Here is a 63,023-nt window from a genome sequence, read left to right as displayed (position 1 = left end):
AGGGTAAACTTAAATCTTGTATCTCAAACACAAATTTTGAAAGATCTTTTACGTTTTTTGAAAACTCCTTTGTTATAAAATGTTCAAGGGAGAGGGTTTCTTGCTTAGGTAGTACCTTGCATAGTCAGACTACAGTAAACACGGATTGAATTTATAGATCTCATTTATACAAATGTGGAAGGCATGGTTATAGTCAGTATTAGAAGGTCTATAAAGATGGAGTTAATGGTGTTCTGGAATTACTGTATTTCATGTATTCTAAGATACCATCATTCTAAAATGCATCATTATTTCATATATCACCACCCCAGCTGTTATATCACCACCCCAGCTGTTAAGCTGCCATAATGCTTTATTACATCATGTTTGTAAGATACATTTCAATTTCAGAGATGCAAAAATATGAAAAGTATATGTTAGAATAAACAAAATATGCCTACTGTAACATTTCCAGGAGTATAATAATCTTAAACAGACGATATAAATGGTTTGGCACTTTGACAGTTAATACTTGTTAGGGCTAAAGATGTAGCTCAGTGGTACAGTATTTCTCTAGCATGTACTGAAGCCCTGGGTTCATTCTCTAGCACTGCAACAAAACAAAACAATACTTGTCAACTTTGGCAAAAAAAAAAAAAGTAGCCTGGATTAGGCTTTTATCCAGGGGCAATATATATGAATATAGCTTTTGATCCAGATCTGGTTTCAAAATTTGAACTTTTACAGAATGTCAGTTATCAAGAATACAAGTAACAATAAATGTTGGCAAGGATGTAGGGGGAAAGGCTCACTTATACATCGCTGGTGGGACTGAAAATTGATGCAACCAATTTGGAAAGCAGTATGGAGATTCCTTAGAACACTTGGAATGGAACTGCCATTTGACCTAGCTATCCCACTCTTCAGGTCCTACCCAAAAGGTTTAAAATTAGCATATTACAGTGATGCAGCCACTCAATGTTTATAGCAGCTCACTTAACAACAGCTAAACTATGGAACCAACCTAGTTCCCTACAACAGACGAATGGATAAAGGAAATGTGGTATATATACACAATGAAATATTATTCAGCCATAAAAAAGAATGAAATTATGGCATTTGTCAGTAAATGGATGAAACTGGAGACTGTCATACCAAGTGAAGTAAGCCAATCCCCCAAACCAAAGGCTGAATGTTCCCTGTGATATGTGGATGTTAACCCACAACAAGGAAGGGTAAGGAGGGAAAAAATAAAATTTCATTGGATCAGACAAAGGGGAATGAAGTTGGCAGAAGGAGTATAGGAATTGGAAAGACAGTAGAATGAATGTGACATAACTTTCCCATTCTTATGTATGAATCTGCAACCAGTATAATTCCACATCATATACAACTACAAGAATGGGATACTATTTAGAATAAGTTATATTCCATGTATGTGTAATATGTCATAATACACTCTATATCTAGAAAGAACAAAAAAATTTTGGACTTAAAGATTTCTGTATGTTATCCTTTTTGGACTTATCTCTATACTGGATTCTTATAAAGTCAAGTATAAGTTTTTACATTTGTAACTTAGGTAATCTTAAATATTCCTTTCTGTAAAACCAGATCTAAAAGAAGGAAAAGATGGTTGGTATCAGAGAATTTTTATAGATCAGTCTTTTAAGAAAACCTAAGATGGTTTAGGGCAGGGGTATTATAAATGAAGATCAATTCAAACTGTTTAATTTAGACCTGAATCACTGTAGAAACTTGTTGTCTATTGCAAAGTTTGCTGGTAGCTTCCTATGATTTGAGTTAGCACTTTTAAGTACTTGAAATATATTTTTACCATCTCCACACTACTCTGAGATTGTTCTTTTAATTCATCTTGTAGCCAGGGAAACCATATGTTAATGGCCCCTGAAGCTGGGATTTGTACTAGGCTACTCATTGAACTGAGGAAGAGTGGGAATCCCTGAGCCCCTGACTTTCCTGGATTCCACCTTCCCTTTTATTGAGATGAAAAGAGATAGGAAATGCTTTCTAGCCCAGAAATACAAAGACTTGAAGACTCCAAATCTGAAATTGAGTCAACAAGTGAGGAGGAGTACTCACAGGGATGGGGAGAGCAATGGCAGTGCTCAAAAGGCCAGCCAAGATGAGAAATTTCATTCTGAAGGTAGAGCCTGGAATTGAAGATTAGGAGATCATTTCCAGTTTCCGTTCCTATTTCCATTGTAAATAGAGGGTTGAGGTAGAGGTGTTGAAATAGGGTCAAGCTAAATCCTGCCTCCAGATACAGATTCAGGTTGTGTAAACCCAGAGGAGCATTTAAAAAACTTGGAATGCCTTTCAACAAGACATGCAGTCTTTGACTCCTAATACTGCCTGCCATCTCCTACTCTTCCTTATAACCTACAGCTCAGCCTATATCTGTTTGGTTGTTCAAATTTGTGGTTTCTATACACAAATATTTAATGAGCATAATGTTTACTATTGGCAATTTATCATCACTGGCTAAAACGAGAGGACAATATTTATGTAATACACAAATAAATATGCTTGGAGCTTATGCCTCCAGGAGACTTACCAGGCCTTTACATAGTCTGGATGCTGTTGTTGATGCATACAGTTTCTCAGGAAGAGATTATACAGGAAAAAATTCATAAAGTATAGTGGGTTGGTAGAAAATAAGTACAAGATGAATAAATTTAATAAAGCAACTCAACATAATCTTTACTGACCTGCTGTTCCTGCAAGTAAACATTTAAATGTTTTAAAAATACACTTAATTCAAATTACCTTACTGTGTGAGTTTCAAACCAAATCACTGTACCCTGGAGTTTGATTTTGGAAGAAAAAAAATCAATCATATTCTGATTAATACTTCTGTCCTGTATGTGAGACAAGTTATAACTATTTATAGATAAATAATTATTTAGCTTTTTATATATCTTTAAAGCTTAATTCTAAGTTATTTTGGTGCTACTTTACCTGAATTTAGGCAACTTATTTCCTTTCCTTTTTTTTTTCATGTCTTTGTATTTTTCTTTCTCATGGATTAAAACTTTTGAAGTTCTTTCTTGCTTTGTTAAGTGGATCTTATTAAATTAGCCAACACAAGAATATCTTACATTCTTTTATCTAGTGCAATAGAATCATCCAAATTATATCTCTTTAATTACCTTTGCTTCAAATGGCCCTCGGAGCAACAAATTCAGGAGGCAGTGTGATCTCCTAGAGTCTCTACCCATCAAGTGTTTAAGCCATATTACTAATGCCTTTATAGTCATGGGCAATATGAGTCACACAATTCAAAGCTAAACTGAGCAGTTGGTTTCAGATCGGGAATTCCAACTTTAGTATCTCAATTACACAGAGACTTAAAGACTGATTACTAAGAAAATAACTTCATCTCTTTGGTTGGGGTTAGATTAAATCTTTATCAAAACAAACCAATAATTAAAAATGATATCCACTAAGAATATTCAAGTGTTTCTATAATGTGTCATTTAGGTATACATACGGAAGCCTTAATTGCTGGAGAAATTTAAGGTTTGAAATGTTCTATGTTAAATGACATTTGCATTTCAAAATGAAAATTAGTTTCAAATAAAAAAGTTTAGTAAATATTTAGGCAGTGTCCTTAGCATTAAGACTAATTCAATTTAATTATTTGGAAAGGACCTGGTTTAATGTGACTCTGGTTGAAAGCAAGTGACTTATTGAGTGAAGAAAAAAGATAAAAATAAAGTTAACTTAGTGATATCTTTCAAGTCAGATAGAAAAATGTTTTTTAAAAACCCTCTTTTAAATATTGTAAGTGGAATGAAGTGGATGACAGGATCTTTTATTGTTGTGTTTCAGACCTTGGAAAACTGTATGGTCTCATTTATATTTTTGTGATTCAGCTTTAACTCTAATTGTTACCAAAGAAGAGCACAAATAAAATCACATTTTGTATAATTTTTTTTTTCTATCAATTTATGGTAGTAATGTTCACCTCTCACCACACTGACCATCAGGACACTTCATGGCTCTCCACTGGCTTGTTTCATCTTTCATTATCTTTATTTTGAAAAAAATGGAATGTAGAAATTTTGCAGATCCTCCTCCCCCATGCACACAAACAACTGTACAAAAGCTACAATTAGTTGGATCAAGATGTGCATAATAATCCAAATTGAATTTGGCTAAATAGCACTTTTCCTGTTGAACTTATATGACAAAGGGTTTTTGTGAGCAAGTACTATTTTTACACACTGATTATTTGTTTTCCATAGGAAACGTCTCACACTTTTCAAGTCACACTAGCTTCTTTTTTTTTTCTTCCTCCAATAGTAAGAACTAGGAAGCGTCTTTATAATTTGATTTGAATTGTGAGTCCTGGGTTGATAATTCACTGAGGGATTACTTAAATAAATTTGTTTATTTAAATAAATGACTAGAAATAAACTTGAATAGGCATTTGAATTTTTATGGACACTTTATTAGGATATTAAGATATTAACAATACATGTTAAGCACAAATATTCCATTTTCTTGAAATGCACATGATGTTATGGACAGTATGAACACATTATTTTTTTAAGTTGTATAATTAGCAATTATAAGTTGATTCAGAGAGTGAAATCACTATGAGTTAAGCTCCTACTTATATAAATGGTTTACAGTCTTTTGTATATAGTGACATTACTTCATTTTAAAGTTCTATTTCCTAAGTCAATGTTGAATGCTTGGTGTGTATATATTATTATCAAGCAGTTATTCTCATTGTCTTCTCATTCATGCAGATATTTTACTAAATATATATCTACCGGTATCATGGCTATATATATTTCAGAAGTGGTTAGGACAGAGGAGAATGCTGGAAAGTTTGACTTCTTCAAATCTTAATTCAAAACAGGAGGTTTTCATCTATGTCTTCTGTAAAAACAAAAACAAAACAAATATACTTTTAGAAAGGTACCAGAGTAGTAGCATAAACTAGTATGTTAGAGCTGGGAGATTAGACAGACCATCTAATAAGGCAGCACGGTGGTGGTTCTGAACCCTGGTAGGGCATCAACATCATCCATGAAATTTAAACAATATAAATTCTTTGATCTCATTCCTGGCCTCTGGAATCAGAATTCTCTAGGGGTGGACTGATGGCAGGTGGACCGATGGCAGGTGGACATATAGACAACTCTGCAGATAGTTCTCAATCACTGATAGAGGAAGGGTAGGTTAAGAGGAGGCCCAGCCAAGAAGTGTCAAATATAATAATCTATAAGGGCAGCTAAATTTTAATAGGAAGAGGCAGAAGTATAGTACCAGTTCAATCAAACTTCAATTGAATAATGTGAAGAACTTATTACCATACCACTAGGAGAAGACATAAGATATCATGGATATATAAGATATAAGATATAAAAGATACACCAGCCTGGCTTACCTGCCTGCACTTGGGTGTGTTTTGTCAATAATTGTTAAACAGATATTTACAGCAGATTAATTTGAACCACACTAAACTATGACCCTATCTGGGGCACCAGGTAATTTTCCTTTCCAATGTAAGTTTTTAGCCCAGAGAGTTGAAAGAATATAAACTTTAACATATTTTCTTTTGAGTACTGACTTTATTATTAAAATGGAGATACTAACTTTATTACCTGTAAATTTATATTTGCACATGCACACATAGTACTCTGTACTTTTTTGGTTGTTCAGATGAGAGATATCTTTTCTTTCTTCCCTTTTCTTCCCCTCCTTCTCTTTCTTTCTGTGTACTAGGTATTGAATCCAGAGCCCCTACATGCTAAGCAAGTTTCTACCACTGAGCTATATACTCCCAGTCCTTTTTGTTTTGATATAGGGTCTCTCACTAAGTTGTTCAGGCTGCACTTGAATCTGCCTCAGTTTACCAAGTAGCTGCAATTATAGATATGTACCATTGCACCCTATGAGAGATGTCCTTTCTATTGATCTTAAGGCCAGTCCCTCTACCTGTGCTCAAGATCTCTTCTGATCTGAGGCTTCTCCTAATTTCCTGTTTTCCCTCCTTATATTCAAAACCTTTCCCCCACCTTTCTATTTATTAGCTCCTTCCCCTTGGCATTTAAATATCGTTTATAGGGGCTGGGGATGTGGTTCAAGCGGTAGTGCGCTCGCCTGGCATGCGTGCGGCCCGGGTTCGATCCTCAGCACCACATATAAAGATGTTGTGTCCGCTGAGAACTAAAAAAAAATAAATATTAAAAAAATTCTCTCTCTCTGTCTTAAAAAAATATCGTTTATATATTCAGCCTCTTGAGTATTGCCTGGCTCTATAGAGACCACCAGTAAAGTGATTAAATAAGAAAGAACGAATGGACTGCTCAAGCCTCTTTTATTCTAAAAAATGCTTCCCTCAACTCTATGTCCTCTTCTAGCTCTTTCCTGCCTCCAAACATTCACTCTTTATTCTATCTCATTTTTCATTCTTTCTCAACATATAGAATCTGGTTTCCAACTCTACCATTTCACCAAAACTGCTCTTACCACGTGTTATGGTTTTGATATGGAGTATCTCTCAAAGACTCATGAGTTGAGAGCATGGTCCCCAGGGCAGAAATACTCAGAGGTGGGCCTTTTGGGTAATGATTGGATCATGAGGGCTCCTAAATTCATCAGTAGATTAATCTATCCATAGATTTATTGGGAGGTGATGGGGCCTAGGGGTAAGATGTAGGTCAGTGGGGGAGTACCCTGAGGGTATATCTTGTCCCCAGGCCCCTCTATGCCTTCTTCTCCTCTGCTTCTTGACCACCATGAGGTGAGCAGCTCTGATCTGCCAGGTGCTCCTACCACACACCTACAATAGTGGGACCAAATTGACTATGGACTGAAACTTGTGAAACCATGAGCTAACTTATAGAGCTCACTTCTGTAAGTTGTTTTTCCAGGTATTTTGTCACAGTGGTGAAAAAGAACACACTCAGATCACCAGTATATCCTATTTCTAGGTTCCATGAACATTCTTAATCTTTATCCTCCTTGACATTTCAGCAGCACTTGGCACAGTCTCTTCCTCCTCTTCAAGACTCTTTTTTTTTTTTTTTAGAGAGAGAGAGAATTTTTAATATTTATTTTTTAGTTTTCGGTGGACACAACATCTTTGTTTGTATGTGGTGCTGAGGATCGAACCCGGGCCGCACGCATGCCAGGTGAGCACGCTACCGCTTGAGCCGCATCCTCAGCCCTGGACACCCTCTTAACATGGCACTCCTCTCATGGTCTTCCTTCATTTCAGAAGAGACTTTTCATTCTCCCTGGTGAATTCCTTCCTCCTCCAATATCCATCATCTAGTGGTGGTGGTCTTTAGCATTCAACTCTGGATCCATTTTCATGTAACTTTATGCATTTTCCTTGAGAGAATTAATTCCCTTCCCTGATATCAATTATTCTCTGCGTGCTCATAATCCCCAAATATATATTTCTGATCTAAAAATCTGTCTTGAAATGCAGACAAATATTTAACTGACAGTGGCACATGGAGTAATTCAAAATTCATTGTCATTTGAAATGAAATTTGTCATTGCCCCCAAATCTGCTTCTGCCCCTGAGTTTTCTCTCTCAGTAGACAGTGGCTCTAGTCATCCTGCCTGACCCAACCAAGCCGGCTCCTATGGCATTATCTCTCTCTTGTTCTTAGTCTCTCAACTGTCTGTTCCCTGCTCCTACATATTTCCTGTCCAATCTTGTCTTCTTATTCTACATGTTGTATATCTTGAGTATGTTTATATTTAAAAATATTTCTTGAATATGGTACTTCTCTGTTTCCCCATGGTCACTCCTCTAGTTCAAGTTGCCACAAGTCTTACCTGGATTTATCACAACATGCTCTCAACTATTCTCTAGCCTTTCCACAATATAACAGAGAAATCTTTCTTAAATACAAACTCTGAAAATCACTCCTTGCTTAGTGATACCCCCGGTGCTCTTAAAATAATGTTTTTAAATGACTTAGTAGGATCTTCATGATCTGACTTGTTTACCCTATTAGTTTCATTTGGAGAGTTTTTCTAAACATTAACATGCATAGTTGCATAGATGAAGACTCCTCCACCAGTTATTTGAACCCCATGTTTACAGGTTAAAAAAAATGAGACTGGGGACAAATGGCATGCCCTATTGAACAAAGCTGGTTAATGACAGAACTGAAATATTTGAACACATTTAGCTAGTTCAGATCACAGGCAGTTAAAATTCAGGAATACACTAGCTAAAATCTATCTTCTCCCATGGCTTTCCAAGACCTGAGGGAAGGAAGGGTATACTTACAAAGAGATTTTTTTTTCCCCTTTTCCTAGCTGTATCCCAAAGCAATAACTTGTTTACTCATTCTGACTGAATATTTAATATTTGTTTTATTAGTTTAATATGTGATAATTCTTTCTCTTTTTCAAAATAACATAATGACAGCCAAACCACACTACACAAACAAGATCATTAGTGGCTTTGCAAGTCACTGGACTTTAAGCACTTCCTGCTCTCCCAGGCAACCCCACAGCACGGAGCCTGGGTGAGCTCACATTCTGAAGAGCCGCCAGAAGCTTGGCAAAAGAACAGTGAAATACAACTGGTTTCCTTAAATAAACAGCATCTGTTCAAATTTGCCTTTTTATCAGAGCTTTAAAATCACACGTCCTATAAAAGGGCACACCTAAATATATCTTATCCCAGTTAAGTTCTCCCCTCTTGATACTGGTGGGGAGATGCAGCTGTACTTGGGTATGTTTTGTTTTTTTAGTAGAGGAGTTATAAAAGACTGTTTAATCCATTTTTAGAAGTATATTTGAATTTTTGTAAGTACTCATAGAATAAATGTTAGGAAGGAAACTGACATTATCTGTGTGGGTATGAGTCTTATTAACATTAATTTCACATAAGTACTAACAGGGTCCAGTCTTCAGGATAACTGCCATTAATTCCCTACCTCATGTCATTTTCTCCCATGTGATAGCAGGGTTGCCCAGTGTGAACAACAGAACATGTCACAAGTAATGGTATGGGCTTTAGTCTTGGGCTCATATTCTTTTTGTTCACTCACTTTGGGGGCAATCATATCCCATGCTGTCAGTAATACCGTGGAGAGGCCCACATGGTGAGGCAGTCAAATCTGCAGATTGCCAAATGAGTGAGCTTAGAAGTAGAGCTGTCAGTTCTATTCAAGTCATCAGATGACACACTACTGACAGCTTGATTTCATCCCTAGAGAAACTAAGTCAGAACATCCAGGTAAGCTACTCCCAGATTCCTGACCCTTGAAAACTGTGAGAGATTTTACATGGCTAAGTTTGGGGTAATTTGTTATTTAGCATGGATAGCTAATACACAGAACTAAGTGCTTGCATGAATAGACATTTTTCATTATGATTGTGTTACTTTCACAGAATAATATTAAAGGAGAAAAGAACTAATCTTTCTGCCAATCTGTTAATCAATAAACAAATCCTCATGCTCCGAGTTCTTTTCAATGTCAAGCATTTATACATCAGCATGAAGAATATTTTTTAAGCAATGGTTTACCTCTTTTTGGGAAATTCTGACTTTTGATGAACTTGCTTTTCTTTACTGCTTGATTGCATATTCATCCTACATCTGTGTAATAATCATATGCCTAAAGTCTCTGCTTTAGAGTTTTTGTGTTTAATGTTGATTTACATTTTGTGAGCAGTTTCAATGCTATTTTTTGGATATGCTTCATAACTTGATTATTGAAAACATGCTTACTCATAAAAGTCAACTCTAACTTTGGAAAATAAAAGGAAGTAGATTAAGACATAACCCTGTATAACAAATGTCTTAATTTAAATTCTTCCATTGCAAGAGTAAAGAAAGAACCACCTGATTCCCCCTGCTTCCTAGCCCACCGATCACTGAAGATGCAGGCATGAGCTAGTTTTGGATTAAAGCAATACTATCTGGTTACAATTTGTGATATAAGATCCAATCTTTAATTAATAGTGAATTCTAACATGTCTACTGACATACCCCCTTGTCAGAAGCAGCCTTGCTGTGCAGCTATAAGTTTTAAAGGTTTGCCCTATAGTTAGGTTAAGCAATGAGATTAAAATAAGGTATAAAGCCCTCTGAGATTGGCATGGCTCTCTGGATTCACATAGTTTCTTAGGCTTATCCAGTTGCTGAGAATGCAGCGCATATTCACCCTCGTTCTGAAAAGTAGTGAGAAATGACCTTGCAATGACAGCTTGTGCATGAGGCAGTCCTGTCTGGGATATGTCACCTCATGGGCCTTTAGGTTTCTATTAGAACCTACAGCAGGACTTCTCTGTTAGGCCTTCAGGGTTTATTTAGGGAAGGGGTCAACATCCTCCTTTGGCTGATGATGAATTTACCTTCTTTAATTCCAAAGCAGTGGCCCCACTCCTTCAAGGTGATGTGCTTATCCTTGTTGGGGTCACACTCCTCAAAGAAGCGGGTTATGCAGTGCTCCATGGGCACCAGAGATGCTCGTAGAGGAGCAAGCTCGGAATGTGTCAAGACTCTGCAGGGAAATAAATGGCAGCCTATTAATTGAGTAACTTGTATATAAAGATTTAAATCTTAGGATCACAGGGGATAGTTTTCTTCCACAAGTTAGCTGCATGTGCCAAATAAATAGTACACAAATAAAATGCTGAAAGTGAGGGCTGGGATTGTGGCTTAGAGGGAGAGCCCTTGCCTAGCATATGTAAGGCACTGAGTTCGATTCTCAGCACCACATAAAAAATAAAGGTCCATTGACAACTAAAAATATTAAAAAAAAAAAAAAAACCCTGAAAGTGAAATAAACAATATGTGGGTGAGGTGGAGAGTTTTGGGAATGTCAATAACCAAGGTTTCTCTCCACTGGAAACTGTCCTCCATCCACCCTAAATCTAGAGTTTACCTAGAGTCACACTTATACAACCTGGTTCCAACCCACTGGTCATACTTTATTATTCCAGATGTAGGCATTTGATCTAGTTGGTCAGATTATCTATAGAATTTAGAATCAAGAATGAAAAAGTTGGAGGAGTTTCTGTGGGAAGGTGGATCTTAGCATGTAAACTTGAGAGCTGTATGTAGCCATATTCTGTTATTTTCAAAACAATTTTGTGTTTAGACTCCTAACCACCATTATTTGGCATTTCATCATTCTAACATGAAGTGGAGATTTTCATAATTCTATTTCACTTTCCCTTTTGCATAGATACTTGTATATCAGAGAGTGACCTGGTAATGGAAAGGTAGAATTTTTACCTGTCTGTAGGATGTTGGTCAAGTTCATTAAACTGCCAATGCACAGGATAAACATACATGTGGTAGTTTTTCTTAAAGTCCCTTAAGAGAAGATCAATGGGATGGTCCCCAGCCAAAAGTCTCTTTTCATCCAGGTAAATTTTCTGGACCTGGAATTAAAAAGTTGAGAAGATTGTCAGAGCATCAGTCAACAGTAATGGAATTGACACTTGTTCAGCTTTGCTTGAAGAGTAACAATAATAATGTGACAGAGGAAAATACACTCAGGCATCATGTGCATCAAATTAAATGCCTTCTAGTCAATACTCTAGCCTTCCTTACATCTAGATAGAAAACAGCCAATGTAAGAAATTTGGGGTTTTCAAAAGAAAGTCTTTTTTGATCTTTTAACTAGTAATGTTCTTTACATTCCTTAAAACTATGAGAAGGTTTTAATGAAAAGAACTGAACTGACTTGAGCAAAATTTTTGATTACTTAGTGAAAAATCCTGTTCTTTCTGCAATTGGTATATTCAATTCTTCATTCCCTATTCCTGCTCAGTCTGCTTATCTCTGATCTGTTGCTCCTGGCTACCTCCATTGAAATTCCCATTTTCATACCTTATACTTGAAAGTCTATCTGTGACAATGTACTAAAGGGAAGGACAGAAATTATCCATGAGCAATGCACATAAGACTCAACTTGTGATGTTACCTATTATTTCACTAAGCAATTGGAAGCAAACAGAACTTCCACCTCTTCCCATGCCCACATCTACTGGCTTCCCTCGATGTTACCAGTGATGAACTTCCTGTGTTCCTATTCAGAGCCTCACCCTTCTCATCTGCCTGAAACAACTACTCAAGAACACCCTCTAGAAGTTGGGTACATTTCTCTGGTCTTCATTAAATTTTACTTCATTGCTAGGTTATTTGTAGAAACTTACAAGTATCCTCTATCATCTCTAACTGGTAGAAAGGACTTCTTGAATTCACTTTCCCCTCCTGTTACCACTTAACTTCTCTTTAACCCTCAAGAGTATTGTGTATACTTGTTGCTTTTACATCCTTCCTCTTATTCTCTCTTGAACTCTGTCAATTTAGTCTTCCCTTGCCTGGATCCACCTTACAGCTAGTGTCAAGGTCAACAATGACTACCACATGCTAAATCAGAGACACAGTTAATGCACACCCTCCTTCTTTGATCTTTCTTCATAACAAGTTTTAAAGAACCTGACATATCTTATACATATGTTTGCTGATTTGATCATATTTGCATAGGTTTATATTTACATATATATGTTCATAAACTAACTCTCTCTCTCTCTCTCTCTCTCTCTCTCGCTATCTTGCAGGTGGGAGATTTGTTCTGTTCATTGCTGTATCTCCAGTAGTTACATCAATTCCTGAAATGTAGGTTATTCTCAATAACTATATGGTGAATGAATTTTTTCCTGGAAATATCTGGAATTAATATTCTTCACTTTTTAATCTTAATATATTGTTATGTTTTAGATCTTTGGCATCCCCCAAAAACTCATGTGTGAAACAATGCAAGAAGGTTTAGAGGTGAAATGATTGGGTAATGAGAGCCTTAACTTAATTAGTGCATTAATTCCCTGATAGGGATTAACTGGGTGGTAACTATATGCAGATAAGGTGTGGCTGGAGGAAGTGGGTCATTGGTGGTATGCCTTTGGGGTTTTTATATTGTTCCTGGAGAGTGCAGCTCTCTCTCTCTTTCTTGGCTTCCTGTGTCCATGTCCTGAGCTACTTTCCTCTGTCATACCATTATTCCATGACGTGCTGCTTCACCTTGGGCCCAGAGTAATGGAATTGGATATTTATGGACTGTGACCTCTGAAACTGTGAGCCCCAAATAAACTTTCTTTCTCTAAAATTGTTCTTATCAGGTCTTTTGGCCATAGCAGTGAAAAAGCTAACTTAAACACATATCATTGACATTGTGAATAATAGATTTTCCTTATATATCTATATCAGATCTATGAGGGCAAACAAAAGTTCAGATTTAAATACATTTGGGTCTATTCTAATTTGGATCTGCAATATCACCCAAAGCCCATATGTTAAAGATTGGTTAGCCCATGGCACTATTGGGAGGTGGTGGAAGTTTAAAAGGTTGGCAATCTTCTTGTCATATGGGAGAATATTGGGATCCTGGCCCTTCCTCTTTCTTTGTTTCCTAGCCCAACATGAGATAGGCAGCTTGCTCTACCACATGTTCTATGCCATGATGTGCAGTCTCACACAGAACTAAAAAACAATGGGACCAATTAATCATGGACTGGAATCTCTGAAATGGCAAGGCAAAATAAATCTTTGCTTTTAAAGTTGCATTATCTCAGATATTTGTTATAGTACAGAAAGCTGACTAACACATACAAATACTAAATATGTTAACTTTGCCCCACCATTGCTGGCTCTAGGTATGAATTAAAGAGCCCTTATTCAAAGGACATTGCTCTTTCAGTAGGAATAGGGCAATTTGACAGTGTCTGAAATCCTGTGGCATGAATGGTGACGACTACAAGAATGTTAATCCCTGTGGGGTAATCAGATGCAGGGAGGCAGAATGGGCTTCTGCAGCTGTGCAGAGGTAGGTAGCCGTCACATCTTTTTTTCCTCAGGCCCTCTAGACAGACCCTTAGGTAGAAGACCTGTGAATAACTTACTTTACTTCTCTGTTTCTCATTTAGATATCCAGCATGTTTAGGGTTAGGTTCATAAAGCTGCATGAGGATATTCTTGAGCCAGTCTCTCATCCGTAGAGGAAACTGAGCCACTTCAAAGTCTGTACAAGCAGGAATAGCTGTTTTAAGCAGAAAATACATGACCATTAGTTCTGCCTCTGGAGTCTTCATAACAGGAAGCTTAATAACTTCTGGGGACCCAGAGAGCATCCACACTGCCCCTTCATACTTCAGAGGTCCTTAATCATGGTGGCACCACAGATTTGCCTGGTGTGTTTTAAAAAACATATCAAATACCAGACTCCATTTGAAGAAATTCTAATTTGATTGGTCTGGGGTAGAAACTGGACATCAGGAGTTTTAAAAGCTACAAAAGTAATCTTGATGGGCAGCTAGAGCTAAGAATCTGTGCTGTAGAACCAGAGAGCTGGAATTTAGAAAAGGAGGAGACAGGAGCTATTTACTAGAGGTTGAGAGGAAAAAGGAGGGCTTAGCTTACACTATCATTACAAAGAATGCTAATTCTCAATGGCTTAAAGAGACAAAGGCTTATTTCTCCATTCTGCTACAATTCCAATACAAGTTGGCAGCAGGGTTCTGCTGCTGTCTCCCTGGGGCTTATCTTTTGCTGCTACCATCTCAACACAAGACCTCCGGGTTTGTGGTGGCAAAGGGAGCAAAAGTGGAGAACCACACCAGCTCTGAAGTGCTTCTGCCCAGAACGTACATGGGTGATTGTGCTTTATTCCAGTGAACAAAGCAAGTCATATGACTACATCTAACATCAAGGAGTCTGGCAAGTTTAATCCTCTTGGGTGTCTGCAAGGAGGCAAGAACCAGAACATGGGTGAGCACTGCCAATGTGGAGAATCATTTATCAGCAAGGGGAGGCAAACACAAATGAGAGTATCCTGGGGAAGGAAGACAACTTAAAAAAACAAACAAACAAACAAAAACTTCTGGAAGAATATGTTGTCATAAAACCTTTCGGTAAAGGCTTAACTTAAATTGGGAAGAGGGCAAATAGTTTGGCAAAATTCCATTTCTCATCGCTATTATTAAGTAGATAACATTATTATAGTGGTTCTGAGGCCTGGCTGCATGTTAGAATTGTCTAGGTTACTTGAAAAACAAATGAAAAAGCAAAGCCAGGGTTCCAGCCCAGTTCAATTAAGTCAGAATCGCCTGTGGTTAAGGCCTGTGAATCCTTATTTTTTCTGTCTCTACAATTGATTTAAATTTTCAGCTTAAGTTCATAACTACATTAGCCTTTTCTTATTTACATATATAGGATTTAAGCATGTACAGATTCACCCAAAACCCTCCCAGAAATGGTGGTTGGCAGAAGTGATGGAATCTTACATTTGCAGGCTCCAAAATAATCCAGCTGCAGTTGATGTCCCTTTTTGGTTCCCTCCAGTCTGCACTTTGTAGCAAACAGATGACAGGAACTTGCATAGGTCTGGTTGTCAGTGCCACAAGCCTATGGAAGACAAGCAAGAGAAAAAGTTGATAGATCCTGATGCTTTTTGGATAGTACTCTGCTCCCGAAAGCTCAAAGAGTGTCTGGTAAATGGTGCTGTGCCAAAGATATGGTCAGGAAGGTAAGATTATTAAAATTGTAACTCTCCAGTTTGGCAACAAACTATATTCATAGCCCAAATACCACTGTTATCTTTTTATGGAACCATTGAAATACTTTGATTTGGCTGGCATTTATTTCTGTTCAATATTACTTCAAATATTAGATTATAAACTGAGCATCTACCTTCAAAAAAATTTCAGTGCAAACTATTTTCATTCAAATCCCTGGCCCCCTCTTTTTTAATTTTTTTTTTCAGTTGTAGATGGACACAATATCTTTATTTCATTTGTTTTTATGTGGTGCGAGGGATCAAACCCACTGCCTCACGCATGCTAGGCAAGTGCTCTACCACTGAGTCACAACCCTGGGCCCTCCTTGGCCTTTCTGATGTGTCTGAAGGACTACTTTGTTGAGTACTTACTTGGTCAAGGGGTTTTGCTGGAGGACAAGTCACTGGATCTTGGCAAACGCAGTGGGGTTTTCCCTGTTGGTCTGCTTTACAGATGTGTCCTCTCTTACACTGGAAGTTCACACAAGGATCTAACAGAAAAGTTTGGAGAGGAAACATGGACTCAGCAAAATCGAGTATGTAAATGAAAATGTATGATTCACTTCATTTTTGTTAATAAGGCAGAAATTTTGAAACCATGAAATTTGAAGATTTCAAAGTGAGAAAACATTACAAACTGCTTTAACTGATGCGCTGATTTCCAGATGGAACCGTCTGGCATCAGAATTTTATATGATTGTTTAGCTTTCTTGAAGCCGTTTGGTTTGGTGATGTAAAAAGAACAAGCAGTTCTTCTTGGCCTCCCTGAGATGAACATAATCTGAAATATGTAGTGCAGTGTTGTGTGAAATGGTTAGAAGTTAAATAAGCCATAAGAATTTTATTGTGTTGAAATTACAAATGTTTGTGATTAGGGTAGGAATTAGTCCCTTAGTTAAGTATGGAATCTAAATTTAATAGTAAGTTGTGGATTGCAGAATTAATTCTTTCTCAGAAGCAAAAAGAATTCTAGCTGTGTACTATATCTCAACAGGACTTTCAGTTTGTAAACACATTGATCTGTAGTTTATCAAATATCACAAGATAATATCAACAATTTATAGGAACATTTCCTTGGAGAGAAAGGAGAAGGAAATTTCTGGTCATGAAGGGAGGGACAAACCCAAGATGGCAGATCCCATCTCTTCCTTGGGATAGTCACAAACAGCTCGCTCAGCACGTACCCACACTGTGCACCCCCACATTGCCTTCAGTTGAAGTGTCATCTTCGTTTGATGAGCTGCCTGCTTTCTTGGCCTTTAAAATAGCAAGAGCAGAAAAGTTAAACTTACTTAACTTGTATTCCAACTGTGTTTGCCTTCACAGAGTTTTTTGCGGCCAAATAATGTCAGATCTCAAAAGGGGAAACCATTCACAACTACACAGGTAGAGAATAATCTTTGGAGACCAAAACCCTTCTCTAGCTTCAACTGAATTCAGTGCTGTATTTGGGGGGAGTATGCAATATGAGTTAGGATCTTCTCTTTGGATTTGGGAAAACACTAGCAATGTATTATTATCTTGTGATTCTGTAGTTAAGACAGGGTTACATCAGTGATCTCTATGAAGTTGGTAAGGCTTTCCTCACAGGATTCTAAAATGTAACAAAACACCTATCTTAGAAGGGTGGCAGAGTTCTCAGTAATTGAGATTAGTTTTGACTTTGCTCACCAAAAGCTGTGCCTGATGGGTGGCTGCAAAGTTTTGCACAAAAACTCCAAATGATTAAATAGCCAAATAGCAATATACTCCCTCCATGCAGTATTTCTGGATTCTCATTTTGGTATATGTTTGCTTAATAAAGTAGTACCTTAATATTTACATCTGACTCAACGGACATTGCTGGCTCTCATGTCAGAGGTAGTTTGTTTGCCACTGATGCTTCAGTTGCAACACAACATGGCACCTGCCTTCAAGGCATCAGAACTGTGACCATCAATGTCTTCTATTTTTCAGGTCTGTCAGAACCAATTCCAGCTAGCCTCAGGCATTTTCATCTGCCATCACCTGCATTTCTGGTCCCAGAAACCATGGAAATCTACTTGGTCTACTCAATTGACTGGATGTGCTTTCTAGCATCGCCCAGCCAAAATAAATGCCCTAATTATTTCCCAAATGGAAAAATTCTGAGGAATTTTCTTTAAAAGAATAATGATGCTGCTTTCATTAGCTTACTCTCCTTGCCTGAATTATTTCTCCACTCCTCTGTTGTTCCCTGTGTCTCTCCAATAACTTTAGGGGAAACCTGAATAAAACAGGTGCTCTCAGTCTAATGATGGAGATGGACAGAAAAATAAATAATTGTACAGGCTGAGCATCCTTAATCTGAAAATTTGAAACCCAAAATACTCAAAATCCAAAACTTTTTGATTGCTGACATGATGCTAAAGTGGAAAATTACATACCTAACTTCATGAGCTGGAATGCTGTCAAAATGCAGACATACTAAAAATATTATATAAAATTACTATCAGGCCATGCATATGAAGTGTATATGAAACATAAATTAGTTTGAGACATGGGTTTCATCTCTAGGATTTAAATTATGTATATGCACATATTCTGAAATAATAAAAAGAAATTGAAAACACTTAGGATCTCAATCATTTCAGTTAAGCGATGCTCAACTTATAATTTATTTTAATAATGTACTGATAGAAATACAGGGGATTGGGCTGGGGATGTGGCTCAAGCGGTAGCACGCTCGCCTGGCATGCGTGCGGCCCGGGTTCGATCCTCAGCACCACATACAGACAAAGATGTTTTATCCGCCGAAAAACTAAAAATAAATATTAAAATTTTCTCTCTCTCTCTCTTAAAAAAAGTTATTTTTTTTTTTTTTAAAAAAAGAAATACAGGAGATTGTGAAATCACAAAGAAAGGCCATGGCTCTTTATTGATAACTAATGGACAAGAATTATTGTAAATAGTCTCACCCCTTGGTAGTGTCCGTGCTCACTGGTATCTTCATGTTCATTCTCGTGTGTTCTTTCTTTTTGCTCCTCATATTTGAGATGGTAGGAAATGGACTGAGCTCTTTCAGCCTCTAGAAAGTCCTGGCTTGGGGTGAAATCGACATCAGTTGCACTTTGCCTGGGTCCATCATGACTGGCATCATCAGCCCCATGATTTCTGGGCATGATGTTTCTATCATCAGTAGGTTCCATGAGCAAAGCCTCAGAAACAGTCTTTTTATCCATGTCCTCGTGCTTGCCAGTAGCTTCAGGGCCCATTTTTCCTTCTTGGCTCTGCCATTCAGTATCTTGAATGTGCTTATTTATGTTTGATACATTGTCCTCTTCTGCTTCTGCATTGGAATTATCCTCTTCTTGTTCTTGGTTATTCTGCTCAAGTTCATCCTGCATTTTGCTTATTTGAGTTGGTTGATTGGACTCTTCCAAAATATCATCAGATTTCTTACTGTCTTCTTCTTGCTTACTGTTAAAATTCTCTTTAGGAAATTCTTTCTCCCATTCTTGGTTATCACTGGGGCTACCAATTTCCCCTGGCTCTTTTCCCTCTTCCTCATCTTCATTGGGAGTATTAGGATCCTGCTCTTGCTTTCTCTGATCCCTTAGGTTTTGGCTGTGTGTATCATTCTTGTTCAAATGATGATGTGGATAATTTGTGGGTTGTTCTTGGTTTTCCTCTCCCTCTGTGATGTTTTCTTGTTGGTTAGAATCCACAGAATCAGGAGGAGGAAAATCAGTGCTCTCAGGGAGTTTTTTCTCTTGAGGCCCACTTATATCTTCTCTTAGATCCAAGCTACCATCAGTTGGTGAATACTCCAAATTCACACTTAAGTCACCATCGCTATCCTCCTCATCCTTCAGTCCTAGCTCTTGGCTGTAAGCTTTATCCTGTTCTGCTGACTGTTCTTGATTTTCCTCTTCTGACTTTAATATTGAAGATTTTTCATCCTTAAAAGAAAAATTTTAATGTTTGTTTTTGAAACAAGCTATCTTATTTACAATTCCTAAGCTAACCTTTAATATTCATCCTTCTTTTTCTTCACACATATCATGTAAATGTATTAATGATGTTCTTCACATTCTATGGGCCGCAGATTCAACCTGAACTTGAATTTTGTAAAGTGAAACAGTTATATAGCGTGTTAGCCCAAGGAGTAAAACTCATTAATCTTCATATCATCTAGTGATTGGAGGAAGTTGATATGATCATCATATTAAAATAAATTAAACTGAGGACATGAATAATGTAATCTCTTTGACCATGGTTTAATACTGAGTCATCCTTTGGAGAAATAAACAATTATATTAATATAACACTGCTATTTTTACCTTATGGTTGGAAAGGTTTTCTCTGGATACTGCAGCTTCCTTTTCATTTTCTTCAGCTTCAACCTTTGCACTGGGAATTGTAGTATTGTCTTGTATTAATGATGTTTCAGTTGGTTTGGAATGATCAGATAGAAACCTTGCATTTGTCTGAAAAAATTAAGAGCTTGTTTGTGTCATTCACCTCTAGGTGCCAATTTAAAATTTTTCTGCTGCTCTTTAGTTATCATCATTATTAGTAGCAGTTTTCCTCATTCAGCGCATCAGCTAAATGGTATTTTTAAAAATATTTGAGAATACAAGCAAATGCCCAGAATAATGTTAAGTGAAAACAAAATTCCCACCTGAAAAAAAGTTATGTGTAAAGAAACTAGGCAAAAATCAATCAAATAAACAAAAACCTTCAATAATTATATAATGATTTGATAATTCAATAATGATTACCTTTGATTTTGGAAATTATTTTGTTTTCAAATTTTTACAATGCATTAGTGCTTAATAATTTTGAAAAGTATTGTTTTGTATAAAGTGGAAGTCAATAAAACTGGCCATAAGATATAGTATTGTACATTTCCTTAACATTTAAGGATTCGCTGATAATTAATAGAAAAAATTATAAAACTTTTTACTATTTATCAAGTTTTTAACACTGTTGGCCTTAATATCCATTAGGAAGTTTTTAAATAAAAAAAAATTAATCTAGAACTAATTCAAGGATTATGTGAAGCAGGGCACTCAGCCTAATAGAGAAAGGCAGCTATGGAACATTTTCATGACAGAGACAGCTGTGTCTGTTTCTAGAAAGACTGGGGACTAAAATGGAGAGCTAGGCAGTGAGGCATGATGGGAAGTTAAACAACTGGACTTGGATGGTGAGAAGCCTCCCTTCAAGTCTTAACTCTGCCATTTACTTCCCACCTGTGGTTTGAGGAGTTGCTAACCCTACCCTGCAATCTCAAAGTGAAGTGGGCATAAATATCAAGTAAAAGTTGTTTATATAAACTATTTTGCAAATTTTGAGGAGCTACCCAAGTTAAAATTCCTAATTATAATATCATATGGTGGTAATAATATGAACTGTTCAAATATCTGACGCAGGTATTTGCCATAGATTTTTGTTATAGAGATGCTGTGGGTACTTAGCAGCTATATCCAGATGTAAGGATAAAACTCAGACTATTTGGATTGACTCAGTTTTACTTCATGAGCCGGTCCAGTAGTGCTGTGTACTGTAAAACAATCCATGAAGTATAAATGTATTTTAGATTTGGTTTGTTCTTTTGCTTCTTGTCCTTTTTTCAACTAAGAGGATTAGTAGTCTTCAAAAAAGTTTTGAAAGAAGTCATAAAGAAAGGGGAAAAGCCGGACTCAGTGGCACATGCCTGGAATCCCAGCAGCTCAGGAGGCTGTGGCAGGAGGATCACAAGTTCAAAGCCAGCCTCAGCAATGATGAGGCGTTAAGCAACTCAGTAGGACCCTGTCTCTAAATAAAATACAAAATAGGGCTGGGGGTGTGGCTCAGTAGTCAAGTTCCCTTGAGTTCAATCCCTGGCACTCCCCCCCTGCCAAAAAAAAAAAAAAAAAAAAAAAGGAGAAAGGAAGGGTCTGGAAAAGTAGCTTTGTAGAGTAGTACTTGCCCAGTGTGCATAAGGCCCTAGGTTCACTCCCCAGCAATTAACAGATTAAAAAAAAAAAAAAAAAAAAAAAACAATTGTGAGAGCAAGGAGAAAGAAAGGTGGCTATTTTGACGAGTTGCCAACAAGGGCCTTCATGGAAAACAACAGATGGGGGAGATTTTAGTTTTTTTAGTGGATGGCTTTTCTCCTTCAGTGCTTACCTCCTCCTTCACATGATCATACCTTCCCCTAGCAGGAAGAAATGCATAAAAACCATGGCAGCTTATTTTCTTTCAGAAATGTCTGGTAATTAAAAGTCTATTATATTATTAGACCCATATCTATATTTAACATGCCCTCTGGAAGTGCATTTGGAATATCCCAACCACTCATAGTTCACTTCTCTGGAGAATTCGTGCAGGTGAGGAAAATGATACAAGATTTTTAATAGGTCAATACTATGAAAAAAATATTTAGCTTTTTGATATTTGCCTGGGTCTGCATAAAACAAATTACCCTGGAAAAGAAACATCTGGCATGTGTCTTTAGGCAGACATGTCATTCAAACATTTGGTTCAAAGACAGTTTTTAATGCCTATTTACAATGCCACCGTCCTTGCAAAGGCAAAACACATTTTCAGGAGAAAATAATGACTCTCTGGGATCTCCTTTCTTTATTAATTTGTCCCAGTTTTGTAATTTTAAAGTACACTATGTAATTCCAGCTGGAGTAGCTCTCTGCTATTTAAGCACGATTCTTAGTGGTGGTCAGAAATTCTGTTTTCTTTGGACTGCTTGATCTGGGTGGCATGTAGCTTGTTTTTGCTGACACAGCTATTAACCTGAAGCAGCCACCAGTTATCTGAAAAGCAAGGACAGAACTTTAAACCTAGAGAGGAAGGGAAGGAAGGGACAATAGAGAAATCGCATTGTTCATTGATAAAAAAAGAAAAACATGATATAAATTAAAGATGCTATGGATCATTTGTAGAGCATCTAAAATGATCATATAAATGATTGTGTTTTTTGAACTTTTGGGTTGTTTTGAGATTGCTGACCTGGTCTGAAATGGTCTGATTTGTGTATGGCTCCTTGATTGCTTGTGAATGCTGAAGCCAGTATATCTCATCATGACTTAGAGAATGCTCTAGTTCTATCCACTTTCAGCATACTTGTTTGGACAGTGCCTCAAAATGAGATAAGAACCCATTTATGATCACCACAGTGCTTCTGTTCCCATTGGTTCCTGTTTTTATCACAAGACTGTCAGGATTTCTCATCTAGCATGTGTTCGATCTTGAAGAAAATGCTGGTGATGTGGATATATATATGAGCTCCAAGTTAAATGCATAGATATCTCATACCAATACGATGAGATCCATTGGGAATTTTTTTTCCTGTCCTTTTGGTATTTGGCCATATTCTATGGTTAATAAAAGGACTGACAACACTTTCAGCTGTATTTATTGTGTCTTATAAAACCAGATAGACCTGAGAAAATATTTTTGAAAAGCACCTTATCTTGATTTTTAGTCATACATTTACGATTTGCATAAGAAAGAATATAATTGAAATAAAAACCAGAACTTCAAGCCACTATATTAGAATATTTCCTTTTAAATAGTAGGTTTCTGAATTAAATGTCAGGAGGGAGAGATATAATAACAGAAGAAAGGAAATTTACCGGAATTGCAACTGCAGTTCCCAAGATGTATATGAAAAACAGCAGAGTCTTCATGCTTCTGGACCTGTGAACCAAGAAGATAATTTCAGTGATGGGAAAAAGTTTCCTTAAGAAAGATTAAAAAATAATCTTAGCAAATATTGAGTTTGATATTGTCTTTTGTATTTGGAGGAGATTATTGTCTTTGTGGAATAGTATGTCTGAAAAGCCAGATAACTACAGTTTTTTTTACCAGTTTTGTCCCTCTGAAAATTAGTTCTTATTTTATTTTTCCTTTACAATAAAAGAAGCTTCAAACTATCAGGAGAACTGGACTCTGGCTCTGGCACTGTCCCTAACTGGCCAAGAATCTTAGATAGTTTACTTATCCTTTTTTAGACGTAGCTTTCTATTGTGATGAACTGTGAAGAGGCAGCCTAGATGATTTGCTCTAATACTTTAGAACTCTAAAATTGAAAATCTATGAATTTCATGAGCTCCTAAATGCTGCTATCTTTTAGCTTTAAATTGTTAAACCTAAAATACATTCTATGATTATTGTATCAAAAATAAAATATTTTATATATCGACTTTAATTTTCACAGCAAATATGTAAGATCTACTTATATCTTTATTATTGACGATCACTTAAAATATTTTATTCTTTAGTAAATGCTAATTGTAAACAATCACTGAAAAATGAAGTTTTTTTCCCTCTATTCCAAAATTTAGCATTCATCATTCATTCCATAAGTATTTATTAAATTTATGGAAGTTTAGTTACTTATAGGTCAGTATATTATTGTTCTATTTGTAAAAACTATACAAATCTGAAACAATACAGCTTAGTGTATAGTTTGGGGCTATACATTTGGGGCTGGAATATTCTGTGTTGTGGAGATCCATCCTATGCATTGTAGTATGTTTAGCAGCATTCCTGGTATCAACCCACTAGATGTCAGTGTCAGTCCGCCAGCCCTCCCTAGTTATGACTGCCAAAACTGTCTACAGGCATTTCCAAATATCCTATGGGGAGTGACATTGCCATAACCAAGGAACACTGGTTTATCAGAGGGGGACTAGTGCCCTTGGTGTAGAACTGTGTTTGAACCCAGGACCAATACTTGCCATCCATGTGATATTTGGCAAGTTACTTAATACCCGAGTCTCAGATTCCCCATCTTAAAATGGGGATAATATTTTTGATGGTTAATTTTATATGTCAACTTATTATGTCATTAGATGCTCAAATATATGGTTAAACATAATTTCTGGCTATCTTTTAAGGGTTTGTTTGGAAGATTGTAGCATTTGAATTATTAGATTGAATAAATCAGATTTCCCTAACCCTTGTGAGTGGATATCTTTTAATATGTTGAGGGTCTAAATATAACAAAAAACAGAGGAAGGGAGAATTCTTTTTGCCAATCTGCTTGAGCTGGGACATTGGCCTTCTCATACTCTCAGGCCAGGACTATGCCATCAGTCTTCCAGTTCTTAAGCCTTGGACTTGGACTAGAACTGGGACCTTCAGTTCTTCTCATTCTCTGAGTGTTAGAACTAAACTGGAACTATACCATGGGCCTCTCTGGGTTTCCAGAGAGTACAGATATGGGAATTTCTTGGCATCATAATCATGAAAGACAAATATTCATAATAAATCTCTCTTCCTCAGTTCAATTTTTGCTGGAGAACCCTAATATAATATTTGACTCAGTTTTGTAAAGATTATTAGTGCTATTCATAACAATACCTGACATGCAGCAATTGCTCAATAAACTTTAATTCTTTCCACTCATCTTCAAGAGAAGTTGTGATTCTTAAATAAACAGCTTCAAGTCCAAGAAAATAATATAAAATTGCTGTAAGGTCAAAAAAAATTTCCGATGGAACATTTAAGGTTCACTTTGGCCACAAATTTACCAAATTTTCCTTTAACTTCAAGATTCTTTCTTACATTCATCATAAATAACAATGAAATTAGACTAAGAGAATCTTACCACTTTTTTTTTTTTTTTTTACAAATGGGCAGTAAGAATAATCAAAAGTGTTGTGGATTAAAGGCTTATTTCTTTTTTGAGTTTGGTTTTTATAGCGATCTAAATGGCTAATTACATTTGTAAAAGGATTCCCTTTTAATTTGACCACAGGAGGATAGGAGTTTCCTCCACATTCCTAAATCTAAATGTAGCTGAATGTGTCAAAAAGAAATATGTCTAGTTGGCCAGAACTTGCATCACTTATTCACTCTTCCATTCATTTTTTGACCGCTTCCTAGATGCTATCAAAGTACAAGGATATAGTTTCTGCCTTAAGAGTTACAAAGGCTAATAATACCTGATTCATTCTACTATCCTTCCTACTCCCATATCCCCTCCCCTCCCTTCACTCCCCTCTACCTAATCTAAAGTATACCACATTTTTTTTTATCCATTCATCTGTTGAAGGGCACCTAGGTTGGTTCTATAGTTTAGCTATTTTGAGTTGAGCTGCTATTAACATTGATGTGGCTGCATCACTTGTAATATGCTGATTTAAAGTCCTTTGGGTATAAATTGAGGTGTGGGATAACTGGGATAGATGGTGGTTTCATTCCAAGTTTTCTGAGGAATTTCCACACTACTTTCCATAACAGTTACACTAATTTGCATTCCCACCAGCAATATATGTGTGTACCTTTCCCCCCATATTTATTGTTGTTTGTATTTTTGATAATTGCCATTCTGACTGGGGTGAGATGAAATCTTAGAGTAGTTCCGATTTTCATTTCTCTAGTTGCTAAAGATGTTGAATGTGTACACATATAGCTATATAACTGGTGGGATTCTACATCATGTACAACCAGAGGAATGAGAAATTATACTCCATCTATGTATGATGTATCAAAGTGCATTTTACTGTCATGTATAACTAATTAGAACAAATAAAAAGAAATTTTAAGAAAAAGAGTTACAAAGGAGGGCTGGGCATAATCCCAGTGGCTCAGGAAGCTGAAGCAGTAGTTTCCTTAGTTCAAAGCCAGCCTCATTAACTTAGTAAGGCCCTAAGCAACTCAGCAAGACCCTGTCTCTAAATAAAATATAAAAAAGTTCTGGGGATGTGGCTCAGTGGTTAATTGCCCCTAGATTCAATACGCAGTAATCCCCCAGCCTCCCAGCATTAAAAAGTTACAAAGGAGGAAGTCAAATAAATCAATGGGTTTATTATAATGTGATGGTTATATATATAGTGCAAATGACAGAGATTAACATTTAAAATTAGGTAATTAACAATAGCTAACATTTCTAAGTCCTAAGTACTTAGGCACTATTTTTACAATTACCCACATACTAACAATCTTCCCTACATTTCTATGAGGTGGGCAATCTGGTATAATCATTTCATTGGTAAGGAAACTAAGGCATAGAGGTTAAGTGACTTTTCCATGATCCACAGCTAAGAAGTGACAGAGTAAATATTTGAGAATTGGCTGTTTGATTTCAGGTCTGTGTTCTTAATTATTGTGCTATATTGCCCCTGTATACGAAAGACTTCTAGAGAAGGTAATTCTTGAACTGGAATTTGAAAACTAATGAATAGTTGTGTCATAGTCTGTTTTAAATTACAATAGAATACCTGAAACCAGATAATTTATAAAGAATACAGATTTATTTGGCTTATGGATGTAGGAACTGAGAAGTCCAAGGGCATAGTACCAGACTGTTGGGGGCGTGAATGAATTTTGAGCTATCTCAAGTTGCATTTCCATGAACTCTTGGTGAAATTCCGCCAATCTGACTGCTCAGATCATGCGGACACCCTGCACATTGGCTCAGACAACCCTAGGTTCAAACGCAGCAGCCCGGAGTAGAGGAGATGGGGGTAACCTGCTCAGCCTCAGCCAAGTTGCCTTTGCCATCTTCTTCCTGTTTTCCTCAGGAGTTCTGCACACTAAATCTCAGTGGTGTTCCTATCCACTTAAATAAAGTGCGTGGGCTCCATTTTGTCGTTAGATCCAGTCTCCATCAGAGCTGGTCCCCATTGGATCCTGCAGTTTCTCGTATTAGCATGTCTTTATTTCTTAAATTTCTTATACCTTTAATATTTCTAATCTGACTCACTGCCCTCTTTTGGGGAAACTGAGTAAATATCACAATGGTCCTGACACCAGACTCTGCTCAGCATCTGATGAGAGTTTTCTTGCTGTATCAAAAAAGAAGGAGGATATCATATGGCAATTCAGGGCAAGAATGCCAGAGAGAGCTCACTTTTATAACAAAGTCACTCCTTCAATAACCCGTTAATCCATTAATGGTCTCATTCATTCATTAGAGCAGAATCTTCAGGACCCAATCATCTCCCAAAGGCCCCAATTCCAAATACCATAACATATGTGTTTGAAGACAAAGTTTCCAACATGTGAAATTTGGGGACACCAAATTTCAAAGTAGTCAGCTCTATGAAGGATGGGAAGGTCAAGGTGGAAGCAGCATGTGTGAAGATTCTGAGGCAAAAATCCTAAAAATTTGGGGGGAAGTAGAGGAAGATAAAGCTAAAAATCAAGGCAGGTATCCAGCTTGTGAAAGCCCTTGTGTATTAGATTAGGAATTTAAAATTCCAACTGAAAAACTATGGGAACCCAATGAATGGCTGTAAATGTGGAGGTGATCTGCATTCATTCGAGAAAGGGCTTTTGGGACAGCTGTATGGAGGAGAGACCAGTAGAAATGCCTTCAGGAGCCAATTGCAATATCAAAGTGAGATGTGTTCAGAGCTTTGAATTTTTGCTGTAGTTTTGGAAATGGTGAATGAGAGGGATAGGTCCAATCTGTACTGCTTCATGAGAGTCAAATTTCAGGAATTTTGTAAGCCAGGAATTTGTCAATGCCAGCAATAAAAATTAAATTATATACACTTATAAATTAATTATATTAAAACCATGGAAATAATAACTCAAAGCAAATCATTTTATAATTATTTTACTACATTTTCTATTATCTACTATCAAGGTATTTATACCTTTATTTGTAGGTGCAAATACTACATAATGTGTGCCACTACTACATGTCCTTCCCAGTTCTGTTCCAGGATATCATATAGAAGCTTATAGTCAGTCATGGTAGGAAGATTCCATCATGGTAACCATGAAATGTTACCCTTGCCCACTCAGAGTGCTGGCTCTTAAACATTTGCCAGCACACCTCTGGATAGTTGTGAGACATACTTAAAGGAAGAGCAGATGAGACTTCATGACTAATTAGATACTGTAAAGAGATGAGAAGGAAGAATCTTGGGTTAGCATATTTCTACTTTGGACATATGGGTAAATGGTGGTGTTAACCATAAAGATGAGGAATTCGTAGGAGGAAAATCTGATTTTAGAAGAAAGATGAATTAATTATAAACTTGTTGAATTTGAGTAGAGCTATCTAATAGACACTTGGATAAATTGGTGTGTAGATAAGCATAGAGTTTGGAGCTAAAAACATGGTTTGGGTGCTATTTGCATGAGAAGATAAACAGTGAACAAAGAAGTCTGGAGACCAAACCCAGGTAAATAAAGGCTAGTAGGTGTCAAGAGAGGATGGGAAGAGCTAAAGATACAAAAGATGAAAGGAGGGTCACGTATGAAAAAGAAAATGTTAAACGTCACAGAGAGGTCAGAGCAAAATAAGGCCAATAAATTATCCTTTGTCTTTGGAAATACAGAGGTTATGGAGTACTTAGAGTTTTTATTTTTATTTTTTTCCATAGGGTTGGTGAAAGCTAGTCTGAATTGAAAAGTATATAAACAGACAGTGATAAAGTGAAGACAGTGAGTGTGGACCACTTTTTTCAAAAGTTTGGACTTTAAAAGGAAGGAGAGTAGAATGGTAGCTAAAACTGAATGTGCAATCTTGGAAATTTTTGTGAATAAAAATGGTCATTCAAATATTGTCTGTGCCGTGGGGAAAGCATAAGTAAAGAATTGAAGGTGTAGAAGGAAAGAAATAAGATGCAATAAACACTTATGGCCTTCAGTGAAACATAGTTCATGGGCTTCATACACCTTTGACTTTGGGGCTTGACCTTGTGTGGCTTGCTTGGGCCTATGTGACATTAACAAACGTGATGCCAGCAGAGGCTTGTTAAACACTTGCACATTGGGGTTTGTGCTTTCTGTGGAAGCCTCCAACATGCTCTACAAATGCTTGGACTAGATTACTAAATGGTGAGAGGTGGTGTGGAGAGAATCCTGGAAGATGAGGACATCTTGGATTGTTCAGCCTCAACTGTACTTCCAGTTCACTTGGGCCACAAATGATAGACAAAATTAGCAGAAGAACCGCTCAGCTGAGTTCAGTTTAAATTTCAGAACCAGGAGCAAATAAGGGGATATAATTTAAAGCCATTTAATTTTGGAGTGGATTGTTAAGCATCAATAGGGAACTGAATCAGGAGAAAATAGACAAGTTACCGGAGCCACGGCAGGACAGTATTGCATAGAGTTCAAAGACACAGCCTCTTAAATAGAACTTTCTGGGCTTTAATTCTTAATTTGCAGATTCTTTGGAAAGTGTTTTAGTTTTGGGAGGCCTTAGCTCATTATGTGTAAAATGATGTGAACATTAAGTAGGGTAATACAACCTTGGTAAGCCCTTGATAAATATTTGCTGGTCTGATATTAACGAATAGGGAGAAGGTTTAACATTGCAGAGAAGGAAGGGTTCTTTATTCTTTAAGAAAAAGGGAGGATACCATAACTTTAAGGATGAATTGAGGCAGGGCCCCAGAAATATAAGTTCATTAAGATGGATTTAATTATGGCTTCCTTACATTTATACAGCATTTCAGTGTATAAAGTATCTTCCTATGTACACTCTCATTTGATTCAATGTGGAAAGAAAGGTACATAATGTTTAAATATAAAGAAAAATAAGATTGAAGAATCTAAATTATTTGGCCAAATGTACAAGGCCTAACAGGTGGTCAAGAATAAGAATGGGGAATTTTGGACTTAGTGTCCAGTGTTCTCACAGCACAATCTAATGGGACAGGCTACAGGCTAGAAGTCACAAGTTGTAGCTTTGGGGCCTGGGTCTGCCAAATACTAAAGGCCAACATGAGCAAATTATTTAAATCTCTGCAGCCTTTATCTACGAAGTGGGAATAATAATTCCTTTCAGTGTCAAAGGAGCCATTGAAGTGGAGAGGCACTTTACAAACTCTGAAGTATCAGACCTATGTGATTATTATTTCTGCCTGCTGCCTCTCAACAATATTATCATTATAATCACTTATGTCTTGTAGTAAGTTTGATGTAAGAGTAAGGAATATGCCTTAAGTGTGATATAAAGGAAAAGAACCTTTCTTTGTCTCCATCCTCCTTTCAAACATTCCTCCTCTCGGTGATTTTAAGCTGTCCAGAAAATCCCTAGTTCCAGAACATATTTATATTTGATTCACTCAATAAAAACAAACTTACTTGTCTGATAATCTTTAAATTTTTAGCTTTTTACATGGATCTAATCCCCACTTAGGAGATAAGAAAATTCCTGAATGAATGTCTTTCTATTCTAAGCTGAGAGGTATTTTCATATTATCTTTAACTCAAAGGCGCAGCTAGGATGCTGAGAATCCCTTCTGTAGCTGAAGGGAGTTGTCTATGGTATAGAACAAGTATAGAGTTTGTGGTGTAACTTTGGGTGGCTGGTTGTGCAGGCATTTTGAGAAGCTCTGCATGGGCCCTGATTGCTTCCAGCACTGTCCCAGGATGGAACTGTTTTTTTTGTTTTTTTTTTTTAGGAGTCTTGTGTTTATTTCCATTCTGAAATTGAAAACACAATTTAAAGACAAAAGATGGCTGTGCCATTTAGAACAATTCAAGCAGGAAACCACCTCATGTTTCAATTATAAAGAAGATGCCTGTGTTGAATTTCTAATGTCTGGACAATGTGGAACAATCCAATGTTTAGAATTTAGAAGACTTTGACTTCTTCTATTGTTTTCTGCTTTGTCCTTCAGGCCAGTCATGGGGCATTTGGGGCTCATTGAGCTAATTGTATTTGCCACACATTGATGAAAATAATTTCATGGCCTTTAGAGTCTTACTTGAAGAACTGAACAAATGCTCTGACTTGCATAAATAAGAGAGTAGAACTTACTGGGAAATGAATTATATTTTGAAAACAAGTGAGTGTCATATTGAAGTCTCAGGGAGACTTAATTCGCTGATGTTTGCAAAGTACTTTGAAAATGAAAACCATGATGTCCTTGCTCAATATGATGAGTACCATTTATTCTTGGATATGTAAAAAGTCACTTATTTTAGATATTCAAATTTGGTGTGCTGTGTCTACAAAATGCAGGTTGTTATTTTGCAGAAAGAGAAAATAAAATTCTAGATGAAAAATGCACAAATGAGATGAATTTTTGAATATACATCATTATTATTCTGGAAGATTTAAATATGTAACATCCATGTGAAATTAGATAAATGTTATTTCCCCAAATAAATAAGCTTAGTCAACGATGACAGCATAGTATGAAATTGGAATATTTAAGTTCCAGGCCTGAGATGCCTTTTATCAGCCAGGAGATTTTGGTCAAGTCACTGGTTTCTTTTTCTACAAAAACAGGAGAAATAATAATATATTTTCCATTTGTCTTCTAGAGTTGTTTTGAGACTGAAATGTAATCATATAGTCATTTGGCAATTTTAACAACTATAAAAATAAGGCAAAAAATATCATTTCTTGGTATACTTTAAGGCAGAAAATGGCTTAACACCAATAATTAATAATGAAAAATACAGAGACTAATTTTGTTGTTACTTAGTGTCCTTCAGTAATTTCTTCCTTTTTTTTTCCCCCTTCATACCTCTATGTATTTTCCTGAGTCTTGAGAGGCTGAAGATGAGAAATGGTGGGAAACTTCAAAAAGGATCTTGTCCTGTTAGGAACAGGATCTCTTCAACTACCAGACTTCCCAGTGCTGGAAATTGAAATGTTAAAAGATGACAGCTAGACTGCATTTTGTATACCAGGCCATTTTGGGGAAACTGAGATTTCAACTGCCTAGAATTTGGAATTTCCAATGTCCAGACTACCCAGTGTACCATTAAAACAAATAACTAGATGAAACATTTAGCATGACAGAAATAGGTCTCCCACTGAGAAATAAGCATTCATAATTGTCTGCTCTGATGCACATTGTATAACTGTCTTGAGACAATTTCTTACATTTTCATTTAATACCCATAAATATTGTGGTACAGGGAAGATGGTTGTAAATTCCTTATAACTCATCTCATGAAGAGGTGGTCTGATTCTTCTCTCCTTGAATCTGGACTGTCCTTGGTGACTTGCTTGACATAGTGACTGAGATGGAAGTGATACATATTTTGGGACTTTTGAGGCTAGGACGTAAGAACTCTGGAGTTTTTATCTGGATCTCATGGAACAGTTGTTTAGGAGCCCTGAGCCACTTGAAGAGAATTTCATGCCACAGAAAACCATTTAGCCACTCCTACTGACCCCTGCCGTTTATTTGTCTTTGCAAAGTACAGGACATGTGAGTGGAGCCAAGTGGGAGACTCTAGATCAGCCCATCTGCCAACTGAGTAACCCTGAGTGACCTGCCCAATTTTGTGACCCACAAAATTTTGAGACATTACAAAATAGTTATTATTTTGTCATTAAATTTGTAACTATTATATGTGAAAGAGAACTCAAGTATATTCATTAAGATATCTTAAGGCTAGAAACACTTATGTTCATCAAATTTTATTGAAAATCTACATTTTTTTTTCATACCCTAGTGGAAGCTAATACTATACGTCTAGTACTGTGGTAAGCACCTCACCGATGTACCACTGGTGCATTCCTGTGACCTCATGTCAACTTCATAGCAATATCCATCCAATGGGAACTTTCTGAGCATCCTACTTTGTTAGGGTTCATAGTCTTTTCCATTATGCACATTCCAGTCATGGAAATCAAAGGACATCCCAAAAGGATGGTTTTTCAGGGACATTCTCAATGATCTTACTGTCTCTTTCTTGCTTAGAAGAAATTAGTACATCTCTTCTATAATGGGTAATTGAGGAATTTCTTTAATTACATTTGGATGAGTCCTACAGTCTTCTCATAGGCAAGATGGTGCCATGACTACCTTCCCACACCTCTTCATCATTCCTTTCAGAGCTCCTCATCATATTGCTCACTAATCTCACTGTGTCTCATTCTAGAACTCCATAAGGCATGGATCCATGAGGCTGTTCTTTGTTTTCTCCTCAGTCATTTGTCTTCAGAAGCCCCTGTCCCTCCCTGCTTCATAGTGTACTGGGGGGAATTATTTTGGCCATATTTATTTTTCTTTGCTATCCTTCTATTTCCTCTTTCTTTGTGATTGCAGTGTTTCCTCACATTTATATTAATTTATACCCCACACTATGTTTTGTGTATTCTTTGGGGTATAGATATTTGCATACAGAGTGGATGTACCACAAAACTAAGAAGTTTGAGTTTTAGGATCTTTACAAAAGGCTCTACACAAAGTTCTATACATGATTTTGAGTCTTCTATTTTTTTAAAATAAGATCCCACACATTGTATGAACTCCTGGTTTCACAAACCCTGTGCCACTCCTGAGTATGGCACACCTGAAGGCCTGTAGCATTTGTAATGTCATAGGATATAATAATGTCTAAATCATTTGCTTCACAGTATTAATAGCGTGACAACTCTTTTTTAAAGCCTATGCCCCCAAATGATCAAATAGATTAACCCTATTCTTTTTCTGCCTTTAGCTGTACTACCCTTTAGTTTATTTTAATTTTCTACCTCCTTGGAATTTCTTTCCTCTGAATGTCTGATTGTTGGCTTTCTCTTTTGCCTGATTTATTCGAATTTCCTTCATTAGTTAAACTCCACCAGTATAATATAAAACCTCTTTGGATTCAGTGGAAATTGTCTCCCTTTTGTTAATAAGTAAGTCAGTTGTTAAATTCTGCTACTTGGGAGAGGAATTTCAAGTGCTTTCAGCTCTGTGAATTGACCAAGAATTATTCACTGGGAGAATTCTCTTCCAGGATTAAGAAAAACAGCAAATAATACCTAAGAACAGTTCCCAGTAACCTCATTCTCATGGTATTTGGACCTTCTGGGGAATAATGGTGTGCATTGAGGAGTTTGTAGTTCTGATGTGAACCACGAATGAAGCACTCACTGCAAGCTGAAGGCCCTTCAGGATGCAGCCTGTGGAGGAAGCTCCTCATGTTCCTTGATTGGGCCCAGTGCATTTAATAAGGGAAATGACTCCTTGCCCACCTTCCTGAAAGAAGCAGATATGATAAATCCTAACAGATTTTGGGTCTGGAGTTGGAGAAGTTCTTTGAAAATAGGCTAAAAAGCTGTGGCTTATTTATGCCTTCAGAGGGAAAGCTCTAGGAAGCTCCTTCAGGCAAGGGAAAGACAGCTGGTCCAAGGCTATTCTTTCTTCTTGTCCCACCCTGGGAGGAGATGATCCCTGTGAATATCTAGTCATAGCCTCTCATGGGTGACTCACCACAGGTTTAGAAAGTGTTCTCTCATCTATTCCTAGGATCCCTGTGGCCTCTGCTTAATCTGTCCATACTTTGGAAAATAATTACTTAATTACACTCTTCTCAAGTTCCTAAATTTGAGTTTCCTGACTCAATCCATCACTTTCTTATTGGGTTCTTGTCTGATTTAAAATTTAGGATTCATTTGAATATCTGCTGCCAATGAAGCTGCCTCCCTACTGTCAAAAGTGCTCTGTTTTAAGTCATTGTAGAGCCATCTTAACTGTTGCACTTGGTTTTTAAAATTTTTAATTAATTCTTATTTATTTATTTACTCAGTCCCCAGGGCACCATGCATGCTGAGCACATGCTGTACCACTGAGCAACAATCCTAGCCACTAATTTCATTTTTTAATGAAGTCTTAGCAGTCTTCATCTTTGAAGACAATTAGAAGCTACAGGATATTCAAGTGTGATAAGCCCCCCAAAACATGATTTTGCTGATATCATCACAAAATTTGAAAATGCTGTGGAATGAGGAACTTTAGAAAGAAACATGAGCAACTAGACCTAGAAAATATTGTGTTGAAAATGAACATTTTTTACTTTATTAATACTTTCCTTTTCTCTTTTCATGGAGTCTCCAACATGTTGACACCAGGGTAGGTATGGGACCTTGGGAAGTAATCAGTAATTTTATTATTTCAGAAATTATAGATTTGTGGTAGGTACATATATAATATGTATTTTCATAAATTGAGAATGGTACCTGTTTACCTCAGGTTTTAGGAATTTAGGGGTGACCCTTCCCCAAGATGCACTGTTACTTCTCACTAATCTCAAGTGACAAGTTTGGCTAAAAGGGTAGCATACAGCATTAAGGGTATCAGAGTATAGGAGAATGTTGCCCTTCTTTCTTTTTAGCTCCCTTCTTTCTTTTTTCATATTTATCGTGACATTCCACGTTCGATAAGAAAAGTTATCTTATTGAATAGGAAATGTGTGTGGAGGGAGTAGATGCTGGTTCAAGATTTACTTTGCCCACTAATGGATGACTAGAAAACCCCCAAACTTCTCGCATCAGATATAAAAATAGTTTTCCTTTTTATGGGAGCATGGGGTACTAGTAGATTTAGAACCATTGTTCTTAAGCAAGGTAAACCAAGGTCACTGTAACCTTTCTGCAGAGTCTCCTAAGAAAGAAGGCAGAACAGGCATATCCCCTGCTTGAAGCCCTTTTATTTAGCTTCTCTTTGTATTAAAAGGATTGGCTTTCACCACAGGAGAGGTTGTAATTAGATTTCACCATGAAAGGAAGTAGTAATTAGATTTCTCAGCAGCTCCACAGCCTGTTTCCCTGGAAAAACAAGGAAAAGGGCCTGAATATCCTTTCAACTAGCTGGAAATGTAGCTCAGCCCAGCCTGCAGACTCTGGCCTGAAAGGCTCAATGGAGTAGGCCATGTACATAGCACCTACTCCCAATCTCTGATAAAGAAATTCCCACTTTGGCTTCTAAGACCAAGTGCTTGGTCCTTCAGGTGGAAGCTGGAAGAGTCTGTGTGTAATTGCTAAATATTGCTTGGGAAATGTGTTAGGTAGGAAACATAGGACATTCCTCCAAATGAAACCCTCCGACTAATCTCTATCTGTTTGTCCTGAAATTTGTATGTTCTGGAGAAGAAAAGGGTGTCCAAAGTCTGGCATACCCTAAAACATCATTCTCCACCTAGATAGGGTAGTGAATTTACACAAACAACCAGAATCTATTTGGGGTCCTGTGATTAATATTGTGCTCTTTCTTGTAATTGAATTCACTTCAGGTTTATAGTATTTTTCCAGAAATTTAAACTAGAGTAAGATTAGGTGAGAGCAATTTTTTTTCCAATTTCTTTTCAGTTTCTTAGTTTTTAGAACATTAATTAGAACATACATTTAAATATAAAGATATACATCTTATTTTTGAAGTTCTGTGTATTGCCCTGTCAGTTAAACTTACTGAGCATAAACATGTCTTCACTGGGCAGCTTGCCTCATTGTTCCTCTTCTCTTGTTTTCTCTCTCTTATTCTTTTTCTCCTAAGAATTAACAAGCTGGGAGAACACTGAGCTGGGGTTGGAACAGTCAACCACACCTCTGAAAGAATTGCTCCTTTCTATTGGCCACATCAATGGTTCTTTGGCAATTTTAGTGCTGGTAGTTTTGCACCAAATCTTTCTTTCTTTCTTTCAATGTTTATTTATTTTAGTTATAGGTGGACACAATATCTTTATTTTATTTTTATGTGGTGCTGAGGATCGAACCCAGTGCCTCACACATGCTAGGCAAGCACTCTACCTTTGAGCCACAACCTCAGACCTTGCATCAGATCTTTCTAGCTGAATTTTTCTCTTGTTGCCTTGATTTCCAGTTGCTGACTCGTTTACTGGCAGCCTCAGCAAAACTCTAATGTCTTCCTTCCCTTCTAGAATATGGGGACCTGCTTCAGTGTTTTTGGTTTTCAAGGCAGATGATTATGGCTTAGTAAATTTTTCTCATTTCTTCTAAAGTCAAATAACCTAAGAAAGACATATCATGTATCCTAGAGAAAGGAGACATTTGCTTTGACTCTTCTCCCTGCTATTTTCTTTTTCTGCTTTATTTCCTGGAGGATGTACATCCACACATCCAAATAAGGTCAGGTATCCTCTGTTGAATTCGTTTATATCAGAGGAAGCCTGTAGGCTGCTATTTTTAGTAGTTATTATAACTATGGAAAGATTCCCTTTCTGGGAAAGGTGGCAAACAAAATGATTATTATGGGTACTTCATAATCAGACTCAGACAGAACATGCTCCTTCACCTTGTCTTTACATGAGAGTCAAAGGCTTTGTTATCAGAGACTAAATCCCTTAGTCATATTTTGGCTACTAAATACATGCTGTTACCTGATCCAGAGTTAACACTGATACTTTGGGTGCTTTTAAAGTATTAATGAGTCTCTGGGGAGAGCTCAATGGCTTGGCTTCAAGTCTTCTTAAGGATGAAAACAAAGCTCTTCTATTTTGAGTTCTCTGCTGAATCACCACCTGACATCAAGCTGTCCCTGCTCTGGGAATGTATATGACATGCCCTGACTCAATGATAAGCTTTTCTGGATCTCTGACATTCATCTGCCCACCATTCTTCCTAAATGAACCTACCACCACGTGGGGCTCAGCTAAGGACAGACATAGCTCCTGCCTGTTGGGGCTTTTGAATCAGGAAATCAGACTGAAATAGTCTCAAGCAATGCTTGTTTTGTTCTTAGGAAGGTCACCTTGGCAGAAGGGATGATAAAGGAGCTAAAAGATATTTGAAGAAGACTCAGTCACTATTCTTGAGGTATGACTTAATTACTGTGAGTGTTGAAATTACACACTTTCAAAAAACCACACTTATAGATTCAAGTGGTTTTACATAAGCCTTTTAAAGAGTAGTGGAAAAAGCAATATGGGAAGTAATTAAAATGTGGAGAGCATCACCACAGAACGAGGACTTATGCCTGGGGATTACATCTGCAGCATCAGCAGGTTTTTAAAAGGTGTGTTATAAACAACCTGCACCAAGATTGATGATGTGCTTAGTATTAGATAATTACAGAGTGGATCTGGTGCATCCTGATGACACTGATGTAAATGTGGATGTGTATGAAAAGTTTTCACAAAATTGTCTCAGGATGTGTGAGACACTTTTTAAAGTATAAAAACATTTGAGATGAAATAAGATTTTAAATATGTATGTGTAAAAATAGATCAAGTATTCTAACTATACATTATAATACATTATCCATTTGAACATTCAGGTTGGACAAAATTTTTCACTAGAAAACAGAAGATGGCCTTGGATTCAAGGTCATCTTATATTGGGCATATGTAATTTTCCTTAATGTGATGATTTGATTAATGATCCTTTCCCTAAGGACATTGTAAGCTCCTCAAGGACACGGCCCTCTCTGGCTTGGTTCCCTGTGCATCTGGCATTTCACAGCATGTGGAATACTGGGTAAACACTGGGTATGTTTGTTGTTTGAGACGCCAGATAAAAAATATTATTTACACAGTTGCATGACCTAGAAAACACTTGAGACTCAAAAAAAAAAAAAACAACTTTAATACAAAGCATTCTCATGAATGATGCTTTAATACCTCTTGCTTTGGTGTTAATCAAGATGAGAAGAATATTCTTTACTTTTTAATAGAGTAGAAAATTCATAATTACTTCTTCTTTTCTCTTTCGAAGTCAATGCTTCACATTTATGTGATGATATTTCAAGGACACTATAACAATGTGTTCACTGGGAAATTCCAAGTTGAAAAAGAACTATCAGAGTTAGACCCAACCGTGAAAAGAACTGTAACAACTATTACTTACTGAGCATTCACATCCATCATTTCAGTTAATCCTACAATGATTTTATGAATTAGCTGTTATCCCCATATAACAAGGAGGGGAAATTGAGGCTCTTGGGCTTAGCGACCAGCCTTTACCACGGGTTAGATACTGTCATAAGTTTCATATGCACACTAGTTCATTCAACTCCCATGATAATTTTATGACTGTTATTATCTCTATTTTACAGATGAGAAGACAGAGGCCCAGAGGGGATAAGATTAAAAAAACTAGAGAGGGTGAGTGCCAGGATTTGAGCAGAGGCTGTCCAAGCATTCCCCTGAATAGCACGGGTGATGAGAAGAGGCAGTGGGAACTTGGAAAGTGGACTGATTGTGGTGTGCAGTATGTATTATTAAGTGAGGCCATTTCTATTTCTCCTTCTTTGCCTTCCCAGTTGTTTTTTTTTCCTTGCACCCCCATAGTAGGCTGGCCTCGGTTTTAGTTGCTTTCTTGTTCATTTTCTAAATACCTATTCACTGAATCTTTAAAGGAAACACTTAGCTACTGCTACTGGTGTACATAAGTTGGTTGCCTAATAGGAAAGGAACAAGCCAGGACTGGAGACTTCATTTCTAAAGAAGGATTTTGAAGCCGACTAAGCTATTTCACAGAGCCGGTCATGACTCGGGGAGTCTCTTTATGCTCTTTCATCGCTATGACGACAGGCTGCTCCTGCTTCACAGAGCCAGAAAAAGCAGCTGACATCTCAATGCTAGGAACATAGTGGGGAGGTTAACAACAAAAAAAAAGAAACAAAATAAAAAAATCCCTTTCTTTTGAATTTCAGTGAGAGAGGAGAAAATACCCTCTAGAGTAAGTCAAAACCCCTATTCTTGTCTCCAGAAAAGATGTGAAAGGAGAAAAGTTGGGGGCCTTCTCCCCTGTCCAAGTGGGCCAATAAAGCAGGACTGACTGCAGAGCAGCAGGTCTTCTCTCTGCCTCATGGTAGTTGCGGCAGAAAACGCTCCCTGGTGACTTGGATGTTAAGAAGCTGCTAATTGATGAAGTAGTGGAGACCCACAGTAACAAACATCTCATGTTGGAGCCCCCCGGGGGAATCCAGTAGCACCAGATTTACTTTTACATTTCTTTGGATTAAAAAAAGGACAACTCACAGAATATTTCCTTCTTGATCTCTAGTTTTACTCTTGAAACTGTCATTTCAAGTGTATAACATGTATCTCACTGGTATATGAGATTTCTTACCAATAACAGGTAAAAATTTTCCGTGTGTCTAGTACTCTGCTAGATACTGTACTTTGTGTTAAAGAAATATCTTATTTGACCCTTATAATGACCTCATCCGTGGACATTATTATTATCACTTTGCTTAACAGGCAGGCAAACTGAGTTCTGGAGGTGTGAAGGGACTGCCTAAGCTCACACAGCTTGTGAGAGGCAGAGTGAGGATTCTCAGGTCAATAAGACTCAAGGCCATGCTCTGTCCACTGGGCTGTGCTGATTCAGAGGCACAGACCTGGCATCAACGTATTCTTATGGAGCAACATATACAAGTCCAAGGAATAAGCCCTAAGGGAAAGTTAGAGAAAGCTCCCTTCCTAAAGTTTTGACACAGACACATAGGTAGGCCAGTACTTTTGTGTTAGCTTTGATTGATTAGTTACTATGTACCAGGCACAGCTACCCTCTTCTCTTAATTCTCATATAACAAATGTCTAAGGTTGCTACTCATTTAAGATACTGAGTCCCAAAGATTTTAAGTCATTTGCTTAAAGTCACAGAGCTACTTAGTGTTAAAGTCTAAATATAAATCAAATCTATATGGTCTTAAATAAAGCAGACCTCTATGGTCATGTAGAAATAAGATTCCACAGTCTTATTTGCTTTATTAGACCAGCCCCCTACCTTTGTAACAATTGGTCAAGACCACACACTCTGTTTTCCGGAGTTGTGTCCATGTACTGATGCCCAAGACAAAAACCAGGCCAATGATAGTTGGGACCATCATTGTGAGCTCAGCTTTTGGCAGAATATGCCCTGTGAGACATATAAGAACATGTCTGGCTGAGCGTCTTTCAGAAAGCCAGATCCATCAAGGTAGTTCTCCTGGATTTATGGGGTTCCATTTTCCTCCACTGAAGATTGTTTCAGAGTGATATATGAAAATGAAGTGCACCTCAAGTCTTTTAACAAGTTGTTTATATTTTTGATGGAAAATGTTCCCAACATGTTCTGGACATTGTACTTAACTAAAATAGCAATGTCCACATACTGCTACAAGTCAACTGAGTAAAAATAACACTCAAGAGGAAATGAAATGAATAATGTTTTGGAGTTGTTCAGATATATCACTTATGCATTTTATTTCTGTCATCACTGTTTATTACTTTTACTTAGTTGATACATGAAACTGAGCCATGAGAAGAAATTGGGGATTAAATCCCAAAGGACCAGGAAAAAAAAAAAAAAAACCCTCAAGTATTCTAATTGCTCAATGGCTGTACAAAAATTCTCTAAAAGAAAAAGGCAAGGTTCATGAATGACATATATATAATCTTTTCCAAACTATGGAAAGCAGCATTAGTTAATAGAATAATAAGCAGATGAGATAGATTGCTCTACTTTGCTAGATCTTGTGGGATGATCTGAAATATAAACATAAATCTTTCCCAGGAAGGGTTCCTTTTTTAAAAAAAAAATGTCATAGTTAACAATAGTCATAACCACCAATGTTTAACTGAGTGAGCTGTGAACAAAAAAAGCTGTTATACATGAGAAAAGGGGAGAATAAAAAAAAAAGATTTTGCTGAGTTGGACTGAGTGAACATTTCTATTCAGTGTACTTAGGCCCCAGACCAGAGGAGAGTGCAGATACATTGCCAAGGTGACATATTTAACCTCTGCAGATGAAAGGCAATGCAAACGAGATACTCCTTCTGCAGTACCCTCGGTGTACAGTTTCAGCAGTATTGATCTGCAGTTGAAAGCAGAGTTTTCTCCTGTAGGGTAACCTTTAATGCCTGGAGGAATGAATAAGCCCTCCTTGCATTATTGCTATATTTTAAAAGATAGAACCAGAAATGATAAAACTTTATAAGAACTATTGTATGCCTTTAGCTTTTAAATTCTCTTTCCCCCTTTTTGCTTTTCTAAATAAGACTTCATCAGGAATCAGAGAAATTTTATGTCCCTGTGTGCGCATCTTAACAAATGATAAAAGGGGACCAAAAACAGTTATAAACCTATAAAAGGAAATGATGAACGAGATAACCTAAAATAACTTAAAAATAACAAAGAAAAATAAAGTATGAGAGGGATTTTCTTACCTCAGCAAAATGTTCCAATTCTAAATTGCTGTTAGATACACACCGGAGCTATGGAGTCATTCTAGTGATTGAATAACTAGATGATTTAAATATCAAAGACATACACCTTAAAAAAACTGTTTAATTAACTTCCCCTATGGTTGATCTCACATTTTAGTGAAGTATTTCTACAAAACACATTTCAGGATTCAGACTTCATGAAGATCTGAATGCTACTCCAGCTAACAATAGTTCTGTTTCTCTTCTTGGTCTTTACTAAAACTATAATTCATTAGTACTTGCTACTTAATCTTGTAGGAAAAAAGGAAACATGAATAACAAATGGCAAAATTCTCTGTTCAGTAGCTTTTCTGTAAATTAGGTAAAAAGCCTTTTTTAAAAAAATAAATAACTTCATATTATTTAGGCAAAAATATTAAACAGCGTTATCAGATTCATGTAAATCAGCTTAACAAATGCAAATAGACAATAAATTATAAAATTTACCTTCAGATAGGTGGCTGGATGCAGAGCGTTGGTAGAAAACTGAAGTTGAATCCCCTCTTTGCGCACAGCCAGGAAATAAAAGTTTGACAAATACCCAAGAGAAACTCTTTAAATCCCTTCCATCGTTAGCTGTGCTTCTTTGCCCAGAAGCACATTCAAGTCTATTGGACTTGAAATTCTGCTGCTCTGTCAACTAGTCAGGGTCTGAAGTGACAGACGAGAATTTGGAGGTTGGCACCAGGGAGTATTTCAGACTGTCATCGTTTTTGTTGCAGATTCCTGGATTTCTCTAGCAGGCTGGCCTCCCACTCTGAGGGCAGGGTGAGTTTTGCAGGCAGTGCAAGCCCGAAGGGAAAGAGCTAATTCTGCTGGCACGCATGGAGTTAACAGTCCTCTCCTCAAGCTCTTGTTCTCACAGGCTCATAACTTGGCCAGAATATAAGCACTTGGCTCTTTATGCATTTTTCCTTAAAAAAAAAAAAGAAAAACAGCTCTGAAGGTTTCATAGGCAGGATGGCTTTATGGGGGATTTTGATTTTCAGACTGTGAAAAGAAACTTTTTTGCTGTTGTTTCTTCCAAAAGGCAGTTGGGGAGCAGGAGTTACAGAGGGGAATAATTGCAACAGATGCATTTTTACATTGCTCGATTGGAAATTGTTCTCCCAAATGCAGTCTGAATTTTAATCGTGGGGGTGCTTCAGCTACTTTAGCAGTTCTCCAAGAGAGCTTTGGAAATTTAGATATGCATGAACCATTGCTCCTTATGGTAGAGATGATTCAGAGATGTTGCAGTTTGTAGACTGCTCTCTCCACATGCAGCTCCCTCCTATAACTCCATGGTTATAATGTTTGGTTTATAAGAAGGGATTTTCCTGAGAAATAAACTGGGAGTGGTTGCTTGCTTTTGACATGACATTCTGATTATTTATGATGTGTCTAATTTTTTCAACTGCTGCATTTAATTTATTATGTGCGACATTGCACTAGTAGCTTTTTATGCATTATATCAGTTAATCCTCCTAACCCTATCAGAGGTAAGTTTCACTGTTTCCACTGGAGGGTAGTGTAGTTAAGTGGTTAGGTCTTCAGAAGTTGAGGCCAGGTAGCTTGGATTTGCATTTTGGCCTTACCAGATCCTAATGGTATGACCTGGAACAGCTTTACAACCCTTCTAAGCTTCAGAGTCCTTAGCTGTAAAACGAGACTATGAATATGGAAACCATAATAGTAATCTGTCTCAGGCAATTGTTCTGAGTTGAAAGTATTTTAACACAAGTACACTGCATAGAACATCCACTGCCACCTAGTAGGCACTCGAAATGTTAGTTATTATGGTATGGATAAGAAACCAATGCTGGGTAAAGTTAAGTGGTTACTCCAGGGGACCAGAACTAGGAGAGTGGAATTCCAGACATGTCACCTTGGCCACACTTGTGCTATTCAACTGCAAACCTGCTAAATTCCTTGAAGATGGGGGATGTGCCTCCTCTCTTCTCCAGGTGCCTAGAACAGATGCTTTGCACATTGTAAATGATGGTTTATGGTTCTAACTGAATTTAGATTTTCTAAAAGTATGCCAAAATCTGACAAAAGCAAAACAACCCAACAAAAGCATAAATAAATAAATAAATAAATAAAATAAAAAATAAATAAAAAAATAAAGCAAAGAAAAAAAAATAACAAAGATCCTAGCAATAATTCTAGGCAAATATCTCCTTAGTCAAATCTCTCAAAGAGTTTAAGAAACATTTACCTTATTTATTAAAAAAAAAATAAAGGTGGCAAGAATTATCTCTGTTTTGCAGTTGGGGAAATTTGGGAGCAGAGGAAACTGGGCAATTTGCCTAGGAACCAAAAACATGTCGCAGTGCAGCTGGGAGCTGTCTCTCTTCTCTAGAATCAAGATTACTTGCTCCAAATTGCCTTTCCAGGGACAGGATGAAAGGATGTGACGTGTTTTTGACTCAGACAATGGGATGTTTTTCCTTATTCAAGGTCTGGGGTGTGAGCAGACTTTTGGGAGGAAGGATAAAGTAGTGGGCTGTGTTTGTCTTTGCTTCTCCCAGGCCTCTGTGCACATCTGGTCTTTGAGGTATGGAAGACACAGGCTGCTTTTCTCTTAATCTCCCAAGGGGCCTGGGAATGGTAAGACCGTTGCAGGATATGTAGAAAAAACATTTCTGAGGATTTTGTCCTAATTAGTTAAAAGACATTTTCTCAGGGAACCAAATGCTAACTTCTTGTTCTGACATTTCCCATTTATTTGAAATTTAATTGATCACATCAATTCAATGAAAATGTAGATAAAATTTTAGCTAAATAGCTATGGAAAAATATTTGACAAACTAATGTTTTTTTCCTCACACTAAAATGGACATATTTCTATGAAATGATCAAAATAAAATTTCTCCTAGAAATCTGTTAACAAAAAAGGAACTTGGTTAAAGCAAACTGTATTCATATCATAAAGGTACATATGTATGTAGAGAGTTCATTTGTAGGTTGCCAAGCTTGAGAATTTTGATTTTCAGTTTTACAGGATGTTTTAGTAATCTATAACATGATTAAAAATGTCCATTGTATTTCTTACAGATAAGAGAGAAAAATGAATTAAAAAATAAATAAGAGGGCTTTGAATTCACAATGTCTTTGAAGTATGGCTTTATTTTGGGAATGTTCATTGGCACATATCCAAACTCTTATTGTTTCTGAATGTGTCATTTCTAAAACAGTTTACAGCTCATAGCCAAGGACAATCAAAGTACAACAATAGCCACCTAATAGAGCTGTAGCTCAGATTTAGAAAACTTACGCAATCTATATAGGATGAGGGAATTTTGACCAAAAGCTTATTCCATTACAGCATATGAACTGACCCACATAGTGTCAACATTGGTCAGAGATCTGAAAATGTCAACATCTAAGTTGGAGTACTCTTTTTTTAATTGTTTAGTGTTAAGATTCTGAGAATCTGATGAAAGCTTTAGGTCAATATCTGAAGCCTCTCTATATACCCATCTCCTGCTCCACTCAGGGGTTCTATGGAGTTAAGAACTTTCAGTAGCAGGACCAGAGAACTCGTTTTAGTCAGTCCTTTATGGGTTCTGCATCCGTGGATTCAATCAAGCATGGATCAAAAATATTTGGAAAACAATTGCATTGCTACTGGAAATATGCAAAATTTTCCCTTGTCATTATTCCCTTAACTATACATTATAATAACTGTTTATCTAGCATTTGCACTGAACTAGGTTTATTTATTTATTTTTTTGGAGTGGTACCTGGGATTGAACCCAGGGGTGCTTAACTACAACTGAGCCATGTCCCTAGCCCTTTTAATTAATTGGTTAATTTTAAAATTTTGAGACAGGTTCTCATTAAGTTGTTTAGGGCCTTGTTAAATGGCAGAGGCTGGCTTTGAACTTGTGATCCTCCTGTCTCAGCCTCCCAAATGGCTGGGATCACAGGTGTGCACCACTGAACTAGATATAGGTCATGTAGACATGAGTTAAAGTATACAGTAAGATATGTGTAGGTTATATGCAACTACATCATTTTATATAAGAGACATAGCTAACATCCTCTATTTTGATGTCCATAGGTTCTTTTGATTCTTCTAGAAAACTTAGGTAAATCCTCAACATATAATGATCATCTTTGTTGTGGATAGAACAAGTCTCTGAATTATGTGAAAGATATATCATAGCTCCTGCCTCTTAAGAATCTAAGACTCAAGGCATATCATCATTGTCAAAAGGTGGCATAATTGCCAGCCACAGTGGCACATGCCTGTAATCTCAGTGACTTGGGAGGCTGAGGCAGGAGGATCACAAGTTTGAGTTCAGCTTCAGCAACTTAGTGACACCCTAAGCAACTTAGTGACCCCAACTCAAAATAAGAAATAATAATAAAAAAGAAATAAAAAGGCACAGGGATGTGGTTAAGTGGTAAAGCATTCCTGGGTTCAATCCCTGGTATCAAAAAAAAAAAAAAAAAAAAAAAAAAAAAGAAAAAAAAAGGTGGCACAATTCCTTGGAGTGGTTGAGTGTCCTGGGTAAGAAGAGATAATAGATGAAGGAAAGTTGCAGGAAAAACAGAATGTCTATAGCAATCTTGGCTGGGACTTGACCTGTAGAACCCTCTTCCTTACTTCCAATGCATCAGTTTGCTTGTTATAACAAAATACCACAAACTGGGTGGCTTAAACTACAGTTCTGGAAGCTGGAATTCTAAGATCAAGGTGTTGGCAGGTTTGGTTTCTCCTGCTTAGCTTGTAGACGGCTGTGTCCTCACATGGTCTTTCCCAGTGCATGTGTGTCTGGTGTCTCTTTCTCTTCTTATAAGAACACCAGTCTTATTAGGTTAGGGCCTCGACCTCATGACCTCATTTAACCTTAATTAGTTCTTCAAAGTTCCCGTCTTCAAATACAGTTACAGTGGAGATCAGAGCTTCAATTTATGATTTTTTTCTGGGGTATGTGTGTGTGTGTGTGGAAATTTAGTCTATAATTTTCAATTATGTCTTTTAGACCTTGATATTTAGTTCTCTGTGGGCCTTTTTCCTGAAACCCACACTCAAGTCTTCATTCTGGCTTACTGATCTATGCCTGCCTGTACAAAACTGATCTATGACAGCCCCCAAAACTGCCATCCTATCCTGACACCGAATCAGTTCAGGTCCCTCATCTTGGTCTTGGTTATCAAACTTATAGGTCAATTTCTGGCTATGGGTTCTTGAAGGAGATTACTCTAGCCATTGTTTCCCAGCTCAACCCTTCAATGGGATCAGTCATACCCTCCGTTAGATCTTAGGCAGAGGCTTAACATATAGGAGACAACTAACAAACCAGAGAGTAGCAAAATGTGTACAGTATTCCTATAAATATAATGTGGCTAATGGAATTGACTGCTAGTTTTCTAATAATAACTTTTGAAGCAAAAGAAAAAAGAAAGATAGGTTTGAACTAGATGTATTTTAGATGTCAGACCAAGATGTTTGACCTTTGTAAAGTAGGTAGATGTATCTTTGGAAAGTTTTTCCATTGAGAGTTAGGAATCATAGGAAGTATCTGTCTATATTATACCTATCTATACCTTATGCTGCAATAACAAATAACCACAAAATATTAGGGACTCACAATAACAAAGGGATTGTTGTTTTGTTTTATTCATGCTATCTGTTTACTACAAATCTACTACAATTCTATTACATGTCTTCACTCTGAGATCCAGGCTGATGGAGCAGTTCACTTGGAAGAAAAAAAAAAAAGAAAATCTTTGGAAAACTATACTTAATTTTTTAAAGCTTCTGTTTGGTAATGTATTCACTTCGTTGTGATATACTTTAGTTCTACCTGCATTTCGTTGACTGAAGCAAGCTGTATGACAACACTTGACTTTGATGGGATGGAGAGTATGTTCTTCCTGCCCAAAGGAGGAATCATAGGAAACAAAAAACAAAACCAAAAAAATACCAAAAACCAGAAAATAGGCAAAAGGCTAAAGGCTGAATAGACATTTCTCAAAATAAGACATACAAATGGCCAAAAGGCTTATTAAAAAATGCTCAGTTATCACTAATCATCAGGGAAATGCAAATCAAAACCACAATGAGAGCTCTCACTCTAGTTAGAATAGCAATTATCAAGAAGACAAAGGATAACATGTACTGGTGAGGATGAGGAGAAAAGGAAACCCCTACTTGTTGTTGGTAGGAATGCAAATTAGTATAGCTATTCTGAAAAACAGTAAGGAGGTTTCTAAAAATTGAAAATAGACTACCATACCATCTAGCAATCCCACTACTGGGGATTTATCCAAAGGAAATAAAATACATATATTGAAGAGACATCTGCACTCCCACATTTATCACAACACTATCTATAATAGCTAAATTATGGAATCAACCTAAATATCCAACGATTGATGAATAGATATGTGAATAGATAAAGATTGGCATTTTCACAATGGAATATCTTTCAGTTATTAAAAAAGAATGAAATTCTGCTATTTGCTACACCTGGGTGGACCTGGAGGACATATTTAAATGAATAAACCAAGCACAGAAAGGCAAATACCACACGACCTCACTCATATGTAGAATCTAAAACAGTTGATTTCATAAAGGTAGAAAATATCATGGTGGTTACCCAAAGCTGAAGTGGTTATAGGTGAAGTGATAACAAGTGAAGGAAAGTTGCAAGAAAAATAGGGAAGATGAGATGTTGGTCAAAGGTTATATAATTATAGTCAGGTAGAAGGAACATATTGTAAGATACTTATTGTATGGCAAGGCTTTTGTAGTTAATAATAACATTGGATTCTTTAAAAATATAAAGATAGAGGATGCTATGTGTTCTTACCACAAAAATGATAACAATGTGGGATGTGCATTTGTTAATTATCCAGGTTTAACCACTCTGCAATGTATACAGTCATGCACCACATAACGATGTTTGGTCAGCAATGGACCACTCTTACAATATTTTTTCCACAAGAGCATATGGCCTAGTGATGTTATAGTCATCTTAATTTATGTAAGGACCTACTATGATGTTTGTACAATGATAGAATCACCTAACAATACACTTCTTAGAATGTGTCCTTTCCATTAAGTGACACATACTATACTTAAAAACATCATGTTGTACACAATAAAACATGAGCTATTTGTCAATTAAAATTATAAAAAAATACAAAGATGGGGTTAGACTAGCTAGATAAAGAGCGATATCAATTATAAGGTTCTATATCATTTTAAGAGGTATGCATCATTTTTCTAGAGCTTCTATAACAAGCCACCATGAACTGGGCAGCTTAAAACAATAGTAATAAATATTCTTGAAGTTCCGAAGGCTAAAAAGTCTGAAATCAAGGTGTCAGCAGCACATGCTCCTTCCAAATGCTCTAGGACAGATGTTTTCTAGTGTCTTTCTGGCTCCTAATGGATCCTGGAAATCCTTGCTACTTGCTTACAGCTGCATCATACCAGCCTCTGTCTCTCTTCACACAACGTTGTTTCCTTGTGTGTCTTCTCTCTCTCTCTCTTTTTTTTTGCAGGGGGGAGAACTGGGAATTGAACCCAGGGGTGCTTAACCACTGAGTCACATCCCCAGCCCTTTTTTATATTTTATTTAGACAGGGTCTCACTGAGTTACAAGTGCCTCGATAAGTTGCTGAGGCTGGCTTTGAACTCGTGATCCTCCTACCTCAGCCTCCTGAGTTGCTGGGATTACAGATGTGTGCCACCATGCCCAGCTTATGTGTTTTCTCTTAATCCCTTTGGGTCTTCTTTTCTTCCTATAAGAATACCAGTCTTTGGATTTAAAGCCTACCATAATCCAGTATGACTTCATCTTAACTTGGTTACATCTGCAAAGATCAGTTTTCAAATAATGCCACATTCACAGAAATGAGGTGTTGACACTTGTACTTATCTTTTTTAGGGTCACAATTTAACTACAGTCCATTCTCTGGCCTCCCAAATTCATGTTTTTCCTACATGCACAATACATTTATGCCATCTCAATATTTTTAACCCAAACTTCTTAACTCAGTCAATTCTGAGCTCAAATCTAAATATTATCAACTAAGTTCCAAAGGTAAATATTATCAAAAATTCTAAATCTCATCTTCTAAATTAGATATGTAGAAAATTTATAATGGGAAAAAAATTTCTCTCCATCTGTGAAACTAGAAAACACATTATCTGAGCTGGGCACAAGAGGATCCCAAGTCTGAGGGCAGTCTGCAACTTAGCAAAACCCACTCTCAAAATAAAGTAAAATAAAATATAATAAAAATTATCGGCTCCCCAAATACAATGGCATAGTTGAGATATTTTCATTCTGAAAGGAAGAAAATGGAAGGAAAAAAGGAAATAAAGTTTTAAATTCCAAGCCAATTTAAAACTCAGCTGGGTAAATTTCACTACAACTTGGGCCTGATAATGATCCTCTATGGCTCAGTTCTCTGACCTCTGGCCTATAGAGGTGCTGTTCTCTGGGCCTGCTGAGGTCCCCCTACAAGAGGCCCTTTGGAGTTATATTACTTTTCTAGAGCTGCCATAACAAAATACCACAGACTTGGTGGCTTAAAGCACCAAAGAAAAAAAAATTGTTCCCCCCTCACAGTTTTAGAGACTCTAACTCTAAGATCCAGGTGTTGGGAGGGTTTCTTCTTTAGTTTGCAGGTGACTGTCCACTTCAGATGTCCTCATATGGTCTTTGTTCTTTGTGTCTTTGTCCTGATCTCCTCTTTCTATAAGGACATGAGTCATTTGGATTCAGTCACACTGATAGGACTTATTTTTGCCTTCATTACCTTAAAGGCCCCATTTCCAAATACAGTCATATTCTGAGGTATTTCAATATGAACTTTGGGGGACACGAATTCAGTTCAAAGCAGGAGTCACTGCCTTTTCTCAAAGTATAGCATACGTTTATACCCATACAGAATTTTGGAAGTCTGACTGCCTTCCTTTTGTCTTGTCTCTGTCTCTTTCATACCAGACCACCAGTGTTTCCACTGATGGATGTAACATTCTTAAAAACCTTGTTGATCTTTTCACAGGGGTTAAGCTATCAGACCAAAGGAGCCTCTATGGATCTGTCCTAGGTAAACCCATCTTTACTTCTGGCTTGTGCTGAGAAGTAGAATGTATTTCAGTCAAGTTCCTGACACTTTGTTACAAGGATCACCTTTCCTCCAGGGTGAAATAACTTGCTCATCATTTATTTCCTGCTTATTATTCACCAGAGGCACCTTGAATATTTCTATTTCTATTGATACTCTGGTCATGATAATATATTCTCATGATATATATTCTCTAAGATGATAGAAGAAACATCTACAGTTCTCCTCACTTCTTTATGAACCCTTAACAGAATCTCCTTTAGTGTCCATGTATCTACTAATAACTCTTTTTTTTTTTTTGGTGGGAGGGGGCACTGGGGATTGAACCCAGGGGCACTTTACCACTGAGCTACATCCCAGTCCTTTTTATTTTTATATTTTTAAATTTTGAGACAGGGTCTCACTGAGTTGCTGAGGATCTTGTTAAATTGCTGAGGCTGGCCTCAAATTTGCAATCCTCTTGCCTCAGATGCCTGAGTAGCTGAGATTACAGGTGTGTGCCACCACCGTGGTTTACCAAAAATTCTTCAAGGCAGTCCAGGCTTTTTCTAGCATGTATTCAAAATTCTTCCTACCACTACCATTATCCAATTCTAAAGACACATTAATGTTTTTTCAGAATTTATTAAAATAGTACCCTACTCTTGGTACCAAAATGTGTCTTTGTTTCCAAGGGCTACCATAACAAATTACCACAAAATGGATGGCTTTAAAAATAGTTTTTGAAAGTTCTGGGGCCTAAAAGTCAAAGATCAAGGTACAGAAAAGGCCATGTTCTCTCCAAAGGCTCTAGGAGTCTTTCCTTGCCTCTCCTAAAATCCTGGTGACTCCCAGCAATCTTTGCTTATGGCTACATCACTCCAATCTCCTCCTCTGTCTTCACCTAGTCTTTTCCCTCTGTGTGTATCCTCTGAATCTCTGTGTCTCCTTATCCAAGGGTACAGTCCTTGGGTTAAGGGTCCACCCTGATCCAGTATGACCTTATCTTATCTTTAGCATATCTACAAAGACTATTTCTAACAAGGTCAGACCCACAGGTACCAGGCATTGAGACTTGAATGTATCTTTGTGAGGGATACAGTTTAACCCACTGAATGGTAGGTTGCAGATTTAACTCTAAACTTTCCATTGACCAAAGGAATGAGGAAACTATGCTTAGAGGGAGAATTCATAATGTCCTATAGTATACATGAATTTCAGAAAAAAAAAAAACATATAAAGGCACTGTGTAAAGCAGCAGAAACCTTGCAGATCCTTACCATTCTAAGTTTTGTTTTGCCATTTCCTACATCCCCATATGAATAGGTAATCATTAAGTCTAAGGTTCAATTAAGTAAAAAAATAGCAAGAAATGATCTGTGATAGTTTACTTTTTATTACACAATGTTGATATTAGCAAAACTCCAAATGTAATTTCTATCTGTGATTAGATTCTGATCTCTGCTCTTTGGGTTCGGTTTGAGTTGAGTGTTCTGTACTGTTGCATCAATTTGGACTGGTCCGCAGGATGAGTGGGATGGGTCCTTTAGGAGGATCCAAGGAAAGACTCAATTCTAAGTGAACAGGAAGCAAGGCAGACAGGATTAGCTCAATCACAGTTGCTGGAGGGGTGGAATTGTTTATTTCTCTTGGATTTGACCCCAGCCCAGCTTTCAATGGACCAATTTGCATGCTTGTAAGAGGGGGACTTTATTTAAAAGAACAAGTCATTTTCATTTAGTTTCTTTTAAACCTTGGGGCGTATGTAGCTCAGCTTTGATACCTATGTGATTTAGTGTAAAGAAAAGCACCGCCGCAAACTTTGGTGGCATGGATGCTTCCTGAGTATACAGAACCTCAGTGGCATCTCAGCCTCTGAATGTTGGCAAGAGGGCGCAGAGGACACACTCGGAGTGCAGGTAGTTCCTGGGTTGACTGGCAGTGGCAAGGCTCAACAGAGGCAGAGTGCCTGGTGAAGTTGGTGGTATGTAGCAGTGTTAATGGTGCTCACTGGAGAAGGCAGGAGTGGGCAATGCCTGGTGAGAGGTGACCAAACTGTGTGCCTCAGAGCAGTGCTGACCTTATCTACTTCCCAGGCAGAGGATACGCCAAACAAAGAGGCCTATAGCAAGAGATCATGAAACCAGAGACCGTTGATCCCTGGGAAACTGGGGAAGACGCATGACACATTTCCGAGGTTGGCCAGGAAATAATCACTGAATATAACTTTGAGGTTAATTTGTCTAAATTTAATGAGATCTGGAACTGAAGTTCAATGCCTGCTACTTTTTTGTCCCTTCAATCCTTCCTGCATCCATATCAGGTGCCAGAATATCAAAGGACATCAAAAATTCCTGATGGGATCTTGCTAATTTCTGATGACATTGAACATGATCAGAAGTAAATTCTACTACCATTCTAGCTAAATTACACCAGTCAACTTCTCTGAGGATGTAGTGTATGTTTAAAATCATTGGTCTTGCTGGAGGAAGTATAGCAGACAGTTGATGGGTGACAACTGAATTCAAGTCCCAGCTTTGATGTTTTCTGGCTGTGTGACTTTGAGCACATTATTTAACCTTCCTGTGTCCAGGTGCTTTTATCTATAAAACAAGGATGCTAATATCTACCTTATAGGATAATTGCAAGGAACAGATAGTATTTGTATAGTGTTTTGCTCAATAAATACTAGGACTCAATAAATAATGATGATGATGGCCACCAAGAAGGAGTGTAAACATTGCTGGAGATTGTGTCATGGAGCCTCCTGTAATAGGATATAGAACACCTCCTCTTTTCCCATGGATTGCTCTATATTTGATGAGGAATGACTTTCAGGCAGAAGTTGAAACATATCCTATTAGTCAAGCTCTGCAAACACAGCAGCTGCTCTCAACAATCTTGAAGCCTTAAGTAGTTTCTTTCTCAGACAGAGCTCTCATTGAATTTGGGGGGAATTGGGTTGGCTGTGCACTAGCAGCATGAGCTATGCAGCTACCCTTTTGTTCTGACCTCACCTTGGGATAGACACAGAGTCCAATTTATGAAAGCTCCTGGCATTTGGCCCTCTTGTCCAAGTGAGACGCAGCTGGACTTCTTTATATTTCTGTGTATTTGACTAGCACGATGTGTCTTGTTCACCAGAATGGAAGGTCATCCCTTCAGGCCTTCTCATGGGTGAGGTCACTTTGCTGTTATTAGCCAAAAGCCGCCTTCTTCCCAATCTGTTTTTTTCCCCCCTCTAGTGCTGAGTTCCCAGAGGAAGATATTTTAGACTACGAAGAGCTGCTGGTGTAATGAACTGATTCTGTTCTGGAAATTTGTTCTGGTGGGTGTGTTTTCTTCCTTGTTTTGAGCAAAGATTTTCATATTTTGGCTGGTATTTTAGTTGTGAAAGAGCAACAGGTTTGGTAGAGAGATTTTGCGTGGTCTGGTTGTATACATCAATACTACAGAGGAGGCCAGTCTCTAGCAAATGACAGGAGAGCTAAGTTATGACTGTTTGGAGTCTACATTGGCATTAACTTATGAGTAACTTCAAAAGAGACAAATAGAATTGTTTGTACAATGCTTCTCCCTGCTAGTCTAGTGTTTTAAAAAAAATCCTTTTCAAGATTACTCCCCCAAGGGGCTTTTTTTGATCATTTCCTTCAAGTGTCTCCAACCCCATGAAATTGTAATACCACAGATGGACAATGTATCTATTCAAGTTTACCTACATCTGTATTGTATATTCAAAAGAATAGGATTTCAGCCGTGTTTCCTCCCAATGAATTTTGTCCCCTTGACTAATTTAGCCTCATCAGTTGACTAAAACATGTGTCATGCTTAAAAATACCCAATGTGCTGTGGTGGAATCAACTGGATATTATAATTTATGGCTAGAGAAACGGAGTCATGCATGTTTTCCCATGGAACACTAGAAAACTTCAAAAGCCCTTATTACTCTATTAATTTTTATAAAAGAATAAGGCAGAAAAACTATTTTAAAAACATTGTGGTTGCTTTTCTGAGGAAATGCAATTGAAATTTTCCCAATTATATTTTTTCCCATTTTATTGGCACTGCTCATGTTGTATGCTTAAGTTGTTTGAAATTTGGCAAAAACACAGCACAAACAGCTCTCACACATGGCCTTCTTCATTCCTGTGATCACCATCCTGATGAAAGCCCCAATCAGCTCATCTGATTGTTTTTCTTACTCTAGATTCACGTTCACAAGTGTAATTACCCTCAAGGGTCAGGGAGGTCCATGAATTAATGAAGAGTGTCAGAAGTCAGAAAAGCACACGCATACACACTGTCAGTGAAGACTGGCAGATGGCACTTGGCCTTTGGCAATGCATGGGACTTGGGACTGGAAAATATGCAGCCCCCCATCTAAAGGCTGTAGCTCCTGCTCCTCCTGTAGTCTTGTTATCATGAAGAAATCACAGTCTGGTGTTGCTAGAGAATTTTACTGTTTAAAAGAGAAACCAGAATTTAAAATTTTGTATGCTTATTAAATATTGACCAAACATTTTTGGATAAAATAAAAAGCATTTATGATCTGGGTTGGGCCACAGCACTAACTTTTAACCACAGTTCCAGCTATACTCCTCTACCTCTGAGTCCCATCCATCTTAAACATTATTTTGCCCCTCTCACCCCATGTCTCTCTTCTGCTTCAAAGCTTTCCATAGCTGTCCCTTGCCCACCAAGTCACTTCTGTACTCAGGAGCCATGCACTTAAACCCATCTGGCACTTTATGGAATGTCTTTCCTTCCCTTATCTGAACACCAATGTCTTCTCTTTTCTTTCCTTAGTAATTTTCTGCCTCTATGCTTTAACCTGGCATTAAGTAAAACATTAAAACCTTGACCAATGTTTTCTCTACCTGAAAACTTCATGCTTAAATACCAATTTGTCAAGGCCCAGCTGAGACGCCTGCTTTCCAGGAAGCTTTCCTTGCTGTGTCTGGTAGGAAGTTATTCTTTTTCTAAACTTCAGTAGCATATTATTTTTGATAAAGTACTTGGACTGCCCAGTACACAGTCAGTGCTGCATCCATATTTAACCTGTAATACATTGTGTTGGCTCATAGGAAGCGGCTCCTCCACTGTCCCTATTTACTTCCCCCCTTCATTTTCCATCTCAGGACTTGTTCTGTGTCATTGGGGAATAGCATCTTAATTTAGTTTTTTTTTTCTTTTTTGGTTATCCCTTTGGTATTTTTCACTTTTTAATCACATATTATATTATGGTTATTCATATAGGGGTTCTCTCTTGCCTACCAGGTAATATTTTCAGGCAGAGATAATTTCTTATACAATCTTGATTTCTCATAGTGGCAAGTACTTAGTATTTGTAAAATGATTATTGCAACTTTATTGATTGCTTCATTTCCCAGCTCACTCCTTCCCACACTCCCCGAATGTTCCTAATCTGCTAATGTTATTGGAAGAGGACCAAATTGAGAAGGAAATTATAGCTACAGAAGGGCAACATACAGGGAACCATTAGGCTTCCTGTGGCTTTATATCAATCCCTCCACATGTTTTAGCTCAAAAAGTTAAGCTTTCTAAGCATTTTAAAACATTGACCAATGAATACTTAATACAAAGTCAATAGACCTTTGTTTTAACATGGTATTAAACATCTACCAGGGGATTTTTTTTTTAAATGGCCTAAAATAGGACTGAGAGATTCCCAAGTTACCTGACTTGAACAAAGGCCCTTGATTTCTCATTCCTTGCAAAGTGTACAGGCCAGTATACTTGGAAGTGGCCACAAGAGGGGAGTATGGACCACAGTCATCTTTTACAGATGGAAGGGATCAAGGAGTCTTTTCTTCAGAATGGAGAAAGTTTCATCCTGAACTAAGGTCAAAGGAATAATCATACTCTTTCCAGTCAGTTGTCAAAGAATAAAAGTGGATTTGCTCTTTCTGTGTTCACAGAGACTCCAACCCTCAGTAAGCAGCTGTCTAGCCATACCATGATCCTGACTGCAAAAAAGATATTTACGGAGAATAACCTCAAGGACCTGCAGTCCCCACCCCTTGGTTTCTCTACTGTTATTTGACCTGTGCATTAGAACGCTGAGAAAATTGTGTTCTTGGATCCCTTTGTTTTGGCTCTTACAATTATTCATATTAAATTGTGACTTGCTGTCTCTCGGTCCCTGTATTGAAGAATGCCTTAAGAAACAGCTGTTTAAAATGTATTATGTCAATGTATGGTTGCTGTCTATAATTTCATTAAATCAACTCTTTTTCAGTACCCACAGAGATATTTCACTCAAAATCTGGAAGGTCCTGTCTTTCTGGAAAAGTTCTTTTGTTTTTACTTATTGACTTTGCCAATATTTTAATCTGTCTTGCTTTTCTCTTTTGATTAAGGGGAGGCTTCTTTTTGTCTAACCAATATGTACAAAGTGTCCATCTATGTCAGGCACAGCTGGCTCCTGGAGATAGGATGAGGAATGAAAGGAGAGGGATTTTGGTCCTCATGAAGCTTCCAGTTCAGAGACAGATACTCAGTTTTCACTCAGACAGATGTATAGACTACAAGCTGAAACATGCTAGGAGTGTGAAGCCTTCCTCTGTGAGTGTAACAGGAAGGCTGGTCTTCCTTGAAGAAAGTGCCCCTAGAGCCCCAGGATGTGTAGATGTCATCTAAGGGAAGGAGGATGGGGCCCTGGCATTCCTGACAAAGGTGACTACCTGGTGGGGAGATCCAATGTACATTCTGGTAACTGGGAGAATTCCAGGTGGACTGAGGTGGGAAAGTATGGGTCAAAATTTGAGAGGGAGGGAGGTTTTGGTGTCTTGTATATATGTTTCTGCTTGCTTTTTTTTTTTTTAAACCAAGGCTTTTATTTTCCCCTAAATCCCTTGTTCTATGTTGTCTTTTCATCAGAAATATTTTTGTAGAAAAAGATGGGGTATAAATGAAAATTTATTATTCCAAATAGCAGTATAAGCAGACTCCATCTGAAATTAAATGTAACCAGTTTTGCACACGGGTACCACCACTAAGGTGACACATGTCCATGGTTGTCACTCTTGGAAGCAGGTGTACTGTCCCACCCTGGGTGTGCCTCTGGTCTGCAGCATGGCCTGGCTCTGCTCTGATGGCATGTGAAGGCTCAAGCTCTTCTTCCTTCCCAGCACATCAGGATGTGGAGCACTTCTTAGAAGATGGGTTCATTGACATTTAGAAATAAGATTCCTGCCTTCTGGTTCTGTGAAATGTTACAGTCAGTTGTCCTGAAAAACGTCCCAGGAATTAACAGGTCAAGTGAATAATAAGGGTGTATTTCATAATTGCATTCGTAAACCTTCATTCTGCCAGCTTTGCCAAGACTTAGAAGGTATTGGTGAGGGCTCCTCAAGGACACCTCTGTGGCTAGGTGTTCTTGTCCTCATCTGCCATCTCTGTTCTTAGTACTGAGTTGAACCAAGGCCCCAATGGAGAAAAAACAAAACATAGCAATGCTTCTTACCTTTCCTATACCAGGAAAAAGCCTGACTCTGAGCTCTGATCCATTGTAGTAGCCCTTGTTTCTTTTTCTTTTTCTTTTTAAAGAAGAGGACAAAAAGAAAAAAGGAAAATTAACTGGGGGCAGCAATTGGAAGTAGTTACACAGAGGGCTACTCGCTCATTCTGCCTCAGTCAGCCAAGGCTCCTCCCTGGGTTTCAAAGCATACCAAGCACTTCACTGACACAGGACTCTTGCACCAATCGCTCCCTCTATCTGGAATGTTCTTTCTCTATATAATCACAAATCCAACTTGTTACCATCTTCTGGTTTTTGATTGAACAGTGTTTTCTCCATGAGGCTTACCATGATAAACCAACTCAAAATTGGTTCTCTTAAACTCCTGATTCCTTTTACCTTATCTCAGGGGTCAGAAAGTTATGGTTTATAAGAATCTGTTTTTGTAAATAAATGTCTTGAATATGGCTGTTCTTGTCCAACTTGGCAGAGACGAGACCATATTGCTATGGTCAACAAAGTCTAAAATATTTCCTACCTGGGGCTTTACAGAAAATTTGTTAACATTGCCTGAGTTAGTCTACTTTTCATCTTTATGACAAAATACCTGAGAAAATCAACTAAAAGAAGGAAAAAAATATTTTTTTAACTCACAGTTTCAAAAGTTTCAGTCCATGGCTGACAGGCTCCATTGTTTCTGAGCCCATGGTGAGGCAGAATATCATAACTGAAGGGCAGAGTAGAGGAAATCTGCTCATCTTGTGATGACCAGGAAAGAAATAGGTGGGAAGGAAGGGACCAGGGACAAGACAAACTCTTCCAGGCACATAACTGAAGACCTACTTCCTCCACGTAGGCTCTGCTTTCTGAAGTTTCTACCACCTTCTAATATTGCCATCAGGTATAAACTCATCAGTGGTTTCATCAATCGATGGGGTCAGAGATGATGATCCAATTGGATCCTCATGATCCAATCATTTCCCCAAAGCCCCACCTCTGAACCTTCCTGCCCTGGGGACCAAGCCTTCAACACATGAGCCTCTGGAGGATATTCCAGATCCAAACTACCACATTGTCCTGTACGATTTTTTTCTTGTTTTATTTATGACATTTTACAGTATAGAAGTATCTATCTACCTGCCTACCTACCTTCTGTTTGTTTTTTTTAAAACTTCCACAAGGGTAGAGATTTTAGTTGGTTTATTAATACATTTCAAGAGTCAACTGTGCATGGCAGATATTCAGTAATTATTTGTAGAATGATCAGATGACGAATAATAAATACAAAGTGCTCCCCAAAGATTAGGAATCAGTTATGACTGTTATGACTATTTCGATATTGCCACCCCTTCAAAAGGGAAGATGTGCCTGGTACCAGCATATATTCTTGACATACGTGTAGGAAGTTGTAAATGTCACAGGCCCCCTTGGCAGGAAGTGTGCTCTTACAGGTTTGTCTCTGAGCCTTATATACATGCTTACCTCTACTAGAACACCTACACAATCCCAAAATAAACACAAGAGGAAAGGCTCTTTTATAAAAGTAAACATCTTTTGCTGTTCTAAAACTTTTGGCTTTGGTTGGGGAAGTGCTATTTTCACGTTCAGACAGAGGAATACCTATTTTTACACTAAAGCCAGACAAGACTTAATTATTGAGCTGAATGGGGCAGGTGTGTTTTCAAGCCATGTCTTTATTTCACTTAAAAGAAGAAAGGAAAGGATAAGCTTACCTTTTGACCAAGGAAATAAAAGCTTTGGCTTTCCAGTCCCTTTTAGCCATTGATAATTTTTTTTCCATGGGTTACATTTTTTTGATCACATCCACAAATCTCAGTTTACACAAGTTGCCTCTGGACTATGTGAAATAGCCATGTATCCACTGCAAAGGCATTAAAGAGGACAACATTTAAATAGAATTGTGAAGCTCATTTTTATATCTGCTCACTTTTTGATCATCACTCCAGTTGTAGCTTTCAAAAGCACAGGTACATCAACCTCCATATTGTTTTTGGATCGTTTTAGAGGTTGAGTGTGATCTAAATTGTATAGGGCATAGCTGGGATACCTGCTGGTCTCAGCTAGGGTGATTTGACATTGAGAAAAATCTGGGGACAGATTTTTATTGTCATGACTGGGAAGGTGCTGCTGTCATCATGGTGGGAGAGACCAGAAGGGTGTTAGACATTCCATAGTGCCCTGGGGTGAACCCCCAACATATTCCTCAGCCCAACCTCCCCACAAAGAATTGTGCCATCCAAGATGTCAGCAGTGCCATGGTTGAGAAATGGTGCTCTATGATACAATTAACACATTTTCCTTTTGAAGCCATTTGCTTTCTTGTTGCCTTGGTGATGTCATCACTTGCAATCCAGGGTTCTTATAATAGGAGGAGCCCGTTGCTTCTTCACAGGAGGAGATAGTGCCCAGGAGCCATTTGAGCACTGACCAGACCCAGAGAAGAACCTCATTCCTCTTGATTAGAGAGAATTATGTGTCTCCAGGTTTTAGAGGTGTTTTTATTCAGGGCTGATTTTTTTTTTTTTTTTTTTTTTTGTGGTGCTGGGGATTGAACCCAGGGCCTTGTGCATGGAAGGCAAGCACTCTGCCAACGGAGTTATATCCCCAGCCCTCAGGGCTGATTTGTAAGTTTAAATAGCACAAGGAAGCCTAGAATCCATAGGTCAGAGTCGCCTAGTGGGATCACAGAATATAGGCTGCAGGAATCCACTTTAAACTCTAATCTGACATGTTCGTTTTCTCAGTCTCTCCTAGCTTTTCCTGTTCCAGAGCATCCCCTGCCTTCTTTCCATCCTTATCCCCTTGGTGACCTCCTGGCTTTCTTCACGTCTTCCTTTTCTGGAGGGCTCCCTCTGTTCCGTCCTCTAACTCCTTTCCCCCTGATTCACTGGATTCAGTATCTCATCAATTCTCTTTTGCTACTTGAAACTTCCCCTGGGGTTTTGCATTTCACTGAAGCATCTTTCCAGCGATTTTTTTTTTAAAGAGAGAGAGAGAGAGAGAGAGAGAGAGAGAGAGAATTTTTAAAATATTTATTTTATAGTTTTCGGTGGACACAACATCTTTATTTTATTTTTTATGTGGTGCTGAGGATCGAACCTAGTACCCCCCCCCCCCCCCCCCGCATGCCAGGCGAGCGTGCTACCTCTTGAGCCACATCCCTTGCCCACGATTTTTACCCTTACTAGGAGAATTTTGATGAATAAAATGTCCATCTTAATGTCAATGTTTTCCCTCAAATATTTAATCATTTTATTCTACCCTTTCCAGCTCAATTAATTAACAACCAGATAATAATTATACAAAAAAAGAGAACCAAAGAAAAGAATCAGTTCACTTAAATATTTGTTTGGGACAGAAAAGAGACTTTTGTGATTCTAAACCAGATTTCTGATGCCTTAGATACTTAAATCCCCAAGTTTTCAGTGGAATAAACCACGTTTGTGTTTAATTTCATAGAGGTCTCAGGTTCTTGAGGACAGAATGTGGCAGTGACTGCTACATAAATGGAGGCTGTGGCTGATGATCCTGAAGTGTTGAAAGCTCCTATTATTGACATAGAGTATCATCTCACTAAAAGAATACATCTTAAGGCAGGATTATGTGCATTTCTACAAAGGTCTCTAATAGTTGCTAAGGGGAGGTTAGTGATTAGGATAGAGCTTCAGGGTGTGAGGGAGATCTTAGAGAAGGCTCTCCCACCCCATAAGTGGGAAACACTTAGATGTAGAATTAAGTTGGGTGGTCAATGGTCCTCTCTATTGTAGTATTTCTTACATTTTTATATGGGTTCTTAAAAGAGGAGAAGTATGCTATCTATATTCATTAAATTGAAGGGATAATGGGATATACCTTTCATTTGTACCTAACCTCACTTTGGGTAACATCCAAAGTCCCTATGCTAGTCTTTAAGATCCAGAGGCCATGGCACCATAATCTTGCTGACCCCTCTGCCACTGCTCTCCACCTACTCACTCTATAACACTAGCCTCCTTGCAGCTGTTCAGACCCTCTGGACATTCTGTCCCAAGGCCTTTGTACTGGCTCTTAACTCTGCCTGGAATGTTCTTCCCTAGTTTATCCAC

General features: G+C 37.6%; 1 protein-coding gene across 3 annotated transcripts; it reads right to left on the bottom strand.

The window, feature by feature from the left end:
- Positions 1 to 4,434: 4,434 nt before the first annotated feature.
- On the bottom strand, positions 4,435 to 43,243 carry Sparcl1 (SPARC like 1). Of its 3 annotated transcripts, XM_046457575.2 has the most exons (12): positions 42,825 to 43,243; positions 31,976 to 32,089; positions 23,159 to 23,222; positions 19,862 to 20,008; positions 18,497 to 19,480; positions 16,745 to 16,817; positions 15,933 to 16,051; positions 15,289 to 15,409; positions 13,909 to 14,045; positions 11,237 to 11,385; positions 10,351 to 10,499; positions 4,435 to 4,893 (listed from the first exon to the last, which is right to left on the bottom strand). In XM_046457575.2, exons 3-12 carry the CDS (start codon positions 23,210 to 23,212, stop codon positions 4,865 to 4,867), a joined length of 1,962 nt encoding a protein of 653 aa, XP_046313531.1. In that variant the 5' UTR covers positions 23,213 to 23,222; positions 31,976 to 32,089; positions 42,825 to 43,243; the 3' UTR covers positions 4,435 to 4,864. The 3 variants fall into 3 exon arrangements, with proteins under 3 accessions (XP_046313531.1, XP_046313529.1, XP_046313532.1); XM_046457573.2 differs by lacking the exon at positions 31,976 to 32,089; XM_046457576.2 differs by lacking the exons at positions 31,976 to 32,089; positions 42,825 to 43,243 and adding an exon at positions 24,891 to 24,974.
- Between the last annotated feature and the right edge of the window lie 19,780 nt (positions 43,244 to 63,023).

Source organism: Marmota monax, unplaced genomic scaffold (genome assembly GCF_021218885.2).
Source record: "Marmota monax isolate L192 unplaced genomic scaffold, Marmota_monax_Labrador192_F-V1.1 WCK01_AAM20220418_F8-fsc00128, whole genome shotgun sequence".
Taxonomy (NCBI): domain Eukaryota; kingdom Metazoa; phylum Chordata; class Mammalia; order Rodentia; family Sciuridae; genus Marmota; species Marmota monax.
This window is presented reverse-complemented; position numbering and strand designations above follow the sequence as displayed.

Coding starts and splice junctions, on each gene's coding strand:
- Sparcl1 (XM_046457575.2), bottom strand. CDS start 23,212: ATGAAGACTCTGCTGTTTTTCATATACATCTTGGGAACTGCAGTTGCA. Junction 16,818..18,496: donor AGCACGGACACTACCAAGGG/GTGAGACTATTT, acceptor GCTATTTTAAAG/GCCAAGAAAGCAGGCAGCTC. Junction 16,052..16,744: donor TGTGGGGGTGCACAGTGTGG/GTACGTGCTGAG, acceptor CTTTTCTGTTAG/ATCCTTGTGTGAACTTCCAG.